At 34.3% G+C, this 60,948-nt stretch overlaps 3 protein-coding genes across 3 annotated transcripts; 2 read left to right on the top strand and 1 right to left on the bottom strand.

The window, feature by feature from the left end:
• Positions 1-2,288: 2,288 nt before the first annotated feature.
• Positions 2,289-24,888, top strand: LOC124364969 (alpha-methylacyl-CoA racemase). The gene is given in 8 exon segments (XM_046820822.1): positions 2,289-2,373; positions 4,469-4,587; positions 5,569-5,707; positions 8,620-8,763; positions 17,185-17,428; positions 22,785-22,923; positions 22,925-22,993; positions 23,825-24,888. Coding segments are annotated over 7 exon segments (1,131 nt in total). The 5' UTR covers positions 2,289-2,373; positions 4,469-4,479; the 3' UTR covers positions 24,113-24,888.
• A 1,909-nt stretch (positions 24,889-26,797) lies between these two features.
• On the bottom strand, positions 26,798-56,034 carry LOC124364967 (intraflagellar transport protein 81 homolog). Its single transcript, XM_046820820.1, has 13 exons — positions 55,851-56,034; positions 54,184-54,320; positions 46,985-47,165; positions 44,922-45,077; positions 44,122-44,317; positions 43,082-43,245; positions 41,347-41,532; positions 38,147-38,356; positions 36,478-36,595; positions 32,049-32,164; positions 30,627-30,775; positions 28,723-28,851; positions 26,798-26,960 (listed from the first exon to the last, which is right to left on the bottom strand). Exons 1-13 carry the CDS (start codon positions 55,956-55,958, stop codon positions 26,864-26,866), a joined length of 1,947 nt encoding a protein of 648 aa, XP_046676776.1. The 5' UTR covers positions 55,959-56,034; the 3' UTR covers positions 26,798-26,863.
• On the top strand, positions 51,903-56,730 carry LOC124364968. The gene is made up of 2 exons (XM_046820821.1): positions 51,903-52,171; positions 56,429-56,730. The coding sequence occupies exons 1-2, from the start codon at positions 52,135-52,137 to the stop codon at positions 56,713-56,715; spliced, it is 324 nt and encodes a 107-aa protein (XP_046676777.1). The 5' UTR covers positions 51,903-52,134; the 3' UTR covers positions 56,716-56,730.
• Positions 56,731-60,948: the final 4,218 nt, after the last annotated feature.

Below are 60,948 nucleotides of genomic sequence, written 5' to 3'. Positions count from 1 at the left end.
ATACCACCACAAAAGGAGTCACTGGACCAGGCGCTTGAGATCAGAGGTAAACGAGACCAGAGAGAGTTCCACGGAGCGGGGCTCCAGAGGTCCACATTGACGAATAGTTCAGGTCCTGCGGGGGGGAGGACCTCCTACTTATCTGGAGGGTTTTCCAATCGCCGGACTTCCTGGTGTTCCGGACATCCCCCCAGAGATGATTTCTGAGTGCGCATCTCCTTGGGAGTGCCGATGGCCGAGCGGTCTAAGACGTTGGACTTTGGGTCTGAGTTAGAGATAACGCAGGTTCAAATACTGTCTATGACCATTGCACTTTTTATTAGTACCATTGATCTTGTACTGTATCGACTGTCCCCCTTATTCTGTTTGATAAGATCCTCGCACAGGCCAGTGGCCCATAAGGACGGATAGAATAAAGCTTAAAAGGGGATCGGCCTCTTCTTAAAAAAGTATTAAAAAGACCGCTATTTTGAAAATATCAACATTATATTATACAGATCTTTCTTTGTCAGAAGCTTATATCCCAATAAGTAATACAAAAATGTGTTTATTGCTTTCGGTAAAAAAGGCTGCGATCTTCGATTTTGAAAACTGCGTGCGAAACCTCGGGCACTGTTAGAGTAATTGAATTCATTTCTTGATTTAATTCCGAATCTGTGCTATTATCATTGCCTTTAATGTCTTCTCCCTATTGTATAGCCATATTAGTTATCGATAGGGTTTCATTATTTTCCTTATCATATATAATGTTGTACGTAATTGTGGTTTATATTCCTCTTTCAATCTGTCCTAACAGATTTACATTAATGTCAACTTTTGATAGTTCAAATCAGATGTTTATAAAACGGGTTGTTTACGATTATGTAAAGCTGTCATTCTACTAAGAAAGCATGTGAAAGCCATAAACATGCGTGACGTTTCCTGACGCGAAACGATAGTCTTTTTTTGTGTAAAACATAAATCCATAGCCCGCCAAAAGGAGTTAGTCATAACAGAAAATTAAACAGAATGTTAAAACTTGTGAGGAAATGATTCAAAGTACAGTTTAGGAATTATACAAGTAGTCAAGCTAAGAAATAAGATATTCTTACATACAATATACAATAATTAAAAAAATATTATTTTTGGTACATTTAATATATTCTAATGGTGTAATTTGTTATTCACAGTGGGTAGAATGAGTATTCACTTATTTTAAATCTTGATAAGGGTACATTGTGGGTAATTTTATGTCCAAGTTTCGGTGATGTTTGCTGATGAGACTGGTAGCACTGGCTTTTGTGTTGAACCTGGTTAATGGTGAAATAATTCAGGACTTATGGATACCAAAACATGATTTTTACTCAGAACAAAGAAGATGTAACAAACAAAAATGTTTAGAGATAATGTGGGAAACAGATAAAGCTAGCTTGTATAAAAATGTTCAAGTAGGATATCCTAGTAAACCGTGGTTTAAAAATATAAAATTTAGTAGAAGCGAAATAGTAAATATATGCAGAGCTAGGTTTGGACACGCAAATATAAATGCGCACCTCTTTTCCATTAAAAAATATTTTTACTCCACTTTGTTTGAAATGCTCTGAAGGAAAAAAGAAACATTATGAAGGAAAACAAGAAACATTAGACCACATAATAAGGGAATGCCCACAATATTTACACAATAGGGAAATTTGTTACAGACAATTGAAAAACATTTACAAAAATAAACCTTTAGTGGAAATACTTTCAGAAAATAATTTTGATTATTACCAAGAAATAAATAAATTTTTAAGTTCGATTAATAAACAATTATAAAACCCCTCAAAACAGCTAGATTACATCAATGTTATCCTGGATATTGGTGCTAAAATCCGAGGTCCAGCCCAATTTCGGAATAGGATGTCTGCTTGATGGACCCCTTGCAGTGAAGAATTACCAGAACCATACCCTCCTTATATCCTATGATTTTAATGTCCATTCTTTTTTAACCGTACACTGATAGGCTCTTTAGGGAAATAAAATTACAATAATCGTCAAAAAGGAATAGTCACATTAATATTTAATGTTAACAAACAAACTTTATGGTATTGTAATAATTATTACTTCCACTCTTTCTCAATGTATGTATATATGTGTATGAATAACTGTATATTTGTCGAAGCGTCAATAGTTGTCAATAACTGTGGTAACCATGTGTGGCGTAATTTCGGGGTACAAGAATCCCGGAACTTTCATCATTAAAAAAGGCAACCACAATGACAAATAGAACTTCGCGGCTGCATGTTTTATTATAACTAGCCGGTCTATAAGACAAACTAGATTAAAAAAAAGAAAAAAAGAACTTGAATCGTCGGTGTCGTCTGCAGGCTGCACTGTTACGTCGTCTTCTGTCAGGTTTGTGTTTGTTTAACTCCTACTCACACATCAAAGTTCTGTCAAGTTTATGTTTTTCTGAAATTTTAACTCTAACGTTCTAGTTTTTATTGTTAAATACTTCATTATCTATTATCATTTAGCTCTAACTTATGGTCCATAGCCTTGCCATATTCTTTATTTTGACTAAGTATGTAAATTAAAGTTCGTGACTTGTAATTGTGTGGAATTTAAGCAGTTGATGACTTGCTATTATGCAAATTAACCCTAGAAGTGGAATGGTGAATCTCTATACTGGCAAGGCATTTTTAGAGTCTTTCAACGTTATATTTAAAAAATGTATAAAAATATAGTTGTCATACGTATCCCAGCATAGTGCAACTGTTTTATTTAGAAGAAAATACTCTTACATTCTGTTTTTATTTTTTGTATTGAATAATGCTGCATTTACACGTTGCAGACACTGTTTATGGCAGTTGTTGACAACTTTTCACAAAACAACTTTTATTTTGTCTGCAACACGATGTGTTGCAGACAGATTTGGAGTGTCTGCAATACAATTTGTGTTGGGTAGGGTACGATAAGCGGACCCGGTTTTTTTATATCGAAATTGGCAAACAATATTACTTAATCATAACCATCGATATAATCAATCGATACTGATTAATTATTTTGAACTATTAACATAATCTATATCAACAGCTGTAAACACTCTAAAATAATACACGTAGGATAATATTTCAATAATATTACGTAAGTAATTCTGATTATTAAAAACCCAGTCTATTTTAGAAAACTACACGACGCCGCGACGTTGCTTTTTCGTGGCTTCAACATGTTGGACTCGTACCAAAAAACCCATTATGTGTAATTTGTGGGAAAGAAACAACTGTAACTGTGAGAGGAGTAAATATGGTCGTCTTCAGTTTTCCTAATTTGGGTTATAATAATTTGTTTGATCACAGTAAATATTAATTCATATTTTAATTTTTTTTTTTTTTTTTCCTTCCTGAGGGAAGAGGACAGTTTGTCCCCGCACTTAGTCCTAAAAGGACCTTTGCGCCTCCCTTACTTTAATTTGTGCCCTCAAAGACCGAGACTTTTGCAAAAACCAATCAGATTTAAGGGCTCCTGTTCTCTTATGTCCTTGGGGCTGAGGAGATATGCTCCCAAGTATCTTTTCCTAGTCTCTACGATGGCAGGACAATCCAACCAAATGTGCTCCGCTGACTCCTCCTCTTCTCCACAGAGTCTACATTCGCTGCTCTGACTAGGGCCTACCTTCAAAAGGTGCTTCCTCAGAGGGCCATGTCCTGTCAACATTCCTAATATCAGTCTTATATCCTCCTTATTCTGGTCTAGGAGAGCTGTCCACCCTTTTGCGTAAGGAGAGATAAACATTTTGGATATTCGTAAACCTGAGGCTCTACTCCAATTCTTGTGTCTTGTCCTCTTTTCCCAACCTTTGACCAGAGCTTTAATGTTGGAGAAGGCTATCCCACAACCTGGCTTAGGCCCCACCAATGTGGATTTTTAATTAATTAATTGATTTGTTTTAATTGATTTATTTATTTAATATATCACTTCTTTTAAAGATCTGGACGAACTGGAGGATTGCATTGCTTTTAAAATTAAAATGTACAATATTGTGTTTTTCAATGTGACAATGTATGTAATCTAATGCCAGGTCGAGCAACTGTAACATCGTGTTAACTTGTGTACATTCATGAGTAGCATCTTATGGTCAGTTTTCCAAATTCCGATGCAAATAATATGTCAATACAAGACTTACTTGTAATTACTTATACTACCAGTTGTTTACAACAAATAACTATTGATCTATCATTTAACTTGTTTTCGCATAGTATGGAGTCCACCTACTATTACTCAGCCTAGTGTAGTAGTCATTTTGATTTAGTAACATCCCTTCCTTGCACTTAAAAGGAATTAAAAATCTCTTACCCCCCAACAATTATCAATATTCAATTTATGTAATAATAATATATCTTGTGCAAACCCTTGTCAAATAATCACATCTAAATATTTTAATATTTTTCAACAGACTTTAAATTGTAGACGTGAATATTATGTTTCTGAGAAATGTTATCTTTCTTAGGAAACATTTTAATGGCTTTACGAGGAATTAAAGTCCTGGAAATAGCTGGATTGGCTCCAGCTCCATTTTGTGGCATGATCTTGGCTGATTTTGGAGCCTCAGTTGTACGCGTTGACAAGGTAAAGTGCTCTCTTAAAGATTGGACTGAGTAACCATTGTTAGTTTTATCTTGTTTTCTTGTGTGCTTTATGGTGCTTGTTTAATTGTATAGCTACCTTTGATAATTTATGGTGAATTCCATTGGTATCAATGTGATGGCCTAAATGTTCTACAGAAGTTTGAAAGAATTTACTTTGATAATTTAGCTCATATGCCTGCAGAAAGTACTCTTCTTAACACTTCATAAAGTGTAACTTTGTGGTTTTCTCTATCTACTCCAAACATAACGATGTCATCCAAGAGGATAGGCATCACATAAAACAACTAAGAGTTTTTTTTAATATCCTACCTTTAAAAAATTGTTGCTGCACATGAGGAAAGACCAAATGTTAGCCTCTTGTACTTAAAATAACCAATATGAGTAGCTGTTTTGAAGTAGTTTTTCAATGATGGATGTACATTAATTTGTAAGTATCTCTCTAATCAATTACAGAATCGATTTACTCTTTAGTTAGTTTTGAGGTTAGAGTCTCAAATGTTCGCATCACATTCTCTAAAAAGAAACACATTCTCTATTGTCTCATGAAAATAAACAAAAAAACCAAAAGCCCCTCTACCTCATCAACATTTACAGTCGGCACACTGCAATTAATTGGTGTTATGGCTATGTTATGTTATGTTAACTGGTATCAAGACTTCTTATGTACCAATCTTGCAAGTTCTTGCTCAAAAGGTTTCCGCATTAGAAAAGGGACCCTTTTTAAGTCCAAAAGATACTTGTTTGGAATCTGGTTTAAGGTGAATAAGAGCATTTTAATCAGAAATATTACCCAATTCTTCTTTAAAAAGTTCTGCAAAATTGCTTATAACGTCTCCGATTTCTTTCTTTAATTCTTTGATTTATTTCTTTAATTCTTTAGTTTCCTTTCTGTAAATGTTATTCTCAAAACAGAAAAGTATTCATATATAGATTGATAAAACTGACTCAATCCTTATTTCAGACAATCCCTACTCCTGATATTGACTGTTTGTCAAATGGCAAGAGATCTGTCGCGATCAATTTGAAAACTAAAAGAGGAGTCGAGGTGTTTCAGAAACTTTGCTCTAACACTGATGTTCTCATCGAGCCATTCAGAAAAGGTTGGTGTTTATTTTATCAAGCTTTTACCTCGAGTATTACTATATTTTAATGGAAAATATGTATTTTGATTCCGTTTTTTTAATTTTTATTATTAGTCAATTCTTTTTATTTAGAATAATGTGCTGCTGTCAAGTTGTATTGGTTGCCGGGGCATCGTGTGATCACATACAATGAGACAGCTGATCTCTTGGCTAAAAAAGGGTTGTCCACATTTTGTTGCCACTGAGTCAGGTGGCAGGTTTAGCTGTTCCCAAGCTGTGACGCTGTAAATAAATGGTACATAATAAACACAGTCGTACGTGGCATCAATCTGGCCATAAACTATGCAAAAATCTTCTGAGAACACTAATCCAACACTTGCCCGGTCTTTGTGTAACTTAAGCAGATTTCCTAGGAGAGTAATTTTTTTTCCTTATTGGACATGGCCACTTCAGGAGTCATTGAAAAAGATAGGGTTTTATAACATTGAATCCTCATATTCTCTTTGTAGCGAGAAAATGGAAATTACTGAACATATACTCTTCAACTGTGTAGTGCTAGCATTTAAGAGAAGTAGGAAACCAAACTCTGGAGGATGCCAAACCAACCAAACTGCAAGCCACCATTCTTCCACAAAAGAAACCAGCTTAGGACTATTATCTAAGAATGATGTTGGGACATTGAGTTGTAAGGCCGTATCTCAAGCTGAGAACTACCCATATTTTCAATCAATCAAATGTTGACAATGTTGAAAAATCTATTGAGTATGATATTGTATTTCCCAAAAATATGTCAATATTTGAGACTTTTTCATCCCTTTGCAGAGACCTTTCCAACCACCTGTTTGAGTTCAGGTTCTTTCTCCCTCTGAATCTATCTCATGTAGTAGGTAGTTAATTATTAGATAGTTTGTCTTTGTATTAGTGTATGGCAATTTTATAATTTCCCTTGAAAGACAGTGTTGTTCTTGACAGGGTAGTAGTTTTCAGCATGCTGAATATAAATATAATGTACACCTCTCCTCTGAGAGAATGAAATCCTGTTCTGATTTGAAAACAGGACTACCTCTTGGAAGTAAAGGGTTATTATGTTTGTTTTCGACCACTTTATTATATTCTTTCAATTATTTTTTAAAAAATATATAGCTAGCTATAATCACTGTTGACTAAGTGGTGTTTTTGTAAGATAAAGTTGTTATCATATTCAAATGTCTTGCTTAAAACAAGCATAACTTCTGTTATGGATTTCTCTACTTCTTGCTGTGTGAGATTATCATTTACAGCAGGTATGAATCTTCCTTTCACAATACCATGTTGAATGATAGCATAGCCGGCAAGTTGATTTTTTTTATTGTCTTAAATATAACATTCTCTATTAATTTTGGAAATAGAGATGCAAGAAACAGTTTATCTGTTTGAGATTGGTAAATTTGTTTAGTTATTTATTGTCTGTTTGTAATTAATGAACCCTTTTACTAATTAAATATAAAAAAATGAATTTCATTGTATGTTGCTAAAAAAAAACTAGCTGATAGCAAATATACGTAACTAAGTATAATTGATTAGTGGATGATGTGTTTAAGAGATGGTTAAAACGTTTACAGATAAAAGAATATGTTTTGTAATTCTTAAGGCCGGTTATCGACAGTGCGAGGCTGCTCGCTGCCAATGTATCGTGGCGAATGCTCGGCTTTGCCTCGGACTGTGGATACCGGGGTTGCTCGCTATGAGGCGTTCCCGTCGCACAATGTGAGGTGAGGCCGTGTGCTTGTCGGTTTTAGAGCATTGCTCAAAGGTGCCTCACTGCGAGCTGTGCGTCAAGTGGATACCTGCGCTCTCTGCCTCGCACCATACAAGACACAATTCTGCACTGCAAACCAACAAACCTCCACACTGTCATCATGGATAATCATGAAATTATCAGACAAACGTTTACTGTAGGACTCGAAACACCCTGAATATTATAATAAAAACAAGAGAGAAGACTTGTGGCGCGAAATATCGCAGTCAATGAATGTTTCGGTGAAAGATCTGAAAAAGAAGATGACGTCTCTGTTGGGTTCTTACCGACGTGAAAGGTCAAGGAAAAAGAAAAGTCAAGTTACAGGATCAGGTATGTTTGTATGTATAGATCACACACTTCTGGAATAATCACGGATATTCGTTGTTTGGATATACGAAAGAGGTATTGCAAACTTGTAAATGAGTCTCCAGTAGCTAAGAATCTCAGAGTAACAGCTAATCTTTCCTTGGTGGTAATAGCACTTTGCATGTACGTGTCACGTTTCTTCATGGCAGGCTCTATCAATGTAATTAAATGTTCAAAATTTTGCTTGGACATTCGCAAGGAATTTGGCACGTCTTCTTCGAAACCTCACGTCTTCTAGGAGTCTGTTCCCATATTCGAAACTGATTTTGATAAATCTTTTTGACCCACCAACGGAGTTTACATCGCTTTTTCTGTTGTTTTTTTTTCCTAATAATCGCCTTCACAACAAAATCAGCGGCAGACACTTGCGCATTTCTAGAAAAAAAAAAACATATTGTCCTGACTGTCTTCACTACGAATGCGGGTGGTTCGCGTGCTCGCAGTGAACATTCGTTGTTACAACGTAGCTGCTAGCTGAAGAGCTCACCCTGAGGCAGATGGCACGAGGCATTGGCAGCGAGCAGCCTCGCACTGTCGATACCGGCCTTTAAATGTAAATTACTGTATAACCACATTAAATTTACATAATGTGCTCCTTGAAGACCGAAAGTAAATCAGAGTTGTTCGTAATACCTTTTCTTTATGCAGTGTCAAAGTACAGTAATATAAAAGTTAATGTAACGTTCAAAAGGTTAAGTTTAGACATAGATCAATCCATTACTTAATTTTTACACTGCAACCAAACTAATTTTATGTAGTAAAACCAATGCATGATCTATTGCAGGAGTAATGGAGAAGCTAGGTCTTGGGCCCAGTGAGTTGATGCAGCACAATCCTCGCCTTGTATATGCCAGGCTGTCAGGATTCGGACAAGAGGGCACCTACAGTGAGCGTGTTGGGCACGACATCAATTTTGTTTCCATGTCAGGTCAGAATCAAAAACAACTTTATTTATAATTACCCAGATTATGGATTGCGTCAATTTACACTTCATATGAGTCTATACCTGATGACTCAAACATGATGGGTAGTGCCGGCCATTTGCTGACTTGCTTGATAACAGAGAAAACCATACTGGTTCATTTTATCTCCACCCAATCAGCAAAGATTGGTTGATTTTGATGAACCTCTGGTAAACTGTAACAATCTCACTACTATGTCCTCATTCCTGTTATTATACTCCTTGGAACCATTGTTCAAACAGCAGTTTTCCAGCTCATAGCCTCTGGTACAAGAGACAACATGATTGTGGAAAGGTGTTCTCTGTTATCGATGCTGAGAGTTCTGCCGCTTCATGTTCAGGTTGCTAGCCAGATCAAGGTAGTATAACCTAGGTCATGATAACGTTTCCCATGTCCAACTCCATTCTCCAGGGATAACTTCATACTATTTTTTTTGCTCTCTTTGAAGTTGGGCTCGTCCAGTGCATGGAATGGCGCTTTGTTTCAGGATCATAAGTAAGAAACCACGTTTCATCATATGTTATTATCATTCCCAAAAAATTTGGATCAATTTCAATTGCGTACAAAGTGTCAGTACAAACATTTTTTGCAACCTTTTTGAGCCATGCCTTCTTGATCTGCAGCAGTGTCAGTCTCATTATTTAATAGCTACACCTTGTATATAATTTATTGATTTTTTAATTGATATTTATAGTTTGTTATATAATTATTCATTATTTAGTTTTTTAAGTTGGATTTTATTATTACATGAATGGATGATATTTTTCGTCTAATTGTCTGTTTTTTTTTTGTATGTGCATATTATTTATTTTATATACATTTACATGTTAAAAACAAATGCAAAAAGTGGGGCTCAAAATATATTTGGTGGAAAAAGGTTATGTCAGTGAAAATACACTATAAAAATGTTGACAATATAAAATATTCTATTGAAGAGCCAGCTGGAGTAAAACGACTTTTAGTTTCACCCCACAAGAACAACGGTAAATGGCAAATCGAACTCTTGGACATAATTAATACAAATCCAAACACTTTTTAATTTTAAATATTTTAATGACGAAGTAATAACAGTTGCAGTATTTTTAAGAAACCCATAAATATATGTTGAAAAAGTTTGACTCTTTGCATAGTATGTATCTATTTAGATATATCACCCTGATTATGTCTAGGATCGATTATGCGAAATACTCGCTACATAGGCTACTGCTAAGTAAAGAGTTAACATTGTTCAAATGAGGCTGAAATAAAAATGGTTCTCAGCACAGCTTGTTCTTAACCTGTTGTATCCAGGACTGATCGTGCTTGACAGTTACATTCTTTTGCACATACATACTTGTACCTATATTAAGGTAAAGTATTTTTAGTTACCAAAAACAGATTTTATATTGTGAGCTTGTAAATTCAGAATTGGGTTTCAAAAGTTGAAATATGTACGTATTTTAGAGAATTAAATATGTTTACACTTTTATACCTTTTATAACTTTCATAGTTGACACAGAGTTTCAGTTATGCAATAGAAATGTTTGGAATGTGTCTTAAAACTGTAATTGAAAGGTATATTAAAATGTTTTAACTGTAAACACATATTTTGTTCAAAGAATTTGTTACAGTGAATTTTATCTTGTTTAAAAAAAAGGAAATTCTCAAAATAAATACACAACAAATCTACAGAAAGGTAATGTATGTATTGTTTGTCAGTAAATACAAAATGTAGATGCTTTTTGGAATATCAAATTCTATAGGGAAAGTAAAGAAAACAAATTGCTTTGTAAGATAATACTTACGGATATATTTGTACAAGTTCATGTAAAAAGATCCTGGAACTGTTATCCTGTAGTATCCAAGATTCCTGGCAACGTAAGGATTCAATTACTTTTATGTTACCACAAATACTTTTATGGTTCTCAACACAGCTTCTTCTTAACCTGTTGTGTCCAGGATTGATTGTGCTTGACAGTTACATTCTTCTGCACATACATACTTTTGCGTATATTAAGGTTAAGAATTTTTAGTTTCAAAAAATACATTTTATATTGTGAAATTGTAAATTCAGAATTGGATTTCAAAAATTTAAATATGTACGGAATATTACATATTATATGTAAGGATTTTAGAGAATTAAATATGTTTACACTTTTATACCTTTTATAACTTTCATAGTTGACACAGAGTTTCAGTTATTCAATAGAAATTTTTGGAATGTGTCTTAAAATTGTAATTGAAAGGTATATTAAAATGTTTTAACTGTAATTTCTTCCTCACCACTCTAAGAGCTACATCTTCAAATCACAAATGAAAAGTCTCCAATGTATTGAGTGAAAATGTGTCTTAGATATTTGTTAATACTATTATTCTTTCTAAAATCCAATTGTTGGAGAAAAAATTATAAATTTTGCTGGAGAATTCCTTACTTCCTCTTCAAGCATATAAAATTTACACTTGAAGCCTTTCTCCTGAAGAAAGAGGGATGGTACTTATTTTGTTTGTACAGATGTTTCAAGATGTTTGTTTCCCAAGGGGCATTTAAGAGCTGGCAGTAGTAAAATAACATTGAGTTTATAACCATAAGAACAATATTAAACTCATACAGTTTTATGCTCTTATTGTTGATTGTAGCATTATTGGAGATTCTTTGCACTGATCTAGTCGTCACTGGCCTATCAGATCACATTGCTCAGCTCTGTACTATTATTACTCTAAGTAAAAAAACTACCTCCACCCATTTTATCTAATAGACACTTCTCACAGGAAAACATGGATTATTTTAAATACCTTCTTCATTTAGAGACATGGGAAAATGTTTACAACACCCCTTCTGCAGAAGAATCGTATAACTATATATAACAGTCAACTTCAGACTTCATTGACAACTCAAACAAAGGGCTATCTGGCAGGCTATTAACTACGAAAGATGCAAAAATAGTAGAAAGGACGAATCACTAAAACTTGTAATCAATGAAGAACAAATCAAAAATCCTAATGAAATAGCTGAGTACTTCAACCAGTATTTTACAAAAATAGCTGACATCACTCTCTGCAATGCTGGCCAAGCTGTAAATAATCAGTTACCAACATGCAAAGACTATGGCGAAATACCTGACTTCATCCTTCATCCCACCACACCAGAAGAAGTTTCCCATACACTCTCATCTCTGAAATCAAAACCATCAGCAGGTATCGATGAACTCACCTCCACACTACTGAAACACTGCAAGGATGAAATAGTGAGTCCTTTATGTCACATAATCAACCTTTCATTTTCACAGGGCATTTTTCCAACAAAACTTAAACTTGCAAAAGTATTTCCTGTTCACAAAAAAGGCAGCGTAACATCAGTGGAAAACTATAGACCAATATAAATTCTCCCAACAATGTCTAAAGTAGTGGAAAAGATCTTACTAAACCAACTGATAACACATCTGACGACTTACAACATCTTGACAACCCAGCAACATGGCTTCCTCCGTGGTAAATCCACAACTACAGCTATAGTTCAACTCTCAGAATTCATCATCATACAACTGTGACTGCCATGTTGCTGGACTTCAGTAAGGCTTTTGACTGCCTAAACCACTCTCTACTTCTCCAAAAAGTAGGGAACATGGGCATTAGATGAGCATCACAAAACTGGCTTACCAGCTACCTGAAAGACCATCAGCAACTAGTTGAACTGAACTATACAAACAATAATTATACATCCCATAAAGCAAGATCTACCTTACTTCCTATCACTAGAGGTGTCCCTCAGGGATCAATTTTGGGACCAGTGCTTTTTATTCTGCTAACGAATGACCTTCCAAGCTATCTTCTTGACTGGGCCCAAGCAATGCTATATGCAGATGACACAGCCCTTCTTATTGCACAAAAAGACTCAATATCCCTCGAACTTAACTCTTTTATAGCCTTGAATATGACCAAACAATACTGCCAACATAATAATCTTGTTCTTAATGACTGCAAAACACAGCAACTTATATGGAAAGGCCGAAGAACCATTGACTACTATGGCTTACCAGAAATAGCTCAAGATAACGAAACAAAGTACCTCAGCATTATAATAGATGACAAGCTATCTTGGAATCCACACATTGACGATCTCTGTAGTAAGCTTAACTCTAGTATTTATGCTCTTAAAAGAGTAAAAAGTTCTTGTAACCAAGATACTACCAGGACAGCATATTTCTCTCTAGTTGAGTCCCACCTGAGGTAAGGATTATTAGCATGGGGCAACTCTTCAGCAAGAAACAAGGACCGTGTTCTAGTTCTGCAAAAAAAGGCTATTCGAATATTAGCAAAACTGACTCCTCACGAGTCATGCCGTCAGGCCTTTGAAGAACTTGGAATCCTGACAGTGGTCTCACTCTATATTTGCGAGGCCACCTGCTACACAATAGCTCAGAAACCTGACCACCTAGGTAACAATCATAACTATAACACAAGAAACGCATATGACTATGCCCTGCCAACACACCACCTCACTCTGTTTGAAAAGAAACCTACCTACATGGGAAGAAAACTTTTCAACCAACTCCCAGAAGATCTGAAGAGACGTAGAGAAGACAAGAACTTCAAGACATCGCTCAAGACCTGGCTGCTACAGAAATTTTTTACACCCTAGAAGAATTTTTCAATGCCTGACTATTTATGGTAACATTTCTGTACCATATATAAACTTAGCTTCATCATCTCTTTTCAACTCTAACTATTACCTATTTATATATTCTTGACTGATTTCAACTAAGCTATTATTGTATATACAATTTTAAGATATGAAATGTACAAATCTTTAATAACACCATTACTGTACTCTATGTTCATGTAAATAAAGAATTTTGATTGATTGGCTTTGTTTGAAGTTTGTTTTTGACGATGGAAGGATTATGAAGGAAACAAGATTTAACACAACAGACAGTAGATTTAACAAGACAGTAAAAATCAGTAACACAAAAAAACAATAACACAATTAAAAAGTCAGTAATATGTGAAACTGATTTTTTGCATCACTAAACGATGGCAAATGTCCGGAAAAATTATGGGAGCTGTCTAATTTTAAAGATATAAGTAATTCACATCAAACACTTTATATTTTTTTGTTAAGTGCATACTTTTTGAATATTTTAATGATGAAGTATAACAAAGTTTGAGATTTTTTTCTGAATAATGCATAAAAATATATAATAAAAACCAAAAAGCGTTACGATGCATACTAATTATATCTTTTAAATTAGACACCTCCCATAATTCAGCGACTAAAATTAAAGCAGTAAAGCTTCATGAGGTGTAACATTGTTCTTATGGGGAAAAACTCAAGGTAATTTAACATCAGCCAGCTCTTAGTTCAGTAATAATTGTGAAATAATACATCAAAGAGAATGCCAAAAGATAAAGTCGGAGAATAGAATCATCAAAGTTAAGATATATATTTTGCTATAGTAATTCCCAATGTTCATTTACTAGAAATAATTCCTAGACTGCTACATCCGTGTTATCACGTGCCAAACAGCTGCTTCGCTACACAATGCCTGACAGCTGTAAGAGGATACTCATTGGCCTCTAGTAGATTTCAACTGCTGCAAATCTACAATAGTGCTGTTTTTTGGCATTCGAGAATTACATCTACACTCTGGCCAAACAAGGGAACTATCACGAAACCACACGGTGAAGTGTTACCTGAACATTATTTTTAGTTTTTTAAATTAATTGTGTTTTTGAGGTTGCCACTACATGTTTACTTTTATTTTCTGTTTTGATTGTGGTTCAGTTGGTATGGCAGGAATTAGTTTAATAATAATAAGGACGTTTTGTAAGATTTAGATTTTTCTGGATGCATTGTTGTGAGTTAGGCATTCAACAGTTTAACACGTTCGCTGCTAAAAATTAAGTAATGTATGTTGCTAGAGGCTAATTTTTTTTATTTAGTATTCAGTTACCAATTTAGTTGTTGTGACACGGGTTGGTACAGAAAGGTCATCAAAACACCAAAAGAGCCGAATTTCGCCATTTTTGAAAACGTGCAGTAGATCTACCGCACACGCTCCTGGGGCCAGTCTCTCTTCGAAGCGCGCACCGTTTTCCTTATTGTTTTTGAAAAACAGACCACTAACGATTGTTTATAATAATACTGGGAACAAATCACTTAGTATAACTAAAAAATATATTGATAAAAAACACTAAAAACTACTATTTACAACCCAACCATCCTCCCCAAGGTACGCTTCATTAGTCATGGAATTGGTCAAAACAATGTGGGACACACAACCCAGGCTGTCCATCACATTCTAAACACTGCCACATCACGTATTTCTTTCTGCCATTTGCATAGCAAACTCTGCACCTCTTTTGTTTACTTCTCTCTCTTTCCACAAGCCACTTTTTTCTGTAATCCGTGAGGGTACATGGGGGACGCGGCGGCGCTTCAGAGGTCGAGGAGGCTCGGGAACGTCCGGGAGTAGCTTGTCAATAACCTCCAGACGGAAGTCGTACAATGGCATTTTGTTTTCTCCACTTGATGTGCGAACTTCGTTATAGAGATAGTGTGCATTCACTAACATCATCTGAATTACATGGACAAAAATCTTTTTATACCACCGCAGTGTTTTCCTTTCGCAAGGATAATATGACATCATTTGGTCACTGCGGTCCACGCCTTTCATAAAATGGTTGTATTGAACAATTGGTAGTGGTTTTAGTCTCTCCAAACCACCGTCGATTAATTGAATTCACCATGTCATTTTCAAATTCAGTGGATATGTAAGAGACAACGCGTTTGTCTTTCCATTTGGCGACAACAACACTTTCGGCGTAGAGCGGGCGATGGTTTTTCACCCTTTTTCAGGGTTGCCGATTTGACTTCAGGAGATACGTATTTTCTGTCCAGCCGAAGAGTTCCAGTGCAATATGTATTCCTACGGAGCAGGCTTGAGGCAAGAGTAAAACTATTATAATAATTATCCATAAATAAACTGTGGCCACAATTGAGTTTTCCCTTGCATCAGCTTCAATACAACATTGGCTGCATGCCCCTTACCACCGTAATCATCCTAAAACTCCGCAATACATAAAAAAAACGAAGTATTAGGCCATGGGGGTCACACAAACTGTACAGTTTGATGCCGTACTTTATGGCGTTTCCCTTTTATATATTGCCTAAAGTACAACCGTCCCCTCCATAAAACCATTCCCTCGTCAATGCACAACTTTTTTTTTGAGGATAATAAATTGAGTCCATTTTATTGTTGAAGTAGTCAATTAGAAACTGTACTTTAGAAGCTCTGTTGTTTGGTTAGGGTACCTTTCAAAATTAATGCATCGCAAAATAAGCATGAATTTGTCCCTGGCCATGAATTTGGGGAAGCACGTTGAAAACAGCTTACAAGTTTTCCAAATAGTTCTTGTATTCAGGGTAATTGTAATATTCCCATGTGCAGCAATAGGCCAATAAAACATTTGAGATCCTCCACGGTAATGTCTTTCCATTTATGGATTCGTGAGCCTGGGGTTGTAGTAGGTCCACAGAATAACTCCCAACGCGTATCTATTCGTAGTAGCCACAATGCCCTCCAAAAAAATCACATCCACCAGCAACAAGAAAAAATTGATTGGGGTAATCTCATTAGGCAAAGGGACTAAAAACTTTTCCCTCTTTTGTAAACGGTACATCTTTCATACCTATAGTTTGAGGACTCCATTGTGGTGGTCTTACGTCATAGTCTGGGTCTTCGACCTCTGACTCATCAGTCTCGTATTGTTCATCGTCGAGGTCCGGAGCATAACCAGGGACACCAGGGTCGTCTTCATAATCAGAATCACTATTAGCCACAAACTGACGTCTATTCTGGATTCCACTAGTTCCAGGAGGCAAATCCATGTCTATTGTATTATAAGAATAACACTAAACACACAACAAAAACGGTAAAATTTGAAGTAGTCTAAAAACTAACCACAAAACGCTAACTGAGAACGGCGACCACACAAAAACGCGGGAAAAGTATATCCCCACGAGCGGCAAAACGGACAACCATACACGACGAGTGCTGAGAGCCACACTGACTGGGTTTTCTAAACAATGGCGCTGTGCAGTAGATCTACGTCATGCGCGCCTGCGCGAGGCAGCCGTGCAGTAGATCTACCGCAACCGCATTGAACGTGTTAACTTTTCTGAGAATGATGGCTATTGGGATGCAGATTGAGCAACCATGATCTGAGTGACTAATTAGGAGATTCTAAAGGCAGTTTGATATGAAGATATTGCTGAAGTTGATTATGGTGAGAAAAAAAAAAAAACACGCTACATAGGCACTGATTGTGGAGCAGTAGCTTATGACAGAACCGTTGAAAACTCAGCTCTTAAAGGGTTAAAGATAAAAAACTCTTATTTTTATTTTTAGGCTTACTTTCACTCCTGGGGGAGGAGGGCAGGCAGCCAACCCCACCTGCCAACTTGGCGGCAGACTTTGGGGGTGGAGGGCTAATGTGTGCTCTTGGGATTGTGTTGGCACTACTGGAAAGACATACCTCAGGGACAGGTCAGGTAGTGGACTGTGGGATGGTTGGCGGGACTGCTTACCTGGCTAGTTGGCTAATGAGAAGTCAGACGTTGCCTATCTGGGGACAACAACGTGGATGCAACATGTAAGGTGATTTAGTTGTGTTTCTCCTGCATGGATTTGTGTTAATTTAACAAAATAATATTCCTTGACTATATTAATGTTTGACTTTGCAGCTATAAATGGTTAGTAGTTTTAATGTTTTTTTTTTTGTTTTCTTTGTATTTGCAAGTAGTACTTCATGCATAGCTAACTTGTAAGTTTCATATTCTAATATATATTTATGTACTTCTCATATATTGATGAGGAACGTTTTGCAAAAATAATTGTAGTAAGTAAAGTATGTACAAAAAGTCATTTAATTTTTAATAGAAAGCTCATTGTTAAAACAGTTTTTGTTTAGTTACACCTACTTCGTACAGGTAATAAAGGGTGGTCTTTTCCAACCTCTGATCTCTTGCCAAGATGGCCAGACACGTGGCCATCTATATTGGTTCTCCCACCAAATGTGAATTAAGGAGTTTTATTCATTTCCTCCAAGCAGAAGGGAATAGTGCAGCAGAAATTCATTGGAGAATGTTCCATGTTTAAGGAAAAAAGTATGAGTGATGGTATTGTGCATGAATTGTGTCAAAAGTTTGAAGATGGCCGAATGTAAACTTTAAGAATCAATCTGAGAAATGTCAAAGGTGAAGCCATTCAATAATTTTTTTTGGCTGTCATCAAAATTTTGGCTTTCTACACCACTCACACACAACACCATCACTCATAATGTTTTCTCCGTAAACACATAACATTCTCCAATGGATTTCTGCTGCACTATTCACTTCTTCTTGCAGGAAACAAAACTCCTTAATTAAAATTTGGTGGAAAAATCAATTTGAGGAGGCCATATTTATGTGACTACAGCTCAGCGCAAGTTAGGTACTTGAATTCGACAGTGACAAATGTTGTAGTAAGGAATAACTACGTTTGTGAGTATAATGTTCTCATAATGCTTATTATCCTAGAAGATTGGGGCTGTAACAAATGTACAGATCATTCCAAACAAACTATGATTTGATATTATTAAGGAAGATATATTCTTATTTGTGTATCATACAATTTGTTCAATCTACATTAAATCTTTTTCTGCCAACATCCTTTTTAAGGATGTTGAATAAAATCCCTTCATAAACTGCCATTATCAATGAAATATGACTTGGGCAATTTAAATCTAAGCTGTCAGCGTCTATATCTTTGGATATTCCCCAAACAACTTACAAAATATTTTCAATTTATAAAGTTAAGTTGTCTAAGTGCTATTTTTCACAAGAAAGACATTACAAATTCAATTTTTTAGAGTATTGAGACTGCATGACTAAATACAGTTATCACATGATACTGTGGTGTCCTATGTACGTACCAGTAGCATAATGTAGTTTAAACTGTTGTAATACACTATTATAAGTTGTTGTCTTACACTATTATAAATTGTTGTCTTACACTATTATAAGTTGTTGGCTTACACTATTTTAAGTTGTTGGCTTACACTATTTTTAAATGGGCTGCAGTTTAAATGTGTAAGAAAATAGCACTTGTGACACATGTAATAACTCACATGCTTGATAGTGAAAGGGTTAAATACAGTATCATTGTTTATGTACTTTCTATTTTATTACTCATATCACTTTATTACAGTAAACTAAACATATTTTATGCTGAATTTCAGCTGGTTTTTATTTTTGCTATACTCAGAGATATCATGACTATTCGTACTTCACAATTGGTGGGCAGTCCTGTGGATAAAACCTTTTTAACACATTCACTGCGGATGACAAAATTACCGGCGACAGAAAATGCGGGAATTTTTGTTTGTTTTTTACTTACCCAAAACGGAGTCAGGATAGCCGAAAGGGTTGTCCAAGGTATCCCGGAAGCTTCGTTGGCCGGAACGGGTGACGTCATGTCCATGCCGAGTCTGCTCGTCATCCGCACCGGGTGCCGGTCCCCGTGTTGTATGTGCTCGCAGTGCACTAGGTTTCGGCACAAACACTCACGAATTACACGTATATAGTACATGAATGACACGTAGATAGTACATCAATTACACGTATTGGGGTGGGTTGGCCCACTGGGGGTGGGGGCACCGCCTTCACCGTCCCTAGAACTGTTCAAACTCGACTCATTGTCTTCATCAGATGAAAAATTATCGTCAATAACATTATCGTCTTCCTCCATTATGAGTACATATACTTACAAAGTCAACAGACACTATAATCCACTCACACAATATCGCAAAGTATACACAACAAACGAAAATGGCGAACCGGCGACGAATCGCACCAACTGACTCACCGAATACATACCAAGGCATATCTCGCTATGAGTGTTACAGCCTTCCCGGGCAACTGCTCAGCTCACACTGAGGCAATATGAAAGCAGCTGTCGTATGCCGAGCATGCTCGTCACCCGCAGTGAATGTGTTAACAATTTTATTTTATTTTCATTTATTGTTAAAAAATATATGAAGTCTTGGTCCTGCCAAGTCAACCAAACTTATCAGCAAATTATACAGGGTGTCAATTAAGTCTGGAACCTCTTTTTTAATTTTTGAACCACAATATAAAGAAATACCAAAGTTCACACGTGCTTACTGGGTGGTAGTAACGCACACATCTGCCCAATTACCGACGGATAATCCCTTTGGGGGACGGTCCACAAGGAGTCAGACAAAATTCTTAAATAGCAGCGTAGGTCAAGTTTGGTATCAAATTAAATGTCTTACTTAGCAGAGTACAATGCCGCAAACCAGACTTCAAAAGGTGGATTCATTCAGTAGTTTATAGCTATTTGAATTTTAAAACAATTGAACAATGTAAAATTATTAACCTTTCCAGCGTTATTGAACGCGGATCCGCGGAGGGCCACTACAAGCTCAAAACGTCATTGCCGTGGATCTGCGTTTTTGCATTCTTTATTTTCTTACTGCTATGTTAGTTGAATATTTTGCTGCTAGATGGTTCTAGTAGTCATGCGACATACAGACGGGTTGCCCCGCCTCGAATTCTGTTACAATGGGAGTGGCAGTTGCTTCTAATTGGCCAAACACTGTCTAGCGGGCGTGGCCCCGTGCCTTTCACAAAGTCATTGACGGGAGCTCCCGTCAAGGCATCTAGCCAGTTAGTGGGAAGCGTCCGGTACACGCATATATATTTTGGTTATCGCTAATTTTCTGTTGTGTCCTATTCTTTTTAAAGTAAATTATTCGTATTATATACAGCAGTTTTCCAGTATTTATTTAGTGTTTTTTTACCATTATTCGTGTGAATGGCGAATCCAGACGATTCGGAATTTGAAGATTCGGTAATTTTGAGCAATTACTTGGTCAACCCCAAACTTTTTCATATTTTACTACTGTTATAAGGATGTTATTAGAAAGCAAGAAACATATTCAAGCCCCGCAAGGCTGTCCTACAAGTTGCCGAGCGATAAGAAGGTTCAAAAAGTCCACGCGATAAACAGTGGCTTGCGGGAGACGCGCGGAATGCCAGTTGTGACAGCCCGCCACCAAATAAACACTCTTTGTCTACTTTTGTATTTTTCTAATTTTATTGGTTTGTAATATAGTATATGTTTATCTATAAAAACTGTGTTTCATTCCCATACTTACTGAATAAATAAAAAAATATTGGTGACAACTACACTGCTATTCTACGATATTCTCAAAAGTTAAAAATTAGCCTAGGAAATCCAAAAAGGGCTAAACAAAATTTTATTCACCGTTAAATAACTCTATTTTGACATACAGAAAGGAAAAAAAAATTAACTTTACACATTGGAAATTTTAAAAAAATTGTAACTTTATCAAAGATCAGGTCTAATTTTTCATGACGCTTAAAGGGTTAAGTATTACAAGTAAACAATAATTTTTAAGTACCTGTGATCAAAGTTAAGTGTTCAAAATGTTCCCCTCCCATCATCTGACAATGTAGTAATCGAAACCAGGAATCAATAATTATTACCAATAACACAACTACTGTTAGAATGTGAAAGTGGCAGTTAGAGTCATACACAGCATCCACAGAAAAACTTAACGTATGGGCAGGTATTACAGGAAATCAAATTATGGGCCCATTATTTATCAATGGTAATTTAAATGGTGGACTCGTTTCTAGCAATGCTCCAAAATGAGATAATTCCTGCACTACAAGCTGCTCTTGGTCGACAAATTTCAAAGAATTTATTTCCAACAAGATGGCGCGCCACCACACTTTGCTCTCCTTGTTAGAGAATACTTGGATACAATATTCCTTCACAGATGGATTGGAAGACATGGTGCAGTAGAGTGGCTAGCTCGTTCCCCTGATTTATCTCCGCTGGATTTTTTCTTTGGGGATACCTCAAAGATAAAGTATCGTACTAAGCCTCGAGATTTGGCGCACCTAAGAAATCTCATAGTCCAAGAAGCTCAAGATATTCCTCATGGCTACCTTCAAAATGCAGTGGATGGCTTTTACAACCGCCTAGGACATTGCCAGACGATGGGAGGGGAACATTTTGAACACTTACTTTGATCACAGGTTACTTAAAGATTGGTGTTTACTTGTAATACTTAATAATTTACGTTGTTTAATTGTATTAAAATTCAAATAGCTATAACTACTGAATGAATCCACCTTTTGAAGTCCGGTTTGCGGCATTGTACTCTGCTTAGTAAGACCTTTAATTTGATACCAAAATTGACCTATGCTGCTATTTAAGAATTTTGTCTGACTCCTTGTGGACGTCCCCCAAAGGGATTATCCGGTCGTTAATTGGGCAGATGTGTGCGTTACTATCACCAGTAAGCACGTGTGAACTTTGGTATTTTTTTTATTGTGGTTTAAAAATTAAAAAAGAGGTTCCAGACTTAATTGACACCCTGTATTACACATAACATAGCTATAGTGGGAAGGGTTGATTCAATATGAATGTTGAATTTAGTTCCACTTCACCCTCCTCTTATAACAGTGTCTTGAATCTGAGACTGTCACAGTAATGGCTCCTGGAATCTGGAGTCATGTTTGTCTGTAAACATCCAGAAAAGTCATATCAGGTGCAGATCCCAAATTCCAACCAGATTCCAGGAGTCAAGTCTTTGTCAGCTTCAGATTTCAGATGATGCACTAAAAGGAAGGTGAACTGGAGCTAAACTTAACATTATATTACAAGTATATTATGTATTTAACTTAAAATTACTAAATATTGTTAATAAAAAAGAAAATAACAGATCTAACCGTTGTAGCTCTCTCAGTTCATAAACTTAATAATGAATGTTCAGGGAAGTACTTTCTTATATTCTGTTTTCACATTAAAAGTAGATAATCCAAACTCAAATATCATTAATGCTCAATACAGTTCCTTTCATAATAAAAAATTAAAAAGTATTAAAATTAAAAAATAATTGACAATGGTTACAGTCTAGATGGAGGGGCCCACTTTTACACAACATATCAGACCAAGGATGGGGGCTGGATGGCTGTAGGTGCTGTTGAGCCTCAGTTCTATGATCAGCTGTTGCAAGGTCTGGGTCTCGAGGATGTGCCACAGTTCCCCTTATGATTTTGCAGAGTGTAAGAGAATATTCGCTGAGAAGTTCAAAGAGAAAACTCAACACGAATGGTGCCAGGTGATTATTTAATAATACAAATATAAACTCTTTCTAGAATAAGTCTCTCCATAACACTAGTGGTAATTTACCTAGTTTATATTTTCTTGTAAACCTACATTGACGAGTTTCAGATCTCAGAAGCCGGCTGTGCTGGCAGCCATCTTGATATTAGCCCCATTCAAAGAAACCTAAAACACTTTTAAAGTCCTTATTTTTGATTCTAGAATTATTGCAGCTGTCATATTTTAAAGATATAAAGTATAAAGATCTAGATTCGATTTTTAAATATTTTATTAGTTTTTAGAAAAAATCTTGAACTTTTTTGTACTTATTGTTTAAATACTTAAAAAGTGTATACTTTACAAGTAAAAACAAAAAGCTTTTGGATGCTTACTAGTCACACACGCACATATATATATATATATATATAAAATTAGACATGACAATAATTCTGCTACGAAAATCAGAAATTAAAAGTGTTTGAGATTGAACATTGGTCTTATGGGGTAAAACTCAAGGCCGTTACTATACAGCCAGCATCGTGTTTTTTAACAATAATTGCTAGCCCACAGAGAATGTCTTACTATTTGGTAATGCATGGAAAGCACTAAAACCCTTAAAAAAGTGTATGCTGGAACTATGCTAAAACATTTACGTTTTTAACTGCTGAGTACTTTCTTTGGGAGTATTTACAGGCTTTTATGTTTTATTTTTAAGTTTACAGTATCTTTGGGTGAGAAAAGTCCTGATATAACATTAAAATTTATTCATTCCACATTCATAATCAGAATACTATTTACTGTTGTATTCACATTTCAATGTATCAACTGAGAAACTTGTTTCTAATAGATATTCGAAGGATTGGATGCCTGTGTGACGCCCGTCCTTTCCCTGTCAGATGCGGCTTCGCATCCCCATAATGTTGCCAACCGTACCTTCGTTGCAGATAGGGAGGTGACCACACCTAACCCTGCACCCAAGCTCTCCCGCACTCCGGGCCAGTCCCTTTCACACCTGCCACGCCCCCGCCCAGGCCAGCACACGCAGGAAGTGCTCAAGGAGGCAGGGCTGCCAACAGAGGAGATACAGGAGCTGCTAAGGTCAGGTGTGGTAGGCTGCACGGACTCAAAACTCTAACCATGGGCTGATTGGTGGTGAAATGTTATTCAGTTGGGTACTACAAAAGGTGTTTTCTTTACTTTAGTATTTTGAAAAAAGCGAAATTTTAATTTTAGGTGATTGAGTTGATTTGATGTTGTAGTCACTGGCAACAAGTTAGTACACTTAGTAATCAAATAAGGAAATAAACTACATTAATGTCATAATTTTAAATTGTACTTTAATTTAATACTTGAATTTACAAGACAAGTGTGTTATTCTGTAATATGTTACACAGTTTGACAAGTTGGGTATTCAGCAAGTTTAGTGTGCCACAAGAGACATTTGCATCAGTGAAATGTACTATAGATCTTATGTATGTAATATAAGTATGTAAATACAGATTATAGTTTTCCCATTTTACTGGATTTTTCATTACTGATACTAAGCAGCCAGATCATGTCAGAATACAGGTGCTATTATTTTCAAAGTTAGCTTTGTTCACTTATTATTCACATCTTCATTTATAATTCACCTTATTACTTTCATTCGAATAATCCAGCAATGAAGGGGAAAGAAACTCTAAAACATATTTACCGTTTTATATATATATATATATATCTTTCTCAGTTGGGAATTTTAGTTGTACTGAATTATGTAAGGTCCAACCAGACTAATTGTTTGATTTGGGTTATGTGTAAAATGTTATTATTTTTGAAGTAACTATTTTTATAAAATTATTGTTACTGTTTTTATTATTATTGGTGGCTTGTTACAATTTTATAGTTTTATAATAAAACTTTTATAAATTTGAATTTTGTAATGTTATATTTTAATACCTTGTGTTGTTGTAAAAATGTTGTGAACAAGTGGTGATAGCCAGTTCTCTAAACTTAAGCCCATGTCACACTACCGTGGCGTCGCGTCCGTCCATCTGCAGATGGATTTTTAAAATAATCGCTAACTATGTTGTCAAATAGGACAAGTCACACTGACATAACCGACGTGGCGCAACGTTCGTTGCGTCGGCCGCCGTCTGCTGCGCTATGCGGCTGGAGCGATCCTTGGCCGACGTCGGCGAAGCTACGCTGGCTCGCGCATGCGCATAAAGCACCTCCCCAACCCCCTCACCGGGGCACCGCTCTTGCCACTGCGTATTCCTGGTAGACACCACCACGTGCTTGTTATTTATAAAAAAAAGTTTATAAAAGAAAGCTAAACTTAATGACATAATAAAGCTTCGGCCGTACATCCCCATAGAATTGGAAGAGTGGTACAGCGAAATTTATATTTGGCCCACTACAGAAGAAGAACATGAGGACTTTAATGACTAAAAATAACTCATCGAGTTAACATATGTATTATTTTACTGTATGACACAGATTTAACAATGTTAGTTGAATAAATTTGAGTGTAAAAACAAAATATTTTGATAATTTATTCCCATTTCATGCTAAAAAGGGATGTCAAGCAATTTATATAATTATTTTTAGTATGTAAAAATTGTTTTTCTGCCTTTTACATGATTTGATTTAATTATGAATGGTCTGTTGTATATTAAAAAAATAAATGCTCTTGAATTATTTTTGTACTCATAACACAGTTTTTTTTAGTTTTCCGAAAACTGAACCTTGAAGACTGATCCCCTTTTAGCATGACCCGATTCATATGTCCTAAAAGAGGATTTGCTGGAAAAAAATATTGTTGAAATAGCTGCCTATGAAGCTGCACTGGCATTTAATGAAGGAAATACAGCCAAATATAAGGTCCTAGAGGTCTTAAAAATAGTCCCTGGAAAATATTGAGAGCGCAATGGAAAATTTTTACATCTTGAGAGTGGGATACTCGGAGAAAAAGGCAAAATTGGGAACACTGGATGTAAGAAGAGCAAGAAGGAAGCTAAGAATTGAAAAAGAACAAAAAGTCAAGGAAAGAGAAGGTGTTAGATATGCTGCTGGTGAATTTTAAACAATTTTAATGTAAATATTAGTGTTAAAAAAAACTTTGACAGCGATTTTCCGAAACCTGTGTTTTACATTACCGTCTCCTTCATAACTCAAAAACTATTTGTGCTACAGCTACAAAGTTTTTACGAGTTACTCAGGACACATATAGCTGCAATGTGAACTACAATCATAAGGGTGAGTAACGACATTTTATTGTGTACTGAGCTTCCACCCTCCTAGAAAGAAAGTTGGCCGCGGACGCGGATGCGTGTCTCGTAGTTTGACGGGATTCGAGACCGTCGCGGCATACGCGGACGTTCATACTATGGATGGACGGACGCAACACCACGGCAGTGTGACATGGCCTTTAGATAGTGCTACTGTGCCACATCTTTTGATGAGAGTTTTATATCTGATTTGAATCTTCAAATGTATGTCTTAATTTTGATTAATTAAATACAACTATAATATAATACTGTTTTGCTATTCATTAGCACTTAAACAATACACAATGTTTAATATTTTTAGCATTGGATTAATTTACTCATATAATATCAGAAATACCAAAGATAATTCGTCACATCAAGACTAGTGACATGGTACCGATATTTACTGAACTTCTCATTTTGTTGGTACAAAAATGCTTACTCCAGAACAGTTTATGTAAAAAAAAAACCAACATCCAGATCATGTAATAAATCCAGCCACTTTGGGGCTAGCAGCTCTCATATTCTTGAATTACATAATCAAATTATCATAATTTAAATTTATACACACATTGAACATTTTTTACTTATATTTGAATAGAAATTTATTCACAATCTTGTATTTATCAAGTTGCAAATTACTGAAGCACTAAAGTTTCTGCTCCTCTCTCACGGCGTAGAACTCCAGCATTCTTTTTTGCTTCTTCTTGGCACTGCTTCTTGCATTCGAGTAGTCTGTAAACAGCATTTACAAGAAGTAAAAATCTCATTTTGTTCAGTGTTTTACATTATAGAAGACAACAGTTACTATTTTAGTCAGTCTTATTATAAATATAAAGCGCTAAATTTGTTGCTAAGTGCTAATCATGATGACAACTGGTCCAATTTGCTAATTTCTTTTTTAAAAACATTATTTGAAGTCTGAGGAAGGTTTGTATAGAGTAATATCAAAAAAGTTCCACAAACTAATTTAGAATTTAGGAAGTACTGATAATATTTATGTTTCTTAATTCAAATTTAACTAACACTAAACAGCTGTTTACACTTACAGCTGCATTCATCCGAGAGGCTCATTTATTTGGATTCAAATTTGAGAAAATTTTAAGTATACGGTGCTTGATCAGTAGTCTAATGTACATAGCAAAAACAAAGTTACTATCTTCAGTTACTTTTACTTCAGATTGCACCAATGATGAATTTAAAACATGTAATTCATTGGAAATACTATACACTGTTATAAAACCCACCTTAATGAACAAGCTTGTAAATGTTTGCTCATAAGGTGCTGAAAATTGGTGGGCTTCCTTGACATGGTGATATAGAAAACACCATGGCTTCACAGTTTTTACAGTGGCTTAATGAAAAATAGAGAAATGAACAATAACATGTCTCAATGAGCCATTCTTTTCCAACTGCAGTCCAAAAAACAACAAGACTTCTATAACGTAAAATCTATTATAAACTGTTATTTTGTGTGTAAATTTGTGGATAACAGCTAGTTTACATACAAATATGAAATGATTTTATTGCGAATGTTGGTGAGTTCAGTTCCATTTCACCTTCCGCTTATTGCAGTGTCTGAAATCTGACAGTCACAGACTTGAATCTTGGAATCTGGAGTCAACATGAAGAGATAAAAGTCGGCAATGAAGAAGCTCAAAATGAACTCTGCATCGTTTCGACTTCAGAGACACCTAGACCATAAAATCAAGTGTAATCTAGATGAAGAGGAATTCTCACCATCTCATCAGGTGTGCAACTGAGTGGTGAGATTCAAGTCTGTCACAGTGTCAGATTTCAAACGCTGCACTAAGTGGAAGTTGAAATAGAACTTAACTCAACACTCACATTGAATCAAGCTTTTCCATCATGGCTACGTTATGGTTTTATTTTTTGTTACGTCTAGTTGTAATAATATTGTTACTAAATTGATGATTTAACTGTTTCTTAGTAATATAAACTAACAATTTTAAGCGTGGATAGCTATTTATTGTTTTTGGTATAGTCTATAAAATAACTAGAGAAAATTAAACATCCTGCAATCCCCACAGAAAATGGATGGTAATGTTTATACAAATAAAACTGCAATAGTTTGTTTGAACTCTTAGCAGATTCTTAGGCATTTTTGTCTTCCTTGCTTTATTTTCAATAATAATATTGCCACCTTGAAATATTATTATGTACTGCCAAAAATTCTTCTCTCACAAATTATGATTAAAACAATTTAAACATATAAATGAATGAAAATTGTGCTTCCATGCAGGTTACACACTAGGTTTGACCAGTCTCATCAGTATTTAGGTAAAAAAATTAAGAGACAACTTAAAATTAAATTATTATTATTGTATTGATTTATTGAAAAGTCCCACTTCATTGCAATCCTCAAGTTTCTCAAGATCCAAAAGTTAGAGACAGGTGAATATAACTTGTGGATTTAAATCACCCTAACTCCTAACACTTCAATATCGTACACTTAGCCGGTAAATAGAATACTCACGCCTGTAGGTCCATCCACAACTGTCGCTGCTTCGCCTTCTTCTCCAGAGTGACTCTTACACCTTGCTGTTCCTCCTTCAGCTGCCTACTCAACCTCTCCTGCTGCACTATCTTCTGGGTCAGCTTGTCCCTACATTAGCATCAACGAGTATTAGCATGACTCACAAAACATTCTGAGTACGTATTGAAAAAACAAAATAAATCACCTCTAATAAAGACATTTTTCATTTCATTTCACCTTCCTGTTAAAACAAACCATATTAAATCATGGTTAAATGATGCAAATGACAATGAATGTCTTCTGTATTCTCAATCCACGGACTCTTGATAATTGACAAACTGCCAAAGGAACATAAGTTAAAAGCTCTGGCTACCAAGCTGCATAGTGTGTGATACAGGGAGTGTCACCACAATCTGCTACTGTAACCTGTGGTAAAATATGTGTTACAGGATGAAATAAAACTATTTAAGTATTGGTTATAATGTCCCAATCAAAAATATTCTCATGAGTTCTGCAGCTTTTCACAATCATTTTATTGTGAAAATACTTTCCTACTAGTATTGATGGCGACATGGAAAGCCAATGTGAAGACCATGAATAAACATGTTTTTTTACATTGCTATCAACATAAATAAAGGTGAGTAAGGATGAAAACTCGAAAAGATAGGTGGATAGGAGAAAAAGAAGAAAATTGTTGTTGGTACCTGTGTAATTTTCCAAATTTCCATATTGGAGAAGGTAAATGAATTACCTAACTGCAAAATCCTAGTAGCTGTGGTAATTAACCTTTTGGGAAATCCATATGGTAGCCTTGGATAACCTTAGTTGTACGAGTAATTTTCCTAAGAAGCCAAGATGCTAAGCCCAAACTCAAAGAGAACTGCCTACTCTGGGATGACCAAATCTATGCCAAGTGATTGTGCGAGATGAGAATGATTGATTATCTCAATACATCGTAATGTGGAAACCAATCAGCACAGAACTCCATTTACCCCCTGAGTGTCAATGGCACAAACATTTTGGGCTTAAAGCGTCTTTCTTCAGAGTAGAACTGCTCTTGTACAACAGCCATCATGACATCTGATGCTAACACTTGAGTTCAGTGACAACTGCACCATGAGCGGCAGTCTGACACATGGGAACTAGTTTGGTACTGGGCATCCAAATGTCCTTTCGTGTTCTCTTGTTGGGAGAAGTTAATTCAAACTGAACAAAATCCTGACCTAGGATTCCAAGGGAAATAGAAGTCACATCACTCCATAAGTTCAAAACTGTTAAAACTAAATATCCAAATCCACCACTTCTTTGGTAACCATAACTATCACTAAACTCTAGCATGTAAGAAAAATGAGTATAAAATTGTTACGTGCAGCTTAGATTTCAAGCAGATAAAAGACACTGCTGTCAAGAATACAAGTAAATATATTCACTTTCTTTTTTTCCGTCTCAAGTAAAACTTAAATCCACACTAAGGTAACACAATTTTCCAGAAACTAGGGAATAAAATCATATTCTCCCGAAAAGATTAAGATAAATTTACGAGTAATTACCTTCTTCTTGAATTTGCAGATCAAGACAAATCTTAACTTGCAGATTTCAGTGTTTAACCTGTTCAACTTGATTTAGAGTTGTCTGATGACTCCTCCTTAATTCAGCAAGGAAGAAAAAAATCATCAGTAAAAGCCAAAAAATTTATCTGATGGCTCTCAATTTCAAACACAATATCTTGGGGCACAGCCGTAGAACAAAATCCATTACAAGACTAAACTAAAACTAAATCAATGGCAATGAATTTAACAAACCCATTTTATAGTCTTAACAAACTATTTTGACTCCAGTTTTGGTTGAGGCTAAATTGCAGTATTATTCCTGTTAACCTATGTTGCAACCAAAGCCATGCTTACCTGAGCGTGGGAGTGTTGTCTTTCTCAACATATCGCCTGACCTCCTCTGTGACACGCTGGATCAGAACTTGCAGCATGACTGCACGTGCAGACGTCAGATGCAGATCAGACTCCGCAGTCTGTCTCTCTTCTCTCATTTTCTTAACTTCCTGTAAGCGAGATTATTTTTTTATGTAAATATAAAGTTTTTGGTTAGGTTTTTCGAATAGTATCTACATTTTTATTTTGTAATTTGCCCAACAAATTTAAAAGTTAGAAAAGGAGCATGTTCAAAAAAGCCCAATGGTGTTCACTCTGTATAACTTCCTAAATATATGCATAGTCTATTGTAAATAACAGATCACCCACCAAAAAATTAACTGAACCATTGAAAAGTTTATTTTTAGTCTTTGCAATAGCATGCCTGCTTGACTAGTGGTAGTGACATAGAACTCCCAAGTCTGGTTGAGTTCAAAGTTCAAATATAACTAGCACTACTAAGTTGTAATGGTTTTCGTACATTATGTTACAAAAATAAAAACACTACATTCCAATGATTGAAATCCACCCTCTTCCTTGTATTTAGGGTTTTATTTGACACCTGAGAAGGTAGATTTCAATCCTTAAAACTGAATGTTCTATTGTAATATATAATGATGGCAAATGTAAAAAACCCTATTATTCTTTCAAAACCGCCAATAACTAATCAATAATTAACTTACAGTACCACAGGTAACTACCATTAACTACTAACTTATATTCCACCCAACTTAGTAGTCCTTTTTTAATTTTTATTAATACAAGGATCACTGTTAGAATACATTGCTGTTTCATATAGATTTCAATCTTATTTTTTAATGCTATCAGAATAAAGAAATTGAAAGCCATTTTCTGTATTATTATTTTTGAAAGACAATGTTATTTACATTATAAGCACTAACACTAAATTTAAACTTTCTTCAGAAGGTGAATAATCAACATAGCTGTAAACAATGAATAATGTTTTCTATGTCTATAATTTTGTATTGAGCCAAAAAAAGACAATTTTATGACTGACTAACAGCTACAGTTTTCTTTAGAATTATCACACTCAAGAACCACTTAAACGCAGGTTTACCTGCTCTGTACATTGACTTAGCTTCTGAGCATTTCATGTGTGTGAGGTCCTGGACACAAATTCATTGAAGCTCCAACATATTTTAGAACCATTTCCAAAAAAACATGTATATGCCATTACCAACTAAAATGGTTGTAGCTGTAATATAAAACAAAACAAAATGCTTTGCCAGTGGTTAGACTGCATAATTTTAATCAAAAAACATCCACAAAAGAGCCAATTATTGCTATGTTAGACAGATCCGACAAGTAAGTGGAATATATACAAAAATCACAATATAATAATATTAATATGTGCACTTAATTTTGAAAGGATTAGATTAAAACCTGCTCTAGTTTTGCTGTGCCACTGTCTAGAGCTGCTGTGGCTCGATCATACACTCTCTTCTTCTCCTCGTACTCAGATGTGACGGTTTGTACAGACTCCCTCAAGGGCCTCAGTTCTACATTGACAACAAATGTCAGATTATTAAACAAGATACACATATGTCAGAACAAGTGTTGCATAACAGGCTTCAGTAAGAATAGAATGAGGTACAGACAACATCAAGGGCCTCAGTTCTACATTGACAACAAATGTCAGATTATTAAACAGAGATACACATACAGAACACATATGTCAGAACAAGGCTTCAGTAAGAATAGAAGAATGAGGTACAGACAACATCAAGGGCCTCAGTTCTACATTGACAACAAATGTCAGATTATTAAACAAGATACACATATGTCAGAACAAGTGTTGCATAACAGGCTTCAGTAAGAATAGAATGAGGTACAGACAACATCAAGGGCCTCAGTTCTACATTGACAACAAATGTCAGATTATTAAACAAGATACACATATGTCAGAACAAGTGTTGCATAACAGGCTTCAGTAAGAATAGAATAAGGTACAGACACCATCAAGGGTCTCAGTTCTACATTGACAACAAATGTCAGATTATTAAACAAGATACACATATGTCAGAACAAGTGTTGCATAACAGGCTTCAGTAAGAATAGAATAAGGTACGGACAACATCAAGGGCCTCAGTTCTACATTGACAACAAATGTCAGATTATTAAACAGGATACACATATGTCAGAACAAGTGTTGCATAACAGGCTTCAGTAAGAATAGAATAAGGTACGGACAACATCAAGGGCCTCAGTTCTACATTGACAACAAATGTCAGATTATTAAACAGGATACATATATGTCAGACCAAGTGTTGCATAACAGGCTTCACAGACAGACACATCAAACTCAATATCTGACTCTCAGATGATGGATTCACTTCTCTGTTTTCAATGTTATTATTCTGATCAAATGAAGAAAGTCATTTTAAATGTTGGATTTCATCTTTTTAGAGTTTCAAAGTGATTATTACATGTCTCTAAATATTCGGCTACCAATTTAAGGAATAAATACAAACAGTATGAAATGTTTTTTTCAACCTATTGTTACTGGAAATTTCATTGTATTTATTATTCAGCATTAATATTCTTCATACAAAGTACAGGCCTTTTGATTTTGGGAAAACTTGTATTTTTGAGTTGCATCTCATTTTAAAGATTTATTTTTGGATTGAGATAAGAACAAATTGATTTAAAAAAAATTACATTTGGAATATCTGACAAAAATGGCAACACTTAAAGATTACAAATAAATTTATGATAATGACAGATAAAAACACGAGTTTTGGTCGGGCTATGTAAGTAAACTGTTTGTTTTAATGTTTCTAGAGGAACAAAAATAAGACATTTTATTAAGCATCCTGCATTATTAAAATCTGTTAATCATTTGGAAACCGGACTAAAATTGTTATGCTAAAAAATACCAATACATAAACATTTTGTCAAATAAACTTTTCATGGTTAAATCAGCCATTTTGCACAATTACGAAAGTAATACATTACTTCCCCAACATGTAAGCCACCATCACAATTAAAGTAAAATTAAGTATTACAAGTATTTTTAGAAGCAGTTTGTGTTAAGTCGATAAATATTTAAAACACTTAAACGGAAAACAAATTCTAAAACACACTTAATATTTTTGAGGGTTTTTACATAAAAAATACTAGAAAGGATTTAACCTTTCCAATCCATTTGGTATCACTCTAAATTTTATTTTCCGTCTCAAAATCAGTACCGGTATAGTATATAACAGTTTATATTGATTAACGGGTATGTTTATTTCTAAGTGTACCACAACTAAACAACAGATTTGAAGTCTATTGTAGCAGTAAAAATTTCAATTTATTTGTATAAATATAAGGTTAAATACTATTTACATCTGTATTTGTATATGAATATTTTCGCACCACCATCAGTGGTAAGAATGTATCCAAAGGGTTAATGTACACCATTTTCTTTTAGTGGTCCAACTTTCATTTGTCTCAACATATGGATATAATCTTTAAAAAAGAAGTTTGATTTTAAAATCAGTTGTCTTAACAAGTGAGAGATGGCACCCACAGTAATCAGCCATAATTTTTCAAATTATGTAATATTATTATGATTAACAATATTAACAGGTTGAAAACTCATGAGTTTGATTTCTTCTTATACAGGGTGGCGCAAAAGTCACTGGACAGTTGGTTAAAATAAGACTAGATTTATTTGAAATTATTTTTTATTACAAACAATACTTACAATTATTTTTTATATTCAAATTGTTTTCCGTCTTCATTAATACATCTTTGAAGTCTTTCTGGAATACTGTTACATACTCTACGCCATAGTGTGGGATTGTCCAAATCATAGAATGCGTCATTTATGTAGTCTTTCAGTTTGTCAATAGTATAAGGCTTTAGAGAATAAACAGAGTCCTTGACTACTCCTCATAGGAAAAAATCCATTGGTGTGATATCTGGTGAATGTGGGGGCATATCAATATCTGCCTTTCGACCAATAACTTTTCTTTGGAAACGTTCGTTTAAATAATCACAAACGGCAGTGGCGTAATGTGGTGGAGCACCATCGTGTTGAAAATACAGTTCTTGAAAGTTTTCTGCAAACGTCATGAGTCCTGGTACCGCGTAATTCTGAAGCATATCCAAATATTTATCTCCTGTCACTGTTCCTTCAAAAAAATATGGTCCAAGTACGCCAAATGATGATATTGCCCCCCGAAACACTCACACCAGGTTGATTCAGCTGTTGCTCTAACAAAAGACTTTGATTGTCAGTATACCAATAAGTACAGTTATGTCCGTTAACTTGTCCGCTTAACTTAAAATTGGCCTCGTCAGACCAAATAATTTTATTAAAAAGGTTAGGATCATGTTTGTGTTGGTTAAGCATCGATCCACAAAACTGAAGTCGTCTATCTGGATCATCTTCAAGTAACCCGTGTAATAAACGTGGAATGTAAGATTTATAATTCTGTTTGTGTAAAATTCTTTGCACTGACCTTCGTGATAAATCCAGCTCAGATGCTAATCATCTGGTTGATTTTCGAAGACTTTTGGTTACAGCTAAACATACCTGCAATAAATTGTCATCAGTTGAGACTGTTGTTGGGCGGCCAAACCTTGATGCATCCATAACAGATCCATGTTGTTCAAATCTATCTTGTATGTTGTACACTGTTTGTCTAGACGGTGGTTTTGATCTAAAGTGTATTCCCCATTCATTAACAACTGCAGTAGCACCACTTTTATAAAATGTTTTTTAACGCGAAAATCCTTTCTTCTTTCTTTAACATTATGACTAATGTTTAAAAAAAAATTCTATTAGAAAAATAATAATTCGGGGACTACAGCTTTAAACACATGTCACAGATGAACCCACCAGTTCGATTGTTGTGTGTTTCATTGCATTATATTGCCAACTTAAAAAGGCATAATTACCAACATTTAGTAATACCAACATCACAGACAAAAACTATTGTACTACGTCTTGCTGTTTTTTTTTTCTTCTTTTAACCAACTGTCCAGTGACTTTTGTGTCACCCTGTATATTTCTTCACAAGACCTTGACATATGTTAGTCTTTTACTCACTTTGTTTTCAAAATAATAAAACATTTGCAAGCCTCTGCATCAAAATCAACAATATTTTCTGAAACAAACATTTAAATTTATAAATACAAATCACGCACTTACAATGCATTTTGCATGTTTTTCTTTCATTTTTTTCGAATTAAAAACAAAGTAATTCAAGTTTTTATTTATATTCTTTAAAAGGTCCACCCGCCAATTTGCTCATATGCAACCTCCAACAAGTGTAAATTTTACGTCAAATTGTACTGTACTTGCAATATACTTTTTATTTATAGAGTTTTTTTATGCAGATTATTTAAAGTAATATATTCTGGGAGACAGTTTATCAAACTAGTTACAGGATTTTTTTTAGAAGATTTCATATTATAGGAAAATACGAATATAGAAAGAAGATAAAAAAGTTAAGCGTGAGCAAATTGCTTTTGCACGACCTCTAGTGCCCAGGAAATAAGTGTGATCTCTCACGTGTTAACTATTAGGAAATGTTTATAATTTAATGCAATGTTGATAGTAAAATAAATAAATTAGGAAGAAAATGAAGACAGAACTATTAATAATGTAAATTGGACAATAACCCTGCAGATTTTACAAAATGGTAGATTTTCAAGATTTAGTGTACCAAATTGATCAGATTCTAACACTAACGCTACATATAGCCTTTTCTAATGGGAATCTGGTAGTTGTACGGCTGAGCAAATACACCATGATAGATCATAGGAGACCAGAACTGATTTTTTTCACTTGTGCTCTATATCCATGGCATACACGTACCATTGATGAGAGGAGCCAGTTGCGTCTTCCGGAGCGATATTTTTGCCTTCAAGTCGGCTACAAGGTCGTCTGCATGGTCAATATTCTCATCTATTACATGTGGGTGTTTATCTCCTTCCTGAAAAAATACAGTTATTTTCTATGAAATCTTTTTGTCATAGGACAAATAGAAAAAAATTAACAGTGAATTTCTGTAAACTTACCCATAGACAAAAGTCAGTAAAATTTCCACAACTCATATTAGCTTCTACTTATACAGTGGATAGGTTCACACTGTGCTAAACAATTATTTGAACTGGTAAAATCAAACTCACAATGTTTGTGAACATGGAAGATTTATCGTCCAAATAACTTGTACTGTTAACTGCAAATTTAAGGGTGTTTTTGTAGATACCCATATAAACAGAATGATGCTGACACTACAGACACCTCCTACTGAGATCCCACGGAGCAACCACTATGATGAGGGATAGTGGGCATTTTCCCAGTCATCCTACACAGGAAGAAGGAGAGGTTTTCCTTGTTCCAGTCTCTACCAGTCAAAAGTGGGCAGGGAAGAGATCTCCCTCATGTTCAGGAGTTTCTAACACTAAGGGAGCTCCACCTACTCAACAATCATCCTCTGCAGTAAACAGGGGCTATCGATCAACCATTTTACACAAATATCTCAACATTTGCGGTTAATGATGTGCTGTTCCTGGTTTTCCACGGAGTTTTTTTCCTTCCTGAGGGAAAAGGACAGTTTGTCCCCGTGCTTAGTCCTAAAAGAACCTTTGCGCCTCCCTTGCATTTAATTTTGTGCCCTCAAAGTCCGAGGCTTTTGCAAAAACCAATCACATTTAAGGGCTCCTGTTCTCTAATGTCCTTGGGGCTGAGGAGATATGCTCCCAGGTATCTTTTCCGAGTTTCTACGATGGCAGGACAATCTAACCAAATGTGCTCTGCTGACTCCTCCTCCTCTCCACAGAGTCTACATTCGTTACTCTGGCTAAGGCCTACCTTCATAAGGAGTTGCCCATATGTAAGTAACATCGGTTTGTCCTGTACCTAGTGTAGGTTCAGCCAGAAATGAACCCTTCTGAAGATGTAATATCTTTATGAAATCAATAATAATTCATGTATTTTAACTATTGTACAAGTGACATTGCCCTTACAATACAAAACATTTAAATACAAAAAATATATATTTTTGTAACTATACAATCTAAAAACCATTAAATACTACTTTATCAAACGTAGGCAAATATATGGTACTTAGATAGTCAAAAGTTCCTAAATTTGTTTAGTAGAATTATCACTACATGATTCGGAACAAAAGTCCCATCATCAGGTGTATAAAATCGAGAAAGTCAACAGAAATTAAAAACACGTAAACATTTAATAAAACAAACAGATTTAATAATAATTAAGAGATAGACATGATAAATACTTTACAGATGGTAGGCCTACCACACACGCACAACCACAGACCCGAACCAGCTGGTCAGCACCAAAGACACTGAAGGCTGAAAGTGTCTTCCATTGACAAGGTAAGATACCATATATTTGTCTACAATTAGAGTTTCCTGGCTATTACAAACATGGGTTTATTATCAAACAATTTTTTCCAGATTGGTAAAATCGACTGTGTCCTCAATAAAACTTAATATTCATTTTATTATCTTATTACCTCACCAGTCCCCAGCTCTGAAAGCTTCCCCTTGAGTATATCCAGAGTTCGAGCCAGGACACCGCCTTCTGCCTTGAGTTGTGCCAGTTCTGCCCTCTGTCTTTTATAGATGGAACTGCGGGCCCGCAGCTTGGTCACGTAGCGCTTGAACTCCTCCCCCCTCAACACCCCCTGTTGTCCCCCTGCCAGTCTCAACTGCTCTGTCACTGTCTGTAAGATGAAAACAAGCACTACCTCTTACCTTTGTGGAAATTCAAGACATCTTTAAACCTATATGGTTGAAATTTTGTTGAAGATCTATCTATTTTTTGGATTCGTTTAGTTGATCAAACACAAAATTTTACAGTGTAACATTTTACTGAATTTATATATTCAACTTTCAATAATGATAAATAACCATCAAAACTAGTTCTGGTTGTTTTGATTTGAACTGCGAGTTTAATGAGAAATTTTTAACATCTGCTATTTCACCTTAAACTCTATACACTACCTAGATGAATATTCCTAGATGAGAAGATTGATGGAATGTTTTTTTTCATCAGATATAGAAGTTTCTCATATAGCACCATCTTTTTGTTCTCTGCAGTACCAACAAAGGCACATTTTCAGTGAATTATGGACTAGGATGTGATTCAGGATAGCACCTTGGATCTTTATTTCATTCTTTTTTATTTACTGAAATTTCTAAATCAGACATTTGAGTAAAATTATTTTGTTTACTGAAGAGAATTTATAGTATGTGAGATTGCAAAACTGGAAGCAACACACTGAATTATCTTTTAAAAATTAATCAAATAGCCAAACCAAAATAATCTTTTTGTGAGCATCCCGGTGAATTGAGAGAGGTATTCCAGCGATTTGAGTTGCAGTAAAATGTTGAATTTTATAATAATTTATGTCTACTCCAAAAGTATTAACTCAAAGACTTCTTTGTTTAAACTTTGTGATTGATGATGGATAATTTGAAAGAATAGTATTATTTTAGATATTTCTCATCCTCATATGTAAGAAAAAGTTTAACAGTATGTTTGGAGGATTTAAATCCACCCTCTTCTTCAGGTCTCAAAAATTTGGGTTTTGATGGTAAATGTATTAAATCCTACTATCCTCTCAAAGACAATCCATCACATCTGCAGCAACTAATTACTGCCTGAAGAATCATTAGGAATAATTGCTTTAATCATTATAAATACAATTTGGAAGATAACTTATGTATTCAGACAGTTAAATATTTTCAGTTATTTGGATATAAAAAATAAACTTATTTCACATACTAACCATTTTATTACGAATCCTTATGAATGATAAACCATAAGGATCCAAGTTAACTATTGAAAAACAGTACTGTACTTGGATGTTACAACTTTCCTTCTCTTGCTTTCTATATCTTCCTGATGATCTGGATACTTTTAGTAAAAGATAAGGATGATAGGGAGTCTGGACCCCACTTCCCGTAACACTATAAATTATAATCAAACAAACTAGGCTAAACATGAATTCCATTGTTAAAAACTCTGAAAATACCATTTGTCAAGAATTGTATTTATGTTTTGGTCTGATCTTATAGCTTAACAACAAAAGTAAAGAAAACTATTAAAAATGATCAAAAATATGTTTCTGAACACGCCCATCCCTGAAGCAAATATTAGTTATCTACACCACTTCATTATTGTCATAATATGATGTAATGTAACATAATGTGTTACAACTAATTTACAAACTGCGAAATATGATCATATATATGTTTTTTGACAACAAAGAATGTTTAAATATAAAAGACATTTTTATTTCTTCCACAATTTTAATTTATTTTAAAAGCGCTTTCGCCGGTCAAGGCATCATCAGAACTGATCTGGTTACTTCTATCAAGCATACAAAGCAGAAAAGGAACTTTTTGGTAAAGGAAATTAATTGAGAGATAAATGAAGTGTATTACCTCAAAGTAAAGTGAGTGAGTGACAACTTTCAGGGACATTGACAAAACACTTTTTCCTTACCAGTTGAAATTTTATCACATATCTTTTAACATAAAATCAGCTACATAACATAAAAGTGTATTTATAAATGAAATTAAAATACTAGTGTTAAGTTTAGGATTAGTCCTGACTGGCTAAGTTTAGGTCTGTGACTCCTCCAGAAAGGGGTCACACATCATTTACAATGTGATTCATCATTTGGTTGCCTGTTCCACAATCGCAGAACTTATCTTCAGCATGTCTCCATTTCAAATTCTAGTTGTGATTTTCACCCTCATAGTATTTATTATACATGGTAGGAGGTACTAACATGTTTCTGTAGTGGTTTAACATCTACATATGAGAAACTAGAAATCAAAGATCTTTCTTTAAAGAGAAACAAAAAGTTTGTACTAAATACATAAAATCAACAAAGTAATTAAATTTTCAATAAAATACTATATTTTAAAGATTAGTTTCTTCTTCAATAATCCTGATAAATTTATGATTTTCTCTACATTTGACCTTCAAAATGTTTTTAAAATGAAACCATTTTTAAAGTACTTTGTTTTAACAAAATGTGTTGCTTGAATTAAAGCAGATAAAATCATTTGACGATTTGGATATTTTTGTACTGGAAGTGTGGGAAAACCTATAGCTTTCTGCGGACCCGCAGGATATAAAATAATGATGACATGATGTAGCACAAGACAATCCCAGCTGAGCATCAGTATCCAGAGGTAGATCTTGGTGAAGGAACAGCCAGCCATTTCTTATGTTTAATTAATTTAAAAAATCAATAACAACAGAACTCTAAAACCCCTTACTTATAACTTATATCTCCTTACCCAAACATTAATAATATTAAATAAACTCCATAGCGCATCCTGTTGAATTCCCTCGGCTGACGTATTGAAAGACCTATTCACACATTATTTTTAAATGTGCAAATGATCACTACAATTTAATACCAAAATTAACAATAATTCTAAAAGAATTTATTTAATTTTCCACTTACTGACATATCGAAAGGAAGCTGGCATAGCAACTGGTCACTATCCAACTCTCTTGCCGACCCGTACCAGTTCACTAAACTTGAACGACTCCCTCGCTTATCTTGTAGCCCTTATTACCCTCACTCTCTCTCTCTCTCTCTCACTCACACATCACTCAATCATCTGTTTTGGCTCATTGGGTCATTCTGCCAATAGAAATAATATGCAATGATGATCATCCCAGACTCACATTGATCTCCTCGAGCAACTTATTGTGCTGAGCCTTGAGCTCAGAGAATTGCTCTGCGATGGAGTCTTTCTTGCGAGCAATGATGGCTGCCTGCTGGCGGAAGGGAGCGAGCTTATCCTCTGCTGGGTTACTGGTGGCCAAGTGCTTCTCTACCAGCTCGTTCACTTCACTCGTCAGCACCTGAATCTGTTAAAAAAACAGTCAATATTTTAAATGTTTGCATTTATAGACAAAACATCAAAGACACTTCTTGCAAGAATAATAATTAATGGAACTATGTTTATTTAAAAATGTGTCCAGGAAAAGAAATGAAAACAATTTTGTGTAACCTAAAATGTAGTGTACTGTGTAGAAATTCATTCTAAGAATTATGAAAGAATAGTAAATTGTGTATGTGTGACACACTAATTGTTATGATAACTACAAGTGTGCTTCCATCTTCTATTGCTTTGTTTCGCTGCACATTATTTCTTCTCAAAGTAAAAGGTTATCTCGCTTATAAAATAATATTATTTTGGGATGTGGACACAATAAATTTGGTTCTCTGAAGAACAACTCCACTAATTACTCCTCTATTCTATCTCTGAGTAATATTGTATCAACACTGTGCAGTTTTGGTAAGAGAGCTATTACGAGGTGCGACAATAAAGTAATGAGACTGATGTGAAAAAAAATTGTGCTTATCGTTATAGTCAAGTTTAGTGTTGTCTCCTTCAAAGTAGTTCCACCTGATTGCACACACTTTTTCCAGCACTTCTGCAATTGATGGTAACATTTCTGGAACTCATCTTCTGTAATATCCTCCAAGACCCTCGTCACAGCTTTTTGAACATCTTGTGATGTTTGAAAATGGTGTCACTTCACCACCGTTTTGACTCTTGAAATAGAAAAAAGTCGCACGGAGCAATATCTGGTGAATAAGGTGGCTGTGGTAGTACTGAAATTTGTTTTGAAGTTAAAAATTGCTGAACTTACAGAGTAGTATGGGATTATCGTGATGCAGAGTACAATGATCCGAAATTTTGGCACGGATACGGAAGAACTCTTTTACAAAGCTATTACTAGACGAATCGTTTATCAATTGATGTTCAGTTCTTCTGTTATCATTTTCACGGACAATCTTCGATCAGATCGTACGAGTTCACGCTCCCTGGTCAAGTTGACATTCGTCCGTAAGGTTGATGGTTGTCCACTGCAGTCTTCATCTTCAAAATTCGTTCTGCCTCACTAAACATTTTTTGCCAACGAAAAACTTGAGCTCTTGACATAAACTCCTCTCCAAAAAAGCCTTCTGAAGCTTACCGTAAGTTTTTGTTGAGTTTTCACCCAATGTAACGCAAAGAGAAATGGTATACCATTGTGCAATATTATGCGGTTCCATTTCCGTGACGAGAGACACAAACGTGTTAACTTATTACAGCACACCTCAAAACTGAGCAGTTGCATCGATGTGCCGCTTGGACTAGAAGCAGCTTATAGATCAAGGTTAAAGATATTGTACCTATGCAAGCCTGCAGGGTTGCCACATTTTGCAAAGAAAATCAGTCTCATTACTTTATTGTTGGACCTTGTAGACATAATACATTAACAAGTAATGTTGTCACTTGCTACTGTGAGACTGCACAGATCTAGAAATCTTGAATATATGAGTAGACTAAAACTAATGACAATCTGAAATTCTCATCTAGTAGTGATTGTAATCAATCCACCCACCATGAGTGATCGTGAGCTCTACCTTTGCTTGCAGCAGATCCAAGTTACTCCTGGTAAGTGTTGGTTCCGTGGCCACCATGGACAGGATATCAACTTCCTTCTGTCGTTGCTCTATCTCTCGTGGCAGCTTTTGAGTTACTATGTAGGATGTCATCTTGGTCTCTTCTTCCAGCCTTTGTAGCAAACCTGTACAGTGATATTTTCTGGATTATTTGCAGTCAAAATCCCATAAGTATAAGATGTTACATGGTTTATTTTATACTTATTTTGGTATAAAAATGGTTTTGGAATATATAAAATAAAACATTTCTTGGCCAATTTACATAATTACTCAAAAGAAGTTCCCAGAGAAAATCTTTACAGGTTTTTATCTATGATTTAACTGAACCCTCCAAGCCAATTATTCCTATTATTATATTTCACTCATAATTTATCTAATCAATAACTAAAATATTATTAAAAAGAATTGAAGATATATACAAATTTATGAAATGCTATTTTACCCTAAGGCTCTTCACACTGAGTCAAAACTGTGGTAATCATCTACTGTGGTAGTACCACTCCAAACCATGCTTGGGTTAATTTCGGTTCATACAATTATTGAAGCATATGCATAGGCATATGTATTTCTGTGAATGTGAATAGTACTGTATAAACAAAGTATTGGATTATCTAATGAATTAATACAGTCTAAAAACAAGTCTTTTACTCCATATAATCATAAACCATTCATGTCAGTAGGACTTGTTTCAATTTAAAAAATATACTCAGTGGTTATTGCTTCCACTGAGGCAGAGGCCCTAGCATGGTCTGTGTGTAGCCCCACCTTTAAGTGACTCTTTAGTATGAGCACAATGCCTGCTGGTGAACAATGCATTTTGGTTTTGCAAGTAATGTGGTCCGTAAAAGTGTAATGTTTTTTAATGTATTTTTAGATGAGTACCTAAGAATTTACAGAGTGAGGAGGAAATAATTTGAAGAAGTGAAACCTCGAGATATTGTCACTAACATTGGGCCAGTGTGAATGGTCCATAAAATTCTTAAATTAATTCTGTATCTTACCTTGAGGTGTGGCCCCCAGAGAACTCTGTCGTAATTCCCTCAGCTGTTGACTCAATCTAGTAGCCTTCTGCTGCAACTGCTGAACTGCCACACTTTCCTCAACCTTCTGACTGGCTAGATCCTTCTGTCTTTCTCTCTCCACTCTCAGCTCTTTGCAGGCTTCAAGCATCACCTCTCTGTTCTCCACATTCTCTACCTATCAGACAAAAAGAGTTCAGTCTGGTGGTCATCTGCTGAACTGCCACACTTTCCTCAACCTTCTGATTGGCTATATCCTTCTGTCTTTCTCTCTCCACTCTCAGCTCTTTGCAGGCTTCAAGCATCACCTCTTTGTTCTCCACATTCTCTACCTATCAGACAAAAGAAGTTTAGTCTGGTGGTCATCTGCTGCAACTGCTGAACTGCCACACTTTCTTCAACCTTCTGATTGGTTAGATCCTTCTGTCTTTCTCTCTCCACTCTCAGCTTGTTGCAGGATTCAAGCATCCCCTCTCATATTTATACTGTAGTTGATGCATGTCCTGACTCCTTCCACCTTCTGGACTGTTCTGTTTTCCCCAACCAAAGTTCCCAACAGTCTTCTACAATCACCACTCTATTCTCCACCTTCTGTCAGACAACCAGAGGTCCAAACTGGTTCATCCGTTAATCACAATTACACTCTTTAACTAAGTGAGCCACGAATTAAGAGGTTTTCTACTTTGACCAGAACTTAACTATTTATTTGTTTAGTAAAAATAAGTTTATTATGATCATGAAACTTATAATAATGTTAAAAATTTAAGTTTTAGACTCGTCACCTTCCTCTGGAGCCGTTCTATTTTCTTGAGCACGATGTTGTGTTCCTTTTCCATGGCCTCGATGTCCGCTCGTAGTTCCGCAGTAGAGCTCCCACTCAGCTTGATACGCTCGCTCTCTTTGTGCGTGGCCTTAAAGTCCTCAATCAGTCTGTCATACTGCAACAACCCAACAGTGTCAATCTACTTCTACAGTTCCCTCAACCTTGAATACAATATATTAATACTTGTGTACATTGAATACTATGTTTACCTTGTGTATATTGAATACACAGAAAATTGTGGTTTTTAGATGTTCAACAAATAGTTGCCTGTGAAATTTGAAATCTATAGCTCATTTCATTCTTGAGATGTAGTGGGGACAGGAAAGAGATGACACAGAAAAGAAATTATGACTTTTCCCAACAGACAAAAGAAAATTATGTCAGTATACTGAGTGACAGACAGACTTTAATGAAGCTCAGACAGATTCCACAGTTGGAAAGCACCATCATAGAATTTATTCTTATCTATGAATAAATTAAGTTTCATACAAAATTTAAAGTCTACAGTGATGAAATATTTTCATGATACATTAACATTTTTGTTCATTAAAGTTAAGTTTCATAGCAGTGTTCAAACAATAAAATGTTCAGAGAGCTAGAGAGGGTACTACAATGCAAGAATATGCTGATATAAAATCTTATCACTGAATTTTAAGTCTGACTTTCCACTCTATTATTATTTCTTTTTACTTTATGAATAAAAATATCACAAATTAATGTGTCAAATTATTGTACGGTACTCAGTATGTTTACAAACTTATGTAATCTGCTATTTTCTTGTTGTCATCTTGGTTACTTCTAATATCAATGTAAAAATGTTTACTAATTCTAACCCATAACCTATGGAGTAACATGCACCATCATTGAACTCAATGTTTTTTTTTTTATCTCTTTTAAGCCTCAACTCTTGGCTATGTTGGCTTGTCTGGGTCACTTTGGCTGTTTTTCCTGTATGATAGAACCTCCCCGGGATTTGAACCTGTGCTCTGTCAGTTAGAAAGCAGTGACTGTATCCACTAGTCTACAGAGGAGGACAACTCAATGTTTTCTACAAATAAATGAAGTCTCATGCAAAGTCTTTAGATCAGTTTCTTTTTGAGATATCGTGTGGACAGACAGAGACAGAAATTAATTTTTCAAGCCTCTCAAGTGATAAAGTTCGCAAAGCTCATCTACTTAACATAGTAAAAGAAAATTTTGTTAGGGAGTTACTTTAAAAATTAAATTTGATACTAAGTTTACATTTAAAATAACAGCACTTTAATACACAGTTGTTTTAATCATCACTTATATTCAAGAATAAAAAAAAAAACTGTTATTCTTAGTAAAGTAGCTATACTTTTAGTAGTGAATTGTAAAATATTTAATATTTATGGTAGTTTCATAGAATTAAAATAGTTTTTCTTTAAAGTTGAATTGATTATGAATGATTTGGAAGGATGACAGAACTACGGATATCTTTCATTGTTTTGTGTTTCAACAATAGAAACTCAAAATTTGAATTTGGAGAGTGTTCATCACCAAGGGTTTGGTTTTTTTACTTTTTTAAAAGGTTTACTATGATTTAATTGACACCTGAAGAAAAGAGCAGATAGCAAATCTCAATCTGTTATGTTCCTGTTATTCTATCACATACCAATAACAAATGTCCTCACTCACATTATCCTTTCATATGACTTAATCACAAAGTTACAAAATTAAACACTAAATTGTATTTATCCTTGTGGTAAAACTTATTACAGTATACTTTTAATATTTCTCTGCATTTTGTTTCCAATGCAATTCATGTAACAATTATGTTACAGTAAACACTAATAAAATAAAAGAATGGATAGTGTTAAAAAACCAATTTCCTATAACTTAAAATTGAATTGGCTAAGAATAATGTTTTATTGGCTCAATTTGTTCACTTTAATATTCTAAAATACCTCCACTTCTTGGAGTAAATAAATTTCTAATACCCTCACAACCTACAGATGAAACAGCTTTTATAACATAATTAACAATATAATTTAATTGAACCTGCTCCATCAGGCCAGCAATGTCAACATCCCCCAGTATCTCTGGAGGTATCTCTATCTTCACGAGGTATTTGGCGAGGTAAGCCCTCTTCTTAAGATCATCCAAGTTCCTGAGCAGCCATTCTAGAATGGGATGAATGACACCTTTCTCCCCCTGGACCAAACCTTGACGAAACTGCCCTCTATATTGAAAAAACAAAAACGATAAATTAATAGACCAGTTGCCAATCCAAAATAAAGGAGACTTTCAGTTCCATGTAGTGTCCAAACCATGGAGATTTCTGTTTTGGCTTTATTATTAAATCATTAGTCAGTTAAACTCATATAAAGTTGGGGCTTTGCTCCTGTCATAAACATATACCACATTGAAAATGAAAAACCGTATATATTGGGCTATAAATGATGTAAGCAGGCAACTAAAGATCGGTTTCCGATTCCGAATACCATCCCTTTCAAACAACGGAAGATTAGGACATATTTACAAAGATCTTAATTTCAACATTATAGTCTGGGATCCGAGAGTCAATTGGCACTGTATAAGCACACAACCTAATTTTTTCTTGAAACCGATAGAGAATTTACCCGTATGAAAGAAAGTGATCGATAACCAACGCTAGTTTTAGTAGTGGTTAAAATAGGAGAGTATCAAAAGGGTTAAAAATATTAAATTATAATTTTTTTCTCATCATATTTTTTAACCTGACACACTTAACTCTTTGAGTGCCAACGTCCGATTTTACCGGACGACAAAAGTTGGCCGAAAAGTGCCGACATCCGATTTTACCGGACGTTCGGGAAAAAGTCACTAAAAATTGTAACCTAATAATTTTTTTTTAAATAATATCATATTGAAATGTTTGTGAAGAATCCTTCTTTTCAAAATAAATTGTTATAGTACACTTCCGATCAAACTTTAAATTATGAAACTCACATATAAACATTTTTGGTTGCCATAGCTACCAGAAACAATGTGACAATAGTTTCTTAAAAGTTGTATAACTTACTCATTATTGAAGATAATAATATAAATTTTTTCAAGATTTACAGACAATTGCATACACTTTCCAGTGATATGGACTAAGAAAAGGATATGAATTTTTTTGGTCATAATAATTTGGTTGAAAAAATGAAATTAAAAAAATATTTTTTAATTTTTTTGGTAAGTCCATTTTTGGTATTCCTAAATTTAGTGTTATGGTAACTTTGTTTATTTTATGTTAATTAAACAGAGTTTTCAGAGAAAAATAAAAAAGAATCATGTTGATAGCTTATTAAATAATCAAACTGTGAATTTTTTACTAACACCTTGCAAAATGCCTGAAAAAGGGCTGGCACTTTTAGGTACACCCACTAGAAAAATACCTGGCACTTTTCAGTATACCCACTCAAAAAATACTTGGCACTCAAAGGGTTAAAACCAACCATCATAAAAATAAATAAATGTTAAATCAACTTCAACTAACTATTTAAGGTCCCTTAAAGTGGTGACTTTCTAACTCTATAAGGACCCTTAAACTGATGACTTTCAGTTTCTTTATGTACTTGGTTGACTATGACATAACTATTATTTATATGTCTGACAGTCAGTTTTAAGTGTATCAAGCTAGGTAAAATATTATCTGAGATAAAATTGTCATTTCATATTTTTAATCCTTTTGATACCCTCCATTTCGACTTCCGCCAAAATTAGATGATCTATTTCTTTCTTACAGAAAATTCCTCTATCGGTTCAAGAGAAGCCACGTTGTGCGCTTATACAGTGCAAATCGACTCGTGGTTCCTTAACTGACAAAATTTTAATTAATATGAAGACTGATCCCTAAAAATGATCCTTAAAGTCTGATTCTTCAAGTAGCTTCAGGATCAATCAGGTGGTGCAAGCGGTTTTTTGTCGGGTTAAATGTTTTTAGTATCAGAGCCAAACCTCTTTAAGATAACTTACCAGTTGGCGAAAATAACTTTCAAAAGCTTTAATCACTCTATGACGATTTATAGGCATTTGGGAAATTTTATAATCAGGTCCGAGGCAAAATGGCTGAAGATGAGAATATGATTTTTTTATAAGAATTGAGATTTCAGAAATAGTATGTTTTAATGATTTATGAATTAAAGAAATAACTTTTTCATTAAATTATAATTAAAGAAAATTACAGGTTTTTAAAATACAATACCTACTTCTTAAGGAAATTAAATTTTCATTAAATTTTTTTTTGTTTCTGTTGTCTTTCTTACATAAACTGTAAATATTTAAAATATTTTAATAATTTTTTCTGTGGGCCTTACTACAGCTCCAAAACTACTACAATTGTTCATGGGATGACCAAAATGTTTGTTAAATTTGTCTTGTTTCAAGAAAGCAATTTAAAGGGCGTTGACTAAAAGTATTCTGGGAATAGAACAAAAATTAACACAACCTACAGTTTTAGTTTTACATGGAAACTTATGAATATTTCAGTCTCATTCAGAAATACCATTAGGTATTCTATACTAGTGTCAAAGTCTATTCACCCAGTAAATATATGATGAGTTATACTACAAAACAACATGATTTATTAAACCAATTATTTTCATTAATTAATTTTATTTCATCATATTGTGTTTGTTCATAAGATAAACAATAAGTATTTCCAATACTCACAGTAAAATATTTATGTTATATTAGCATAAAACTTACTGATAAGAATCTTATCAACAGAGTAAAACTAGGCAAGAGGAAAGTACCTTAGAGAAAATTTGGATTGGATTATAGAATTTATAGATTTTATAGGAGATTGTTATAAAGTTCATAGCTGAATAATGTAAAGCTAACTGGTGTAATGGGTATAGCAGATTCAATATCTAAGCTAAAGCAGCCGGCACAAAATAGTTTGATGGTGGTTGCTGCATCTGAATTCCCAATCTACAAACCATGCCCAACACTGTTGCCAGTTTACATGTGTGAAAAATTACTAATCCATCTCAACACATATTGCAGTAAACAAATATCACCAGCTGTTATCATACATATACATATAAAACAATGTGTATATTAAGCAATAGCCACATCCGCGTATTAGAGGAAACAGCTGGTGATCAGGAGCGATGTGGCAACACTACCTCAAATATTATCGGATTCTTTTGATATGAGCTGCTCTAGTCATTACTTTCAATTTAGCCTTTATAACATTTTGCATGATTTAATTTGTATGGACAGAGAATTTCATAAATATACATGAGGAGGCTAATGTCATGATAATAAAATTGACAATATTGTTTTTATCTCAGCTGTAACATTATTTTAATTATATTCTTTTTGATACTTTCATCACAGTCTACTAAGTTTCCCCAAAAGACCAATCCATAACTGAGATGTGTAGACACCTGTTAAGGTCCAGGTTCTTTAGTACGCTTCCCTTACACGCAGGTCTGGCTAGCTCCATGATCCTCCATGCCCATTACACAGTTCTAACTTCAACACCCAGGTTTTGGCGGTCGGTTTTACCTGCATCGTAGAAGCCGGAATCTCAACTGGCAGTGTTTCCCTCAAGCGCAGGATCTGGCCACCGTTGGATGTATTTTATTCTTGACCTTGCCAAAAGCATGTTGTACATCTTTTGGTTTACTTTCCATCCAGGCTCTCTTAAATTGCTTTGAAAAATGCATCTTTTATAATTATTAAAAATTACCAATTTTATCTCAAAACTGACTTTTGACAAAGGATCTTAAGTAGGCTGAGCTTATTTTAGCAGCAGATTATGTCATAAGTTCTTTTCATTTCAGTGCGCTGTCAAAATAACCAGGAATATTCCATAGAACAATGCAGGGTCATATATGTTTTCAAAAATTTTAGTGTTATTAGGCATAGTTGTAAACATGGTTTTTTTTAGTTGTAATCCGCTTGCTGAAAACCAAACATCATATTCATTTTAGTGTCCTTTTGATTTAATTAATTAATTATTAACTTAAGGTAACTATTTTATCAAGCAGTGATATGACTACTTAACACTTTTAAGTATTAGTTATATTTATAAAACATAGCTTTATAAAAGTTTTTCAAAATTATTAATTGTACTTATACAAATCAAAATTGGCAAAAATGTTATTCATTTTATGTATAGGACAATTTAATTTCACATAAAAGCAGTGTCCCAACAACAGAGCTAAACTATCCATCATATCCCATACAGTTACTGAATATTTAAAGCCTCGAGTGCAACTTTAAGAGTTTAATGTTCTAAAATTTCCAAGTACTTATTGGAAAAGATCAGTCATTTAGACATGTCACAGAATTGCCTGAATAAGTAAAAGTTGTTTCTGAGAAAAAATGTCTACATTACAGTATTTATCTTGTCAGATTGAAACTCTTAAGTGTTGATAACCATTACTTATCTTGTGTGTGTATTTTGCTGGACTGAAATATTACAAAACAAAGTTGATGTAACACTTATTCTCACGGGTAACTGCATTTGTTTGTAAACTTTTACCTTGTGATTGTATATTTAAGAATTTACGTAAAGTTTTGTGGTAAAATCAACACTTTTTATAATGTTGAAATCGTTTATTTTAGTCTACACTGGTGAGTTGAAAACTTCATTTAAAGTATGTGAGTTTATTTATTTAATTATTGCACAATAATAAGACTAGGTGAGCAAAACATTTCATCCTTTACAATTAGCTCTTTCTTATGTTTTGTAATGTTTTTATGTTATAACGCCACAATTAAAAACGTCTTACTTGCACATAAAAACTGTTATAATACAATATATTCTCCTTAATGGTAACTAGATTACATTTCAATATCTTGACATTGTTTCCAGCTTCATGTGAATATGAAAAATTGACATTGACAGTAGGACAACCAACTTGTTCCTTATCTGGTAGCGATTATTGTTGGTCAACCATAATGGATTTGTGATTGAATACTTTCTTGATAGTAAAATCCACAAGAAATAGTGGAAAACGACATGGTGACGTGTCTTCAAGGCTTTGACACAGTTTTGTGAATGGACTGTGAGTCCGGTTGAACAGCGATGTTGTTTACGACTGCCTGAGTCTTCTGACAGTCGCCCACCTCTGTTGTAGATGTATTTTAAGCAGGCTTGACTGACGATGATCTACCCTCTCTCTCTTGCTTGACAGTGTTCATCTGTCCTCTCTCTCACGCACTTCAAAATGTTCGGTCTCCTCAAAACCATCCTGGATACCTCTGGTAAGCCACTTGAAAATATCTTCTCCATAAATACTACTTGAACCTATTTTGAATTCCAGTGAAATTTGATCTGTGACTCTTAGGCCTCAAATACTTTGTTGACTCAGTAGTATCTTACGAACACGTCAAATTATACTGTTCCAGTGTATAGAAACAAAATCAAATTACATATAATTATAATAATTCGTACATACAAAGTAGTTTATATAATTTCATAATTCCTAAAAATTGCTTATGAGTAGGAATTTTCCAATTGATATTCAAACTTACCAAACCACTGGCAATCATCTCTCAGTTTCATCACTGTGTCACTAATCCAACATTAATAATTATTTATTTTTTTTAATATTAATATAAAGTAACTTACAAGTTCAAAGGCCAAGAAACGTTATAGTAATTTCATGACAAGAATACAAATTATATATTGGATAAAATTACACAATACATTACCATATTAAATTATGGAAATGTTAATAACCATAAAAGCCTCAACAACTCAGCTTTATTAATATCCCATGTAGTCAGTGTATATTTATTTACTTAAAACGTTACGCTCTTAAAACTTAAAAAAAACCCATCCGGTGAACAGATCTAGAAAGCTTTTAAAAGAAACCATTAATAGAATCGGGTTAAAATACTTTTGTAGTATATAAATGAAGAAGAGTCATAAGATAATTCGTTTTTACCAACACAACTATATATAAGTATTTAGAACTCTTAAAATTTTAAATGTTTTAAAAACACAAATAGGTTTATGAAGAAAAAATAGATAAACATGTTTGTAAAGAATACCCTCCTCCCATATGCATCTGAAATGCATTTATAGAAATTTCAATTAACTAATACCTAATTAAAGCATTGTTAGTACCTGAATAAAGTACCTAATCAAAGCATCGTTAGTAACACAATAAAGTAAAACATTTAATAACAACTCTCATTTTTACAAATAACCTATGCTCATTTCTGTTCTTTCTTAAAATATTTTAAAACCTCCCAAAAAATGCTGAGGTGTAATTTTGTTTCTATTTGTCTGTAATTTCATTTTAGAGATATTGAACAATAATATTTAACTTATAGATCTAATAATTATTGTCATCATAAAAACTTATCGTAAAACTAACAATAGATTTAAATGTACCACATTACTAATTCAACCTTGAGAATGTGATTAAACTTATACTTGATAACCTTAAACGATAACAATGCCCACTTTAACCTATCCAAGATAAAACGGATTGATTTATCAAACTGAAATGTTACTGATCTACAACAAAAAGCGTTAGACAAAAGTGAGGTAATAATTTATTTAGTGACGATATAGAAATAGAGTTTTGTATCAAATGTATTGCTTATATTTAACTTAAAAACCTTTGTGTTATGACACATTTCACCTTACGTCTAAGATTTAATTATTGTCTTACTGCTTTATGCACAGTTGAAATTTATTCTGAGAACAAATTGAGTCACATTTTAAAGCTAAAATACTTAATATACCATACTTATGAAAATTTTGTTGTTTGAAACATTAGAAGAAAAAAAGTTGAATTTGAAAATACACAATTATAAGTGAAGATATATAATGATTTCTATAAATATGTAATAGTCACAAAAAGGATAATTTGAAGAAATACTATTCAATAATGTCTATTGTATTAAACCTTCTTAAACATAATACTAATGAAAATGCATGGAAAATTGACATTTGTATTTCATGGTTACACCAGATAACTTAGTAGGTTTAGATATTTTGTTCAGCACACTTAACTCCATTTACAAGTTACCATGAGTTCTTATATATGTGTTTACATAAAAATAATAATGCTCATTGGTTGGATGGTTTTTTTTTTTGTAATTATTTTATAAAGTGTATATTTTAAATTTTGAAGCACGTTTTAAAATTTAGTTAATACAATATTTGTCTATAGGATCAGTCTGAATGTAACTAAGGAGGACATATTCCTAAAGCAGTAATATTTCTGACAAAACCATAAAAACTAAAAAATCTTACTGACACATTTGTTTCACTGGAAGGCTTGTACTTGAGTACTCGTAACATTGTGAGGAGACGGACTGTGGTCTGCTCCGGTTCTTCTGTCCGTACATCCACTTTGTTGGCTACATCAACTTCTCCCAACACATCTGTTAGTACCTGAAAAAACACAAAATTGGTTTTTAATTATTATTTTTGATAATAATACTTACATATTACTAATTAAGAGTAATAAAAATCATTATAAACATCATTATTATTTTTGATAATAATACTTACATATTACTAATTAAGAGTAATAAAAATCATTATAAAAATTATTACCACTTTCAATTACTGAATGAAATATGGCTATTTTATTCTATTTTGCAAGTAATAATTTATTTTGAATCAAATACTTCACCAATAACTTTGAATTGCTATTTTCAACCCATAAAATCAATACAGTACATAACTAAAAATAGGCCTTGCCTTAGAATTTTGATGGCTCTTTTAAGAAATATAGGATTTCATAACACAAAATTGTGAACACTTGGTTTTAGAAGTCCCTTTGTCAAACATCCCTATAGAACTTTGTCAATAGAACCCTTCGTTAGTCACATCAGTTGTGTACTCAAACAAACTAGGTAGATATTAGTTATTTTATTGATTGTATTTAATTGCAGTTCTATACTTATAAGAACACATTTTGTTGTCTATACTCATATCTAACTCAATGATTAGCTTTAGTTGTATTTACTATTGTATTTAGGGAATACGTGTTCATCTGCTGGTTTTCACAAGTCAACATTATGTTTCATAATAAAATATCATCGCTAGTAAGTTTTGAATAGTACCTATGATACACATTAACACATGTAAATGATACCATGTGTGTAAATGTCTACCTGCAGTATTAAGGATGCAGGTAGACCTTGAACTGTTTAAAATCGTTGATTTTTAGTTAATTTGAATTTTATTATACATAGCATGTCTTAAAACTAAATTGCTGATGTTATTAATAGCAGTGTCATGAAATATTAAATTTATGGGTAGGGTATGACAAGTGGAACTGGTTTTTTGATATCGAAGAATATAATCATCGATACCTAATATCTCAAATCCTAGACTATCAATTGATATAAAAGAATCTATAGCCCTAAATAGCAATCATATGTTTTAAATTAAAATATGAGTATATAGGAAACTCATAAATAATTCTGAGACACAATTCATATGGTTTATGTCATAATTACTGAATTGTTTATAATAATTATACACACGTAATTATATATTATTACATATATGTATAATAAAAATAAATTATTATTGTTATATATACACGTAATCATATATATATATATATAATAATTACGTGTATTATTTGAAAGTGTTTACAGCTGTTAATATAGATTAAGTTAATTGTTCAAAATAATTTATCAGTATCGATTGGTTATATCGATGGTTATGATTAAGTAATATAGTTTGCCAATTTCGATTTAAAAAACTGGGTCTGCTTATCCTACCCAACCCTTATTAAGATGCAGGTAGACATTGAACTGTTTAAAATCGTAGATTTTCAGTGAATTTGAATTTTACTATACATAGGATGTCTTAAAACTATATTGCAATGTTATTAATAGCAGTGTCATGAAAATATTAAATTTATAGCTCAAGGCTAATAGAATTCAAGAAATAATATTATCATACCTGTAATAAATCCTCAGGGCTTATAGAATCAAATGATATTAAATTATAGCTCTTATTAAATGGAGGTCCATTGAGTTTATTAACAATAAACTTTAACTGGTCACTCATTTTAACTGGTTATGTAATAATTGCTAATTATTCACAGACTAACTTTAGTCTTGTAAGAGAAGGTTATGTTGCGTTGTAACTGTTTACAAGTTTGGTTGCCATGGCAACAGTGTCAACGCAGCTGTTCACGTAGTTTAACAGTTTTCCGCTAGATAGCTCTGAGTATCAACAGCAGCTGTCTCCCTTCCCCTTCTACACCTGGTTATCAACCAAACTGAAACTAACTAAGCATTTTGTTTCAAACCGGTGTTAAGTTAGGTCGTCGGTCTTTGTGGTTACGGATCTCATTGTCGTGAAAAGATTTGTTTATATTATAAAATTAGCTTTTCGACGATGTTATGATGACATACAAGGGTAGAATATTGTTTTGTTATAAATATTTACTCACCCTTTGATTGTTACCTTTACAAGTCCGTGCCTAAAAAGTTTTATTTATTGTGGTTTTTAACTTTCTCGAACTTTTTTTGGAGGAAATCTAATGGCATCATCAAAAGTCGTAAGGTGCACACGCCAAGAGAGTCTTCCCAAGGAGCCACCTCCATCGGTAGATTCTTCGACAGCCTCAGATTCGTCTGACTGCGAGAAGGATCTGGTCTTGGAGGATTTTGACTTTCTCAAAACAATAGGTAAGTGCTCTCACCTTTTCGCTGTATATCTAATAGTTGGTCATAACAAACTGTTTCACTCTTCCTCCGAAAGTAGATTTAAGATAACCAATGATTCTGACGATCTTCAAATTTTAAATAAGAAAAGTTGATTAGCGTAAACTTGTGAAACGTAAACGTTTAAGTATTGGTAATATTAATTGTGTAATTAATATTTTACGCTTCCATCCAATGCTGAATTGACAAATATTAGAAAACAGTTTTCATTAAGTTTAAACGTCGCGTCGTCATATTTTCCCTTGTAGCAGGTAGGCTAGTCCTATTCTTTAGTAGTCTATCTCGCCATTGAGTGAGGGGTGGTAGGGCGCGTGTATAGAGTAAGAGGGTCGAAAACCTTTTTGCCTCACCTGCCTTCTGCTGTGTCCCATGCGGTTAAAAGTTTGATAACCAAGAGGGTTGCTTCTACAAAACCTATTCGGAATGTATTTAGGTGGAAATTGTCTGTAAATCCTTATACATACCTGCTTTATTAGATTTTTATAAAGTAATCTGTGCAGAAGGTTTTATGAAGAACGCCCTATAGTGCGGTGTCGTTTAGGGCAGTACAGTACCTACATTATTATTGTTGGCTAACTAAAACTTTTCTAATAGTTATGATTAAAAAATATCGCGTGAAACAAGATTACATGTAAAGTACATTGAAAACTAATTTAGTAGAACCCTATTATAATATGGGAACCCCTTACATTAACTAAATGACTATGACATTGTTAACAACTTAAATGTTTTACCTCTTGTTATTAACTTTATGTTATTTTTTATCATAATTATCTATGTATTGTTTTGTTAGTACGTTTAGTTTGGTTACATTTGTTATATCGTTTATAAACTTTTTGTAAAAAAATATTACTATTTAGTACCTACATTAGTCATTATTGCATTTCGTTATTGAACTAGTGGTTTTCACTCTTGAAAGATTAAATGCATATGTCAATGTAGTTCTCCTTTTCACATTGCCGAAGATTGCTAATACAATTCACCAAGATTTTTATGTATTTTGCCTTTGATGTGTAGAAAAACGACGTCGTCATTAAACGATTTGGTTTAAAAATCATGAATTTGCCAAAGTTGTTGCAACGAAGTTATAGTTTAAACTCGGATAAAAGTAAGCAAAAGAAATATCAGACAAGAAGATCGAGTTATCTATTACGGCCAAATCAGTCGAGATAAATACAGAGGAGTGGAGACGGGAATTGGTAAAAATCAAATACGTCCGTTTGATAGTAAATACTAAGATAAGAAGTAATTGTTGCTGGATAGTTTAAAAAGTTATATACTAGATTATTGAAAGTCCAAACGTTAAAGTAGGGATTTGTTAGTATGTTTCTGCATGTTTGTACATGTATTACAGTAAAGATTTTAACTTAATTACATTAAAACATAAAACCAATATTTAATACTTTTATTTTTTGTGAGGCCTTTCAATAGCAAGGCTATCGAAAGGCCTCACAAAAAATAAAAGTATTAAATATTGGTTTTATGTTTTAATGTAATTAAGTTAACAGTAACCAATATAAGCTCCATCTACAGTAAAGATTTTGTAAATGTAATTTTTGAAATCGTTCGCCTTAAAAATAACGTTGACATTTTGGTACTAGTACTGCAGCGTGACTAACGCAGAAATAAGAAATTGCGTTGACTTTACCAATTTATAAAAAATATTAATAAAATTAAGATAATTGTATTTTTTCGTGGGTAATTTGTTTCTAGTTCAGTAATAATGATTTTTTCCCTCCTCTTCAAAACATAATTCAATAATACCGTCCTAAAAAAGTTCAAACTTGCCCATAACTTTAAAATGTAGACTACCTTTTTTATATCCATGTCAGTTAAATTGTCTGAAATGGTTTGTTGTAATTGGAGGACGATTTTGATTTTTCAAAGTTCGAATGAGTTTTGTCTATTTTATTCTCAGATGAAAGACGACTTCGATGCAAGACTACCGGTATTATACGGGGCGTTATAAAAGTCCCGTACGGGCCCGATAATTCCCGAACGAACGCAGCGCGCAGGCGGTGACCCGTAAGGAATCAAAAAGAAATCTTAAATGAGATCATAGGTCGAGTAGTACACGAAATTAAAGGTCTATATTAGTAGAATACAATGGCGCAAATCCGACCTCAAAACGTCTACTCTAAATAATTACGCTGGTTTAAAGGTTGAAACATTTGCAATGTAGGTCCTGTTCTAATTCTTGTCTTAGCACAAGTTGTGAAAGTGAAACTTAGTAAACGATACTGGACTTACGAAATGGTTTTTTAAGATACTTAGTCACTCTTCACGTCCAACGGAGGATGGTCTACAAGGAGTTAGGCAAAAAAACTTTAACGTAAGCGTAGCTCAAGATGTACATAGTTTTACAGTGTAATGTAAGATGTACATCAAGTAAAGACCAAAGCCTGACCTAAAAATAAGAACTTTGTATTATAATAACTGATACCAGGTCTTCCCTTTATCATTCATCTCTGCTAAATAATACCTTTATAATGATGTAGGTACACCTCAACTACTACTCAACCTATGCTCTCATTTAAGATTTCCTTCCTTTTGGCCCACCACCTGACATGGCAAAAACACGATAGTTACTTCAAAAAGTAGATTTATAGGTGCAGTGATGATGTAACAAGTTCTATTGCTTTACCTGTAATCGTTCGGGAATTTTCAGGCCCGTGCGGGACTTTTGTAACACCCTGTGTAATAGATAAGGTGTTGTATCCATAACACAATCTTACTATTGATTGCATGTCTGTAAAATACGTAGACTATTCAGGCTTTATTTTTTTAACAGATAATATCGGAAAAGGGGCGTGAAAGGTTAATTTCTGCTCAATGAGTTTACACATCCAAAATCCACTTCTCAATTTTTGCACCATTTTCTTAGAATCAAACAAATAACTACTTAGATAACCCTTATATGAAAAGGTGTTTTAGAAAATGTAATACAGTACTGATTATGTTCAGTGTTGTGAGGAATCCATTTGTAAATTAAATATAATTATGGGAACATCCTGTGCGCTTCGTGCGCTCGCTGAGCTCACTAATGTCCACACTGTTGGCACTGCAAAGTTTGTGACACAAGCTTAAGGTTGTGTGAAAACTTGTATTTTGACTTGAAAATACTCGTTTGTGACAGTGAGAATCAAGTTCAAGTTTATTTCTGAATTAACACCTGAACCGCACGAGGGACGTTGCGCTGTTTGAAGTACACATATAATCATTTGTATATACAATACATTTAATGTTACAATGTCAATTTTTAAATGCAGGAACTACTTCCTAATTTAAAAAGGCAATATGAGGATAGTGATTTTAGTAAACGTAGGTGTTAACGTATGCTCAGATGTAGCTCTATGTCGGGTAGTTTATCAATCACCTAAAAACAGGTATTACGAATTTCCATTTTAGTGTTGAGCTTCAGTTTAGTAATGTACATAATACACAGGACGTTTGAAAACCGTGCGGAAAAATTCCAGGAATGGATTCCTCTTTAGGATTGAACAAAAAATGATTACGAGAAGGTGGGTCCGGAAATGCACACTTACAGAGTTATGTGAGCTTCAATTGTACGATGCACACGCTGGCATGTCCTGTTGGCTGCAAAAACGTGCTCAACCGGTTACAATTTTTGTTACACACTTAATCATGTCGTCAATTGGTTAGACGAAGGATTGAATACCTGCAGCTCGCTAAATGATCTGATCGACTCCAGCGATATCGCATTGTTGCATTCTGTTCAACAGAACGCACTACTACGGGCGTTTTTTGTCGTGCCCGTCAATGAGACGGCGAACAAACAGGTAGTGGCAGTTGGAGAACATTTATAGATCTCCAGTTTTTTCCAGTTACACTATAACCTTTTTTCTATATGAGGAGTTCCATATAGCCGAAATTACCTCAATCTTCTGTGGGGCCGCGAATGCAAACTTTAATTTATTCGTCTTTGACTTTACGAGTAAATACACCTTGCATTCATTGGGAGAATCTTGTGACAGACACTTTGCGTGAAGGTAATTTTGCATCTAGCGCTATCATGTTCTATTAGAATATTCTAGTAATGTCCTAGGTTTGATTAAATAAATTTTAAATGTTGGTTATGTTTTAATGTTGTCGTAGTGTACCCAAAACAACACATTAGTTTTTTTGTAGCCTATTATTAATCGCTGTCTCTTTCGTTTGTCACTAGATAAAGCCACAGAGAGACAAATATAACTAAAAGTTTGTCCGTAATAGAGTGCAACTACAACGTTTCATGTGGAAAAAGGTTTTTGCATTGGATGAAATTATATCCTCCGAAACACTGTTAAATCAAGGACGTAGCCAGCGAG

Source organism: Homalodisca vitripennis, chromosome 6, assembly GCF_021130785.1.
Source record: "Homalodisca vitripennis isolate AUS2020 chromosome 6, UT_GWSS_2.1, whole genome shotgun sequence".
NCBI classification, from domain to species: Eukaryota; Metazoa; Arthropoda; class Insecta; order Hemiptera; family Cicadellidae; genus Homalodisca; species Homalodisca vitripennis.
Note: the sequence above shows the minus strand (reverse complement) of the source record. Positions and strands in the feature narration are given on the sequence as shown.

Coding starts and splice junctions, on each gene's coding strand:
- LOC124364968 (XM_046820821.1), top strand. CDS start 52,135: ATGTTCGGTCTCCTCAAAACCATCCTGGATACCTCTG. Junction 52,172..56,428: donor AACCATCCTGGATACCTCTG/GTAAGCCACTTG, acceptor CTTTTTTTGGAG/GAAATCTAATGGCATCATCA.
- LOC124364967 (XM_046820820.1), bottom strand. CDS start 55,958: ATGAGTGACCAGTTAAAGTTTATTGTTAATAAACTCAATGGACCTCCA. Junction 30,776..32,048: donor GCACAGCAAAACTAGAGCAG/GTTTTAATCTAA, acceptor TCTCGCTTACAG/GAAGTTAAGAAAATGAGAGA. Junction 28,852..30,626: donor GACAACACTCCCACGCTCAG/GTAAGCATGGCT, acceptor ATGCTAATGTAG/GGACAAGCTGACCCAGAAGA.